The sequence below is a fragment of the Euphorbia lathyris genome, chromosome 7 (genome assembly GCF_963576675.1).
Source record: "Euphorbia lathyris chromosome 7, ddEupLath1.1, whole genome shotgun sequence".
NCBI classification, from domain to species: Eukaryota; Viridiplantae; Streptophyta; class Magnoliopsida; order Malpighiales; family Euphorbiaceae; genus Euphorbia; species Euphorbia lathyris.
The window spans coordinates 76,052,682-76,124,770 of record NC_088916.1 but is presented as its reverse complement, the minus strand read 5'-3'; the positions used below and the strand labels follow the sequence as shown (position 1 = coordinate 76,124,770).

The 72,089-nt window shown below is 32.2% G+C and overlaps 2 protein-coding genes across 2 annotated transcripts; both read right to left on the bottom strand.

Annotated features, from left to right (window-relative positions):
* Positions 1–36,185: 36,185 nt before the first annotated feature.
* On the bottom strand, positions 36,186–39,558 carry LOC136200864 (uncharacterized). The gene is made up of 2 exons (XM_065991350.1): positions 39,251–39,558; positions 36,186–37,474 (listed from the first exon to the last, which is right to left on the bottom strand). Exons 1-2 carry the CDS (start codon positions 39,494–39,496, stop codon positions 36,320–36,322), a joined length of 1,401 nt encoding a protein of 466 aa, XP_065847422.1. The 5' UTR covers positions 39,497–39,558; the 3' UTR covers positions 36,186–36,319.
* A 15,220-nt stretch (positions 39,559–54,778) lies between these two features.
* On the bottom strand, positions 54,779–56,545 carry LOC136236073 (protein NODULATION SIGNALING PATHWAY 2). The gene has a single exon (XM_066026181.1). It carries the CDS (start codon positions 56,416–56,418, stop codon positions 54,892–54,894), a length of 1,527 nt encoding a protein of 508 aa, XP_065882253.1. The 5' UTR covers positions 56,419–56,545; the 3' UTR covers positions 54,779–54,891.
* Positions 56,546–72,089: the final 15,544 nt, after the last annotated feature.

The window sequence follows — 72,089 nt, the reverse complement described above, 5'->3', positions numbered from 1 at the left end:
GTATCTTTCAATCTTCATTTTGCTCCATTTTTACTTTGTTTCTTCCTCGATTGTACCTAAAACACCTTAAAGCGCACATCAAGCAGATAATGGAGAGAATACCATATAATCCATTGTATATAAATGATAATTACATGTAAATAGAGCTAAAACCATGTCTAAAACGCTATATAAATGGTGCTAACACTGAGGAATATACTATTAGGGAATGCATCCTAAAGAAAATCTATTTTAGGATATTCTGATTAATAAATATTATTTGATTTAACATAGTTATGATTTACTATTACAAGGCTATAATTCACATCATAAGATAAAAAGGTCCATAGATCATCATCATTATACAAATGGTTCATACAAGATAAAGTGAGATGAAACTTTATGCTTTAACTTAAATGATAATAATACTAAATAAACCCAAGTCGGTGCATTATACAACATGACTAGTATAATATTGTAAAGACTTGCATGTAATATGTTTTCTAGTTTGAATAGGCAGCTGATCTCACTAGTTGTAGGGATACAGATATCTAGATAGTTATATGGATGTTTATGAATATGTTCATATGTATGGGAGATCCAACATGATATTCTATATGGATAAAGAATCATGAATGCCACTAATTAACCTCGTAGTGTTTAGGTATAATTAATCATCAGGCTTAAATAATGATTATTATGATATTGAACTATGAACTGTAATACTTTAACTTTCATCATGATGCTCTATAAATAGGGTCAACTCTTGGGAATGATTGGGTATTGCATGAAGTAGTTGCAAGGTAGTTGATAGATCAAGCATTCATCACTCTCGGATTGAGAGAGATATACGTATTGCCGCTTATGGGAGACTTGCTCTAAATCCTAGATTCAAATTGGAAATTTCACGAATCTACCTAGTTTGAGAAATTTGACTTGAACCAGTAAACGAATATCTCATATATATGATTTGACATATTCCATTGTCACGAGTCATTTGGATATAAGTTATGAAGAATCGAATTATACTCCAACTAAACTATCAAATGGTGAGCGGTCAGAATCAACATTTGACGTTCTTATGGCTCCATGGGAGAAACTGTTGTGCTCTTGGTAAAGCAGTCATCTTTTCCTTAGTTATATATATAGAGGAGAGATCAGATGTGACACATTTCTTATGGTGTGACAAGCCTTATTGTGTGACAATGACCAATTTTGTAATTAATCAGTGGAAGGTGGCAAATTTGTAAATAAAAGGAAAGAGAAAATTATTTTATTTCTTTTCTTTAAAATACATTTTCCCGACTTTTCCAACCTCGTTTCTCAAAAACTTTTATATCGTTGGACTCGTCTTAATTAGACGGTCATTTTAAGACCCCAAAAGCTCAGGTAAAAAAAATTCCAGTGAATAGAATCCGACGATTTGTTTTTTTGTGAGAAACAAAATGCCCAGAAAATTTTCAAAAAATTCCAGAAAATGTAAAACATCATTTTTAGAAACTTTAATTCTTGACTCAAAATGAGATTTCTTACGATTTAGTCCCAAATCAACGGAATCCGGCGATTAGGTGGGTGTTTTCCGGCGAGAAAACAGAAAGTACCCAAAAAATTCTCAAAACATTCCAGAAAATATAAAACATTATTTTAAGAAACTTTAATTCTTGGGTCGAAGCAGGATTTCTTACGGTTTAGTCCCAATAAAACAATTTCCTTAATTTTACATTTTACATGTTTCAACAATTTATTGGGTCAAAACCATAAGAAATCTCGTTTTGAGCCAAGAATTAAAGTTTCTTAAAATGATGTTTTACATATTTTAGAATTTTTTGGGCATATTTTGGTCTTACCTTTGAGCATTATGTGTTGCAATATTTTGTTGGAACAATATAATAATTCTGTTGGAACAATATAAGTATTCTGTTGGAACAATATAACTATTCTGTTAGAACAATATAATTATTCTGTTGGAAGAATATAAGAATTAAAATTATTTTCTAAATAATATAACTAATATAAATTTGAAGATACTATATTAAATACTAGGAAACAAAAATGAAATTGAGGACATAGATAATAAAATTGATTTGGAACAATGGTTAAACAGATTTATTATGTTGGAACAATATAAGTATTATGCTGGAATAATAGAACTATTTTGTTGGAAAAATTGGTACGCTGATTTATTCTGTTGGAACAATATAAGTATTATGTTGGAACAAATGATACACTGATTTGGAACAATTTCGTACATTGTCGGAACAATGTAAGTAGGACAAAAAACGTGTCCAGAAAATTATCAAAAAATTTCAAAATATGTAAAACATCATTTTAAGAAACTTTAATTCTTGGCTCAAAATGAGATTTTTTACGGTTTTGACCCAACAAATTATTGAAGCATGTACAATGGATAAAATTAAGAAACAAGTTTTATTGGGACTAAACCGTAAGAAATCTCGCTTTGACCCAAGAATTAAAGTTTCTCAGAATAATATTTTACAATTTTTAAAATTTTTTGAGAATTTTCTGGGCACTTTTATTTTTCCAGAAAACGCCCACCCGGATTCCGTTCACCGGAATTTTTTTTACTTGAACTTCAGGGATCTTAAAATGACCGTCTAATTTAGACGAGTCTAATAGTATAAAATTTTTCGAAAAATAGGGTTAGAAATTTCGGGAAAATGTATTTTAAAGAAAAGAAATAAAACAATTTTCTCTATCATCTCTTTCCTTTTATTTATAAATTTGCCACCTTGCCCTTTTCAATTATCATCAAAACTACGTAGTTTTGTTATGTCACACAATAAGCTCCTTATCACACTCTAACCCCTTGTCAAACTGGATCTCGCCCCTATATATTAATTGAGAAATTAATAAATAAAATAAAATTTATCCAATTCTAATTCAATATAGAATTGCAATAAAATATATACGGCTAGCTGCGGTAAGAACCTAATCAATCACACACAAAATAAAGATGAAAGTCAAAGCGGTAAACTATAAATTGTTTCTATTTAGGACAATAGAGGGCCGAAATATATGTATAATATTTTAAGTATTTTAATTGAATTAAATATATTAATTATTGCTTAAAAAAGATATATTATAAAAATTATAATTAATTATAACTAATATTAGTATACATATAATGTTTAATTGGAATAAAAAGGTTAACTATTTTAGATATAATTCTATTAACATATTTTATTTTTTTAGATAAGTGATAATGTTAATATTAATATTAATTATATATATAATAATTAAGTAATTAGAAGGGTAAATTATAGTAATGGTACTTGAACTATACCTCAGTTCACACTTTGGTACCTGAATTACATTTTATTTTAAAAATATACCTCAAATAACGGTGACTGGATAATTTAATACTTTTAACCGGCCACTAATCGGTCAACGCGAATTTGACCATTTTCAATTAATGTTTTGGACCCTACCATGCGCCTAAATAATAATAAAAACGCTACTTTTGACCCTTTAATCAATTAAAAAAAATTCTTTATCTCTCTCTCTTTCTGTTCTCTCTATTATTCCTCTCTCTTCTGTTTCTCTCTCTAATTTTGTTTCTCTCTATGCAATACCATCTAATTTACTAGAGGAGCTGAAAGTAAGTAACTATGAAGTATAGGAAGATATTTTTGATGTAGGAGGAAGACATCGTCATAAAAGGATCAGTAAATGAAGAAATCATATTTCCACGACTCCAGTCCATTATCCCGGAGTCTTTGCAAAGCAACTACCTCTCCAATTCCACTTCTTCTTTACAAAAATCTCTCGTTCTTCTTCCTTTTTATCTCTTCTTCAGTTCAATTCTATACACCAAACCCACTCTTATGATTTCCATTAACAAATTATTCTCTTCTTCTACCAACTATGGGTGGAAATGGAAAGCACAGATGTAAAATTTCCTTCCATAATTGCTCTAACTCTAATCCTAAACCAACTCGTCCTCCCAAGGAATTTCTCTATCCAATTTCTGGATCTTTAAGGCCTGACCCTATTGTTGTCTCCTCTGGATAGACTTTTGAGTGTGTTTCTCCTCAAGTATGTTGTGACTTGGGTTTTACTCTCCCACTCGAAGATGACGATTCCGTTCCTAAGGTGCTATGCTTGATTTCGCTCTCAGGCTTGCGTCCTCTTTTCTGTGGTGTAGGTTGCAAGATCTCATTCTCCTTGCATTATTCAATTTCTTTTATATCCATATGTAATTACCTGCAGTTGAAGTGTTATAGATTAGAGAATTTCATTCGATTTGCAGTTGGACAGCAAGATTTCAAAGAAATATATCACACATTGCAAAGTAATAGAACATCAAACCCATTTCAATGGAAGATTTCAATTATTGTGAAAATACCAGATTAGAAAGAAATAGAGAGAAAAAGAGAAAGAAAGAGATGGAAACAAATTTGTGGAGAGAGAGACATGGAGAGAAACATATTCAAAGGAGATAGAGGGTCTTCTCGAACAAATAGTCAATCTCTTACAAATGGTCATTCAATTTGAAGTGACTTATTAATGCATGTTAAAATTATTAAATTGTTTGGTCATCCATACTTAGGGCTTGATTGGATGGGAGGTTTGGGAGGGTTAGTAAGGGGTTTGTGGAAACCCTTGTTTGGAGGAAATAAATTTAGAAGGGTAAGGGATTTGAAGGGTTTGGAAGGGTTTGATTTCTGTACTTTTCTTTCAATTTTCAAACCCACCGATTTGGAGAGTTTAGAAGGGTTAAAATTTTTATTTCCATTATTGCCCTTATTAAAATTACCTAATACCAATCCAGTCTTTATTATGTTCTTTATTTGCATCTTCCGCTCACTTCCTCCTCCCCTCTTTCCCGATTTCTCTTCCTCATCGGCGAAACTCCATCACCGGCCGAACTCCGTCAAAGTTGATTTATGTCAGTTTTCTTCTATTTTTTATGCTTTCTCTCTTCCTCAATGGCTGCTCACTTCCTCTGTAACCCCCTCACTTGGATCACATGATATCTCACACAATATCAGTTATAGACATGCTTTCAATTCTCAATCATATAAACTTCAATCTCATATAAACTTTACATATTATACATAAGAGAAAGCATTTACAATTTACAATACACGTTTAAGTCATTATCCTGCATAGAGGATTTACAAAATAAAAGTACATCACAAGACTCCAAAATGCCTAGATGAGAATGGACTGACACTGCTGGTGCGACCTTAAGCAAGAAGAACTCCACCTAACCTGTAAAATCTGTTGGCAAGGGGTGAGCTGCCTACTCAATAAACATATTACGCATATATGTATATACAAAAGTAATGTAAAGAGCACAAATCAAAATATATCATAAGTACCAAGTTAGAATTTATTCATTTGTTTCACTTATTATAGTAATACTTATTTTAGAAAGGCCTTGCTGTACTTAGACAATATATATAAAATGGTCCTTGGGCCCAATCTATATTCCGGCTCACTATATCTCAACACATGTGCTTCCGGCTCAAAATATTCGGATAGCACTCTCAACTTGGACCATTTCACATATCCATCTAAGCAAGCTCATATTCATTTATAATCCAACCATTATTCAGTTCCAGTATGTGCACAGGGCTCAACATGCCATATTTACTCATAACACTGCAACATACTCAATCATATCACTTTCTTATCAATCATAGCGTGTCACAAACACTCAAACATTATCCACATCATTCACATCAGATTCAATCACATCTCACACTCAACAAGTCACAAGGCACAATACATTCATACACATATATAAGCAATATGCTTACCGTCGCACTTGGTTCGATCTATTCAACACGATCGGGTGTGCGTTCAATTGCACCTTGTCCTCCTAATGTCACATAACATTTATAACATTAGCCTTAACATACACTTAATGAAAATATAAACTAATGAATGCTATATGAGTTACAAGACACTAACTCCACAAAGTTCATGCAATCTAATCCTTTTGTCTTAGATCATCACATGACCTACTTGCACACATTCTGCCATACCTTTCTCTATATGAATCCAAATGCCCTGTTTCTTGAACCTACTGAAACTAGACATATATTGGTATAACATATCCAAAATTCACATTAATATCACTTCTACATAATATATGGCATGGAAAATGATTATGTCCTGTTTCCAGCCAAGAAACAGAGTACCCAGATTTTCATCTACCATAATTCACTCAACCTAGCTCACACTAAACACAATGGATTGTCAAATCCTTTTACAGACATATACTTCAAGTAGTTAGGAACACTTTTGTATAAAGAAACTTTCTCAAATTCGGACTCTAAGGTCCTCAAAATTCTACATCAACATGGCTGCCTCACATGACATTCAATTTCGAGGCAGTCATGTTCCATCTAGGTTTTCTTCATCTATATATGGAATTAAAGTCCCATATTTTATAGAGGATTTCATAACACATATAGGAACATAGTTTATTCTTTATGTATCTTCAAATTCGTACAATATCAATCTGAAAGCAGTACCCTAGATTTCTGTTTAGGGCACTTGATACATATCTTTCATTTGGACAGCCTATAACCACTTTAAACAACACCAAAACTCAACAAACTCAATCACAACTCATCCACAACAAATCCTATGATCATACCTAGGTATTTCAGAATCTCCAACTCATAGAAAACAAGCTAAAACAGCATACTAACCTTCAACTTGTGTCTATCACCTAGTATGCTTCCTAACTTGACTTGTTTGGCTTGAAAATGGAAGAAATTGGAAGAGTTTTGTTTGGAGAGGTTTAGGGTATGTCAAAGGAAGGTTTGCTGAAGCTCTCTTCGAAAATATGGCTGAAAATAATAAGGATGAAGTCTTGTACATCCTTTTAAAGATGAAGAGGTGTTGTTTGTCTTACCTTGGGTGACACCTCATGCTTTATTGAGGTGCTTGCTCACAAACATCATATTCAGCCCTCCTAAAGTGTAATTTAATCAATTTAGGACATATTCATTCATTCATTCATTCATTCATTTAAGTCCTAACTCAATTAACCAATCGTTACATCTTAACGATACACTAATCGTCTACTAATCGCCTACTAATCGCATTATGCATATGAAACTTCTACTGACAATGAGATGAATCTAAAATGTATGTATTCAATTATGAAAACATATATGAATGTGGTAAGACTTATATGTTAGGGTTTTAGGGATGTTACATCCTCAATGGTTGCTACGTACTTGGGGTTAGGTTAATTTCTGGTTATATTTTTTTAAATCTATTATCTGTTGGCTGTGTTTAGATTTGTTCTTTATGCTTGATTTGTTCTTTATTGCTATGTACTTGAGCGATTTTCTCTGTTTCTGCTGCCAAGATTGGAAAATTATTCATGCCTTCTCTTATTATTGTTGGAAGGCTTCAAACCAAAATCACTTATGACTTAACATGAAAACACAAGTTACAAAATTAATTTTTATTATCTCTATTATCAATTAATTTTAATTTAGCTATTCCTTTCCCAAAATTTACTATTAAATATACTCTAACCTTAATTATAAGCATTTGTATAAAATTTATTATTTATAGTGTTTTCTATCTACGGGGTTTCTGAGGAAGCTATACTCATAATTTTCATTTTCGAGATTCAGACACTGTTAGTTTTATACGCCTATTTTGATTTCTTTTTCTTCACCAATCACATTTCTACCCATTTTTGCGAATTGGGTTTCTTCTTTCCTTTCCTTGTATGCATTTGGTTTATAGAAGCCAGGTTCATCCATGTTCGATTTTTCTGGCTTCTTTCATTTTGGGTGAATGGAAAACAACTAAATTCTTGGATCTTTCCTTCTTTTAATTTGTTATATTTTTTTATTATTGGACTTGTTTGGTTGTTGAATTTTGCTTTTCCCTTTTCAAGGCTATTTCTTTTATTTGCAGAAATGTTATAAAGAAGGATGAGTTAGGGATTGAAATAGCACAAATTGCAGTTCCTCCAGCACTTGCTTTAGCAGCTGATCCTGTTGCTTCTCTAATTGACACAACATTCATAGGCCATATAGGTTAGTTCTTATAATCCTCCATGTTTGTCAAAGAATTCATGCGATTTAATACTTGATTAATTTAGTTTTGTCCTCTTAAATTTTGATGAACAAATACTTGATTTAATGCCATTTTTCAATATAAGTGATCTAATATAGTTTCAAAAATGATGTTCTTCATCTTTGATTGTTTTGTTTTGTGTATAAACTCTACTTTAGTCTATAATATATGAGTCTTAACTAGATGTAAAGTAATAGAGGATTATGCTGCTATTGCTTTTGAATTCCATTAATTTGCAATTACTAAATGTTCAATAGGTGGCTACTGCTGTTTCTTAAATGCTAATTGCTGTGTGAGTCTAACTATTTGATTTAAATTAATAAAGCTCAGAACTAATATGTATTGCCTCAAATGGATATGGTTGTGCATTAAATGTAATCTAGTAGCTGGTAGGAAGGTATTAGTCCAACATAACAAGTGAACTTGATGTATGCATTAAATGTAATCTTTCACAAATTATTTTTTAGCAGTAAGTTTACGTGTTAGGAATTATGATAAGTTGGTTAGTCTTTATGGACAAGATAGAGCATCCGGAGAGCATGTTGAATGTGCAGCAGATATTAGGCGAAAAAGAGTGAAAGATGCACATTCGACAACCACAATTGATGGGATTGACTTTATGGTTTCTCAAAATGAGATATCATTAGACAATACTATGGATAATATGAGTGATAATGTGAATGTAGGTGAACATGAAAATGTGGTTGAAGAATTCTTGACTCCTAGCGGGATAAGAGAGCAAGAATTATTTGAAAATCCAACTTCATCTAGATCAAAAAAAGGAAAAAAAACTGAAATTGATGAAATTACTTATATGACTAAATCAATGGACAATGTGGCTAAAGTTATAGCTAAATCGAGTGATGATTTGGTATGCATTTTCAAATCCAAAGAGCTTACGAATGATTTTGATATGTGGAAATATGTAGAGGAGATTGGAATAGACTCATGTCTATATTATGTTGCTTGTACGTATCTTTTGGACAATCCACAAAGGTTGGACTTCTTGAATTCAACACCTATAGCTCATCGAAAGAATTTGTTGATGTTGTGGACTGATCAAGGTTGGTTAAAAAGATTTCATTTTATTTTTATTTTTATTTTAATAATTCAAAATTCAATTTAACCTTTCTATTTTTATTTGTAGGTTCTTGATATGGGATCAAATCATATTTGACGTGCTTTTTGCCATGGATTATGTCATTTTGGATCAAGTTATTTTAAACTGTGTTATGAATTCAGTGTTTAAATTTTTCACAGACTTGTGTTATTACTTAAGTCATTAGAATGTTTATTGTTATAAAATACAGTTGTCCGTATTATTGACTTTTAATTCTGGATAATTTAGATTGGAAGAATTTTTTTAGATAATTTTGGTTGAAAGACATTTTTTATTTTTTGTTGTCAATTATTTATTCTTAAGTAGCAATTTTTATTTATATACTTATTTATTAATGTGTAAGAGTATTGACGGAAAATTCATGATAATATATGAAATTGGATAATTGATTTAGATATGTAATTAAAAGCAATTGTAAGTAATATGATTTAATTACATAGAAAGTACCTAATATACATAATTAATTGAGTGGGACATTTTAGTCATTTTATAATGTTTCATTCCCTTACAAACCCTTCATTCCAAACAAGGGAAATGTACAAACCTTTATAAACCCTTACCATCCAACCAAACAAGCGTAAGGTTAGTGCTTCCCTTCCCCTTCCCTTCCTTTATTTACCCTCCACAACCTCCCATCCAATCAAGGCCTTATGGTGTATTTTTTGGACAAAATATAATTTGGGTATCAAAGTGTGAACTAAGGTATAATTCGGGTACCTATGATGTAATTTACTCGTAATTAGGAATTACCTATCCTTCTTTAAAAAGGAAATTACCTAACCAACTCCTAATTTGATTAAGACTCTAATATATATGTATATTATAATTATTAAGTAATTAGGAATTATTTAGCCAAATAAAATATTAACTCATAATTTGATTAGGACTCTAATGTTAATTATACTAATGGAAGACCCGCACTTTGCGCGGAATGTTTGGTATTGTTTAAATGGTACCTAAAAAAACTAATGACAAATTTATAATATTTGCAAAACACATCATTTTGCATTAACGTAACTATTATATAACGCAAAATCAAAACCTGAAAATTTGGTGAACTTATATGCATTAGTTTTAGGCTTAATACACAAATAACCCCTTGAACTTGTTCAAATGTTGCAACTGCCCCCTCCAACTTTCAATTGTAACAACTTACCCCTCGAACTTGTCTAATTATAACAATTTACCCCTTAAACTTGTCCAATTGTAAAATATAACCCCAAATTGCTGACATGGACTGCAATTGAAGAAACACGTGAAATGCAAAATTTGCAACGTTCGTGGAGTGTGATAATCAGATCTTTGGCATGATACGAATCTGGCGAAACGTTTTTACGATTGCTTCAAGTACGGGGTAAAAAAATTCCCAATTTGGGGTTATGTTTTACAATTGAACAAGTTTAAGGGGTAAGTTGTTACAATTGAAAGTTGAGGGGGGCAGTTGCAATATTTGGACAAGTTTAGGGGGTTATTTGTGTATTAGGCCTTAGTTTTATAATGGTCCCATTATGGTGAGGAGAGCTCAGTACACATGATTGATAGCTTATATTATGCTTAAATATCTTTAGATATAGAGGAGTCTAAAATCCTAAATTTATTGGCTCAAGTTAAAAAAAAATACAAATATTATGGAACAATGAAGCCAATATTTACCATATTAAGAAAAGCCAATTTTCAAGCACAACCAAAATATTAAAACTATATGCTTCTATTCTACTGCCATTAAAATTTAAATTCACAACAACAATAAAAAAAAATGTATGAGAATTTTAGTTTGATAGAAAGCTAAATTCACTAAATAAAGGATAAATCAAATCAATCTACCATTCATTACTAACTCGATTGAATTGAAAACCTTAAATCCTAACAAATTGAATTCTCAAATAAAAGTTTGAAGAATGAATGAAATCAAGAAAACTAATATGTCTGCCTATCTTGACTACGACACAAGGATTGTTGTTACGAACATCATGAATGGTAAGTAGCACTCTTCATATACTATGTCTGGATAATCATTAGAAAATAAAGCAAAATAGATACTTCTTGAAGATTTTTGTAGAATCAACTAATGATTACAAATGATGCAACTTAAAGTAAACTTTTTAAGTATATTAGTGGGTTTAATATCAACACAAAAAATTTGAACTCCGATACTTTCAATCCCTTTTTCTACTAATATTTTGCCTCTGCTAAAATCTATATAGATATCATTTTCTAGAATTGTGAACTTCAGTGGGTAAGCATGACCATAGATATATGAAATAATTAATAGGGAACAACAGAGTAAATATTATTTAGTTTTTGTAAGTAAACAAATTGAGAAATCTTCGGGAAGACCAGAGGTCAGACGTTGTCTGAGGAGGCTAGATATCAATTGTTACACCCTATTTAATTAACCTTAACTATATTGGAGATTTGCAAATCCAAACATTCATGAAGAAGAGGTGTAGACATACGACAATAAAAATAGAAGCTTTGGTTTATATTTAGCTTAAATACCTAATTTGTACTGCCATAGTATTTTGTTGGCTCTAGTCATTCGTTTTTTCTGAATTTTAGATCTATAATACATAAATTTAATATGTAGATTATGAAAAAATAGACATCATCATAGTCCAGCTTCATATCAACCCACTTGTAACATATAGGCTATAGGCATCATTCATCCTCACACTTCCAAATAAGCTAACATGAGTTAGTTACCAATCAATAAGAAATTCCAATATGATTTCAGATAATAGAGAAAATAATTCAATAAAGAGGTAAATGTGTCTGCATATAAAAATGCAGGCCATGACGTATATTATATAGACACTAACTTTTATAATAGAAAATTTTCCATGTGTGTTGTATCTAAAGAAAACAAAAACAAATATAAAATTCTCAATCTTGACTATGGAACTCAATTAAACATACAAAAACAAAAATTAAATGGTGTAATGAACCAAAAAAGAAAAAGAAAATATTGAGAAAATTAAAGTCCAAAAAAGTTTCCATCGTCAAATCACATGAGGCATCAATTGCTTGAACCCAAATCAGAAAAAGAAAACTCAAAATCAATAATGAAATATTCAAGGTACGTATCAAAGCAAAGAAACCCAGTTGAAGTCCATAGTTGTAACTTCTCATTCAACGAATATTATACACTGTCGAACACAAAAAAAAACCTATCAACCAAAAACAAACTGCAAAATAGATTAGAAAACATGAAGAGGAAAAGAAGAAAATAAGAAACGTCAAAAGCAAAACTGCAGAATGATTAACAACTAACAACTTTTCTTCAAACTTGTAGAATAATTAATAACTCTTCTTCAAACTTGGAGGGAAAAAATATAAGTGTAGTGAGATACGATTAACAACTCTTTCATGCATTTATGTGTATATAATTGTAGAATATTAAAAGTCAAAAAATTGAAAATTTGCTTATTGTTAAGAGAATGTTGTTCTTCTTTTCTACTTTTTACATATTAATTACCTGAATAACCTCTATGCAACGGGACTCGTGTTTCTCTCTTCTTTTACTCTCATTTCATTATCTCCATTGCCATACCTATATCACATCAAGATATAAACAATGTGATCTAGTTACAGTTATAAATCCAATCTTAAACAAAATAATGATATAAACAATGTGAGATAGTTACATGTATAAATCCAATCTAAACAAAATAATAACATGACTGTACAAAATGTAATGTAGCAAACTATAAACATCATACTAATAAAATCAATACTAAATTTGAATCAAATAAACATACAAAGTAACCAACAATAGAATTCAACATCAACACAAAATCTAAAATTACTAATGCACACCATTGAGTTTACATAGAAGAAAATCACAAATTCCAATAATTGATTAAAATTAGCATTAGAGTGCCAACTGACTTCTCATCTTAATTGGATAATTGTTTTTTACTACTAGTCAAGCGGTATACTATGATGACAAATGGTTTCTTTCTTTTTTGTATATCTTGAAATAGAAACATCAGGTTCACATGGACTTTCATACTATGTAATATTTGGTCATTCACCGTCAGATCTAGAGTTATTAAAATCTTAAGGTGGGTATTTAAAACATTTTATAACTTAGATTTAATAAGTCTAAATCTAACGGTAAATTACCAAATTTATTTAGTCATTAAGGTTGATATAAATATTACTCATACTTATCTGCATTAGATTCTACTAATTTATTATGTTGTCTTTTCAGCCTGCCTTTGAGCCATAGAAAGACTGATCTGAGCCAAATCTCATAGGATTGGAATGAATTGGTAAATTTTATCACTTTGAAATCCTATTTTAAAAAGGATTTCTACAAATCTAGATATTAGTTTCTAAAAAGAGAAGGTAGAAAATTTATGTAAGTGCAAAAACAAATGAAACTGAAATAACAATAATAATAATAATTTAATGGAGTCCTACCAACACCTATGTTTCCTGCATTTGATGCAGTATTATTGCAAATTCCTGATATAAGAAATCCACTCAACAAATACTTTCATAATTTAATTGAGATAATATAGTGAAATTATATATAGTTTGTATATTTTTTTTTCATATAAAAATTGCTATGTATATGTTTATCCTTATCTGGGATACGTTGAGAATTGCCTATAGTTTGAGATTTGTTGAGAATTGGTACTTGTTAGCATTGCTAATGTTTAAACTCAATTTTTTAATTGGTACAAGTGCTACTATTTTGTTGCATAATGAGGGAGAAAAGGTTTGGTATTAAATACTACCATGGAGGAGATTTTAAGAACAACTGGTGAGATTTGTGAGTTATCAACTTATGAAGATCCAGACTTGGTCTCATTTACTTCATTAATGAGTGATGTCAAACATGAGCTGAAATATACTAAAAATGGAGGTATGTATGTCAAGACAAGAGACAAAAGAGGATTCAAACTCCTTATGAATGACAAAGATGTCATTGATTATATGGAGCAAATAGTTGATTCAGGGACTTTGGAATTTTTCATTGACAATGTGGTTGACCAAACTAGTACATTTGTGAAACAAACACAACCATTTGTCCTTGTTAGACCAAGAAAGCTTCCTACAGAAGGTAATTTGTGGTGTTTTTAATTTTTTATGAACTCTTGCTACAATATTTGATTACTTGAAATTTCATATGTAGAAATTCCATTGAGAAAAAGTCCAAGGTCAAAAGGTGAAAAATGCAAGTTTGTCACTCTAAAAAGTATTCAAGAAGAGAGTAGGGCATAAATTGCTACTAAAGAAAAAAAAAGAGTTACAAAGAAAACAAAAGCTCATGTAAGTTGAAGTTTCTCCAGATGATGAAGAGATAGGGGATTATGATGATATTGAAGAGAATACTCATGTCGGACAGGATGAGGACTTGGTTAATAAACAAAATTCTTTCTTAATTTTGAAAATATGTTATTGTTGATTATTTGACTAAGGTTGACTGTAATTAAATGTAGCCTTAGGATAAATAATCTCTTATACAAATCGGCGAGAATGAATATGAACAACTCCGAATGATAATGTTGCAAAGAACAAAGCAAATATTGTTGCATTCCAGATGGATTCAATTTCTTCCTCTATGAGGAATTCTCTAAATCAAAAGGATGAAAATCATAATGCAGCATTGAAGGTATAATGGCTTAAACATAATTCTTTACCTTATGTTTTATTTTGTAACCTTCTAACACAATCAAATAAAATTCAGCAAAGCAAAAAAGGTAAGAAAGAAAAAGGATACTAGCAACCTCAATGTAACTAGGAGGACAACATGTTCCCTAGCATTTGTCATTGATGATGCTACTAAGAAAACAACCACAGATGCTGCAGTAGAAGGGTGTGTTGAAAAAATAATGGCTACAGAGATAATAGTATGTTATTATAGTCTCAATTTTTTTTGTTCTTTGTTATACATGCTAAATCTAAGATTATAAGTTTTTTCTCCTTTTTTATTTAGATTTTGCTTTGTGTAGATAACTCACTGATAAATGGTTAATGTTTAATATGAAATGACATTAAATACAGTAAAGTCGATCATGTAGATTTTAGACTATATTGAAACATGCATGAACTATATAATGTTATTCACCATCTAGAAAAAGATGATACAAAAATCATTTATAACATTTGGTTGTAATACTTGTGATCCGATTATAACATTTGAGTAGGTTTTAGTTGATTACATAAATAATTTGAACTATATAATGTCATTCACCATCCAGAAAAAGATGATACAAATCATCTATAACATTTGGTTGTAATATTTGTGATCTCTGATTGTAACATTTCAGTAGATTTTAATTGGTACTTGTGATCTGATTGTAATATTTGTGTGATATGAGCAAGTTTTAATTGATAACATTTGGACTTGATACTGTTAATTCCATGCATATGATCTGATTGTAGTACTTTTAATCAAATGTTTATGTTTGAGAAATGTTTCTGATTCCTAATTAATTTGTTCAGGTTGTTCTTGTTACAATCGCCTTAAACTTTTGAACTTCTTCAATTGATATATTTGTTTTTTTAGGCAAAGATAGAACAAATGCAGTCATCAGGGGCGAAAATAGTTTTATGGTTGACCAAGTACTATCCAGTGATTCATCCCATTCATGGCTTCTTGGTAGGGGTGCCAAATATGTGTCGAAAAAGGACCGAAAACTAAAAGCTCTGTTGGTCCCTTGTTATGTGAGAATTAGTTCCAGAGGGGGCATGTTAATGGAATAATTTAGGATTTAAAATATTTAGCCAAGTATAAATGTTTCTCATAACACAATAGCACGGTTCAGAGTATAAATATTCAAGGTTTAGAGGCAACTTTAGTTGATCAGCAACTAAGATTGCTTTTGTCCTTAATTCGAGAGATAACGCCTCACGGGGCTTCCGAACTTAGCAAGTTTAAGACACAACTCTGACTAGTTAATGTTTTACACTTTCAAATTAAAATCAAGCAGTTATAAGGAGAAAGAGTTAGAAAATGATACTCAGCAGTTTTATCCTCGTCCGGCCTCCTGCCTACATCCAGTCCTCGGAATTCGTCTTTCGAGCTTTAATCTACTATTGAGCTCTTTCTAACAGAGCGCAAACCCTTACAATAGTTGTTGAGCAATTACAGAGTACATTCCTCTATAATCCTACACTCAGAACTATCTAACACTGTTTGATAAATACCGAACAAACAGAGCTTCCGAACTAATCTATGTGATTGATAATTTTGTTCTAATCTAAAAACACTTTGAGAGATCTAAAGAAAAGATTAAACAGAAGAATATGAAAGTTTGTGTAAAAGTTCTTGCTTTGGTTTGCTTTTGATTTGCTTTGAACTTCAAGAAATGATTCACTCAGAGTTTATTTGTGCGTTGAAGATCAAGTTCCAAAGTTGTAAATGAGGGGCCTTTTATAGTTGACGCTTGGGGCTGGGATCATTTCGAAATTCAAAATAACCGTTGAGAGGGAAACGTTCAGCTGTCGTTTTCACTCCTCAGAGGCCAGTGTCAACAGCCAATAATCTTCTATCTTTTATCATTGGTTTTGTCTGTTGCGTTGTGCTTCAGAGTTGTTTAGAGGCAGACTGGTTGGTCTAACCAAATCAGGCAAAGTTCTCATGTTGAACAGAAGACAAGCCGTCTGTTGGTTCTGAATCTTTCCTTATCTGGTAAGGCATTGTCAGTTGCGCAGAAGTCAACTCTTGATCTTGTCTAGCGTGATTGATCTTGTCTTTCGAATTGATCTTATCTTTGAGGCAGCTAGGAAAGCTTCTGGATCCTTCTTCCTGTTAGGTTGAAGCTTGATCCACAAGCCTTTGTATAATGGGCTTGGACTTAAGGCTTAAGGCCTTTTATAATTACGTTGAACTTAAGCTTAAATCATCAAACACTTCAACAAACACATTAGTATAAATAAATCAACATTTAATTTCAATGTGTTATTAATTATGGAGATATTAATTTAATTTAATATTTTTATCATAATCAAAATTAATGTAGAAATTGTGTTTCAACAAGCTCCACTCGAGTTAGTGAATGAATTAAAAACAAGCCTAAGGGAGGAAGTGAGACAAGAAATGGAAGAAAATTTGAAGATAAAGATGGAGGCAGAAATGCACAAAAAGATGGCCTTCATGATGAAACAATTGGTACGACACAACCCAAGCTTAAATATTGATATTGACTCGATCACAGCTTTGTTAACTGATTCTGTCTCTCTTTCAAATAGTGTATGAAATGAGCCAAACACCGAGATAAATATATAAAATGACTTGTACATTATTATAGTATAATTTCATAATAAGAATTTGCAATTGACATGAGTTACACGTCAACTCTTGTACATGATGATGATGAGGAAAATGACGAGTGACATCGATGAAAGATTCTGGTTTCTTAGAATTTGAAAACTATGTATTGGACATATATTATGATACTATATTATGAAGAGATTGTGTATGTATAATTTGGATCATTATTTAGAAATATATTTGTCATATTTCAGATTGCACTTTCTGAAATGAGTTAAAATTTACATTTATTACAGGTCCAAATTATTAAAAAAATACAACAAAAAAGATGCAGATTAAAATTGTTGCAAATGCAATTACAAATGCTGCAAAATGCTACCAAGTATATTAAAAAATGTACAAATGCTAATAAATATGTTGCAGATTTCCGTTAAAATTGTTGCAAATTTTACACAATTATGTTGCAAAATCGAGCTAAAGTTGTTACAAATTCATAAAAGTTGTTGCAAAATAGTAATATAGATGTTGCATTCGAAGCAACATTGATGTTGCAAAAGTTATTAAAATTGTTGCATAACTTAAATAACTTAGCTGCATTTGATTTGTTGCAACAATAATAACATGTTGCATTATTTTGTACGTTTGTTGCTTAATTGAAATTGCAACTAATTGAAAAAAAAATCCAACAATTGCTAATTGTTGTTATTGTTTACAAATTGTTGCCGTTGCAAATAACGTTACAAGAGCATCCGCGACAGTTGTATTTTTTATTGCATTAGACCTATTTTTGGCCTACTACAACTCTAAATGAGGTCTAAGCCAACAATTTCACTTGGTTGTAATAGAGGTTTTATGGTACAGTGTAGCCATTAATGAATAGACTTTAAACTACCTTGATGGTTTGATACCATGAGGAAGATATTGAAAAGATAGAATAGTATTGAGTGAAATTGTACAAGATGTTCACATGTTTTAATACAATTTCACCTAGTTTGAAAGTGCATGGAATAGTTTGGTTTAGTGTTCTATTTGAGCTATGGTTCCTCTTTTTTTTCAACTTTTCTTTCATTATTCCATATCATAATGGGGTTGCCTATCATGTCATACATATCATATTGTTAGTTGGCTTGATCTGGAATGAAATTGTGTTATTTGGTATAGCTTTTTACCAAACATCAATGGAAAGAAATTTAGCATATTATGTGTATGTACAATTCAAGATGAATTATGCACAAATGCCAATTGAACTAACAATTATTGCACAGTTCAAGATAAATTATACACAAAGCAAGTTTACTTGAACCAATAATCTTTCATTTAAACTGCATTTTTTCATTCAAACCTTTTCACAAACACCTACTATGCAATATTCATGCATTAGTAGTTCCTTAACCTAATTACACAAAACATTGTTCTCATTTGGGCATTACAACAAACATCTAAACTACATCCTTCAAGGCAACAAACTAAGTTTTACATCAATCTCATTATCCCTACCATTAAGGAACCTAAACAACAACAAAGTTATCAAGCACATAATTACAACTACTCCTACACATGCTTTTGATATAGAGGATTTTAACTTCTTGTAATTCTCTATAATGTCTTCAAAATATGCAATTTCTTCATTTTTTCACGCATTCAGGTCCTCCAACTCCTTATTCTCCATTGCTAGCTTTTTCAATTCAAACTACAATTAAATCTCACGAGTATGGCATTCCTCGATTTCATCCTCACAAGTGTTGATTTTATGTCTCAGCTCTTGCAAAACTTCTCTTCCTCTAACACATATCATATTGTCAATCCATTCGAAAATATCTACATGCATTTTCATCTGGATATCTAGAACAACCCACATACCTCCTTCCTATATTAATCCTTGTCTATGTCGTTCTTATCTGTGCTCTAAGACCGTAGTAACAGTGAATTCCATTCCTCTTCACATTCATTGTGTTTAAAATTCAAAGAATCTGAGTTCGAACTCATGGCACCAAAAATCGATTTTCTTCCATCTGTACTGTTAGAAGCGATTGCAATTTTTAGATGTCTACTTGCAATTGTTGATGGAAATGGATTTTCATAAGCTGAGGTTCACTAATTTGAAGAGAGTTGGGAATTAGGATCAATTTGGGAGAATTCCAAATTAGGGATGGAGATCATTTGAGGATTGGGTTAAAATTGAAGGATCGATGGATTAGGCTTTTACATAAGTCAGTTTTTTAAAAGACTAAATTACCCTTGTTCACATAGGCAGAGATAAAGAAATCAACCCATTTTTTTGCGATTTTGTTAACGACGCCAATTATAGGGTTATTTTTTAAATAAAAAACCCACAAACTACTAATCTGCAACAGTTTTTTTCTCTAAATTAATCCAAAAATTTATTCGGAACTATAATTAATACAAGAATAAGGTGCCAAAATAGGTTCAAGATTTTTGGGGAAGTATCAATTTAGGTTCCACGTATAAAATAACATCAATATAGGCTGAACGTTTAAAAAAGAGTACCAATTTAGCCATCGATAATATAATGTGAGAAGTCATTCATATTACTTCATTAAGGTATGTCAGTTGTACGTGGATAGAAAAATCAGAACTTTATGGAGTAATATGAATGATGTGTCACATTTTGTTATCGATGTATAAATTGGTACTATTTTTAAACGTCAAGCTTACATTAATGCTATTTTATACGTGGAACCTAAATTGACACTTCTTAAAAAAACATTAGATCTATTTTGATAGGTTATCTCTTAGTACAATTATATGCGTAGTTAAAATAAGAAAAGCTATTTTAACTGAGATGTTCATAGCTATTGCTAATCAAGGGTTTCACATATTATAATTGCTTGAGAGCTTAATAAAGGGCGGCCCGATGCATTACGCGTCCCCGCTTAAGCGAGGGTCCAGAGAGGGATCCCACCACAAGGATGTACTGGGGGGCTAGCCTTCCCCTGCCAATATTTTGGCAAGAGACCGCTCTTAAGACTCGAATCCGTGACCTCTCAGTCACACGACAACAACGTTTACCGTTACGCCAAGGCTCGCTCTCGCTTGAGAGCTTAATAGATCAAATTAAAATAGCACAGACTCAGCCGATGAGGGTTGATCCAAATGGTAAGGAGTTGAATCTTTGCTTATCAGGTAGATAGGCCTACTCTTACCTAAACTTTTAGGTGCCAAAAAAATAGCACATACTCGTTCAATAAAAAAACAGAGGTAAATAAGTTAATTTATTAGAGTGTTGCTATTTACCGTCCACATTTAGACAATTTTACCCTTTTCATAAAAAAAATTCAAAATTGATTTTTTTTAGAGAATCAACATGCTTTATGCCTAGGCGGATGAATCTCTCGCCTGCCATAGTGGGAGATTCATCCCACCTAATCATAGGCTAGACGGGAGATTCATCCGCTTAGGCATAAAAAATTATGAAAAATCGTCCAATTTTTTTTGTAAGAAAAATACAAAATCGTCACAAAAAATATGTATTCTTTTCATGATTTTTTTGATAAAAAAAACGTAAATTTTATTGTTTCCGACTCGTAATCATCCATTTCCGAAGTTCTCGAGTTGTCACGCATCAATTATTTTATAATTTCAATTATTGTTGTTCGAATTTGTGATTTTAGATTGAGAATTTTCAATAAGAGTAAAAAGTCCGAATAGGGGTTGTGATAAGTAAAATTGGGGCAATATTTAGTAATCCACATTCAAATAAATAGAAATGTGATGATGATGCTTCTTTTTTTCCTATTTGGTTTAGCATAAGTTCTTTTGCAGTGTGGCCGTTGATATAAATAGTGTATTTGATGAACGGCTAAGATCGAAATAGTTGAGTGTGGTGGGGGCCATTAAGTGGTGTAACGTGAGCCTAATGGGTTTCTGTGGAGTAATGATCACAGTACTCCTCAAGGGCGGTGGATGTGAGGATTAAGTTAACAAAAGTTAATAATTATAGATTAATTTTAATTAAGTAAAAGTTAAAAAAAAACATTCTACTTTAATCGATTTGTAACCAGTTTTCGGAGTTTAAAAATTTGAAAATAAGGTTTTTTTTTTTTTTTTTTTTTTGCGGTTTACAAATTCAGTCTTTCCTTTAAAAACTATTTTCGTGTTAAAAGTTAGTAATTTAGAGCAATTAAAAAGACCGATTTTATAAATTATTTAAAATTTAAGGTTTAATTTTACGAATTAAGGGAGAAACAGACCCACGCGAGACGACGTTAACCTAAAATGCAGAGCCGCCTCTTCATCGGAACGGGGGTGGGTGGCTGATCGGCGCCGGTCCTTCCTCTTGGACGTCGGCGGACCGTGAGGTGTGTTGATTGCTCGGATGGTGGTCCTCTGACTCGCGAGGTGTGTTGCTCGGGCTTCTCTTCTGGTTCGTCTGGTGCGGCGGCGGTGGAAGTTAGGCTGCGTGTAAGGGTTCAGATTCGCTGTGGGTTAAGCTTCTTGCCAGGTTTCATTGTTTATTTTCCATATTTGCTTGTGTTTAGTGGGTTGCTGTTACTGCTGTTTTACACATTTCTTGATTGAGGTTTGGCGACGTGCCTGCGTGGGTCAAGTTCGTCTTGGTAATTTTCGTTGCTCTGATTGTATGCTTCACCATTTCGATTGCTTTCTGGGTTCAGTGAGCCTTTGTCTTTGTGTGTTGCTGATTGTGTGTTCCTGTTTCGAGTATTCTGGGATTGGTGCGCCTTTTTGTCATGAGCTCGTCTTCGTAACCGGTGGCCGGCGTTGCGCCGTTCGCCATAGCCCATCTGTTTGATCGGAGCTCCTTCTCTCGTTTTTCGACTCTCGCTCCCGCTTCTCATCCGAAGACGATGCCAATCGCTCCGCCAACCTTTGTGGCGGCTGTGAAGGGAAACCTCCGTAAAACGACGATCCCTGCTCCATCGAAGCCGATTGTCACTGAAGAGGGGGGTTTTATGGTGGTCAGAATTCCTCAGGCTATTTACGAGGAAAGAATGAAGTCTGTCTAGCACTCTGTTATTGGCCGTGTTACAATGAACAAAGGAGATCGTCCCTAGAGACACGCTGAGCTTAAACAGAAATTGAACCAAGTATGGAAACGTGATCTAGACTGGAAGATGGTATCCCTTGGGAAAGGCTTCTACCAGATTGTTATGCCTAATGAAAGAGCCTTTCAGTCTATCTGGGGTTATGAAGCCATTTCGCTGAAGCCCTAAATCATCAGATTCTCGCCTTGGACCTCGGGATTCAATCCATATTCGCACAAGTCTACTTCTGCACAGGTACGGGTTCATATTTACAATTTGCCTTGGGAATTTTGGGATACCAGAATCATTGCTAGTATTGCTAGAGTGATAGGGGTGCCCATCAGATTTGACCAGAATACAATTAGTGGTGAATTTGGGCATTATGCTAGAGTTCTTATTGATGTTGAGCTGTCTCATGAGGTTCAATCTAAGCTTAGGATAGATACGGATAATCATAAGCAGTGGGTCTATATGGAATATGAGAATATGCCAGCGCTCTGTGGTACTTGCTCTTCTATTGGGCATTTGTCGGCTCAATGTCGCCGAAATACTGATGTTAAACAACAGGCTCCGAATATCGGGAAACAAAGGAATGACCATGGTAAGGCTTGGCAGAAAGTTCCTAATGCAAATATTATCGAAGAGAATCAGAAAGCGGATGATGATTCGCAGCATGTGGAGGAATCTTGTGACAAGGAATTACAGATTAACGCCCTGCAATTGGTTCTACATAATTCTGAAACTCAAATGAATGATGCAACGGGGGCTAGAACTGAACCTAAGTCTTGGGATGATTCTAGTGAATATCTCAGGCGGTCAGCTTCAGGCTCTGAGGAATTTGCACCGAAGCTTCCAGCGGCTATTCCAAAAGAGGTAAATTTCCTTACTAAATCTCATGAATGGACACAACACTTGATTAGATCAAAAAAATAGAGATAATTGCAATGGGAATGACTTTGCTGCTGAGAGTAGCGACTGGATCACAATGAGAAAGAAGCCTAAGGCTAAATCTACCGAATCTCGATTGAAATTGAAAGGGAGAGCTAAATCTCCCATCAAATATCCATGACAATCTTGTATTGGAACTGTAGGGGTATCTAGAATCGGGGTACCCAAAGAGCTTTAAAACTGTTGTGCAATACAAATCATCCTGATTTGGTGTGTTTATCTGAGCCTATGGTTAATTTTGATAGAATTTCTTCTTGATTCTGGAACGCCCTTGGGCTGCAGCTCATCTCTCAAAATGATAGCAACTCTATCTGGCTTTTTTGTAAGATTGGTCTCAGTGATCACTGTCACACCCTTCTTAATCATGAACAACATATCACGATTAGGTTCAGTCTGCATGCTCAAGACTTTCAGATCTCCTTTGTTTATGGGCATAACAATCCTGGCAGGCGCCGCTTGCTTTGGGATTTGGTTTTAGCTATTGGGGAGAGTAATAAAAGAATTATTCTGGGAGATTTTAATGCAATGAGAGGTGCGTATGAGAAAACTTAGAGTTTTTTAAATGAAAACGCTAATTTTGAAAAAGCTCATTTTAGGAGCTTTTTCAATTAGCGTTTTGGGATATTAAAATTAATGGACTTTTTTAACCCCAATAAATAGACTCTCTCTTCTCCTGCGCCAAAATTAATGCCCTTATTCGTCTTTTTGCACAAACTGCTATTATCAATCAGCTAATTTTTACCAAACAGGCCTACACAAATAGCTAATCAAATCAGCTAGTCAAATCAGCTAATGTAATCAGCTAACAGCTAATGTAATCAGCTAACAGCTAACAGCTAATTCCCAAACAGGGCCAATATTATTATCGAAAGAGCAAGTTTTTACTTTGTTTAATAATTTTTTTTTTAAAATTTTTATTGAGTTATTTAGTTACTTAACTTATTTTTATTAGTTTGTTTATTACTACATTTTTTGTTTTAATAATTTATTTGTTACTAATTTTACATATCGTTGTATTAGACATTTTATATACTAATAATAGCAGTTAATCACAATTTTATCGAACACAAATAAATAATCATCTAATAACAAAAGATAAACAACTAATTAAAATAATATATAAATTTCCATAAAAAAAAACAATATATAAATAACAATAACAACAACAACTATCAGCTAATATTTGAACTAGATATGCCAAATTTAATGGAGTTATCTATTCATCTAAAAAATGACAAAATTAACGAAGTTATAAATAAAATTTGATTTAAAAAAAATTAATTATAAGGCAAAAAGCATAATTAGGCCCTCTGATATTTTATTTGGATACATTAAGTTTCTAATCATTTTTTTATTTCATTAAGCCCTTGATGACCAAAAAAAGTAATTTTGAACATAAAATTCGGTTAACGGACTGTTATTCATTGCATCTGCATTCGAAATTTGTATTTTTTCATTGTTTGAAAACAGTTTTGGATGTGTAAAATTGTTATAGGAAAACTGTTAAAATCTTAATTCAAACCGTAATTTTTTTTTAATAATTTCAAATACAAATGAAGTTAATAACGCCTTTTAACAGAATTACATATTCACAACTTACTAATTTGGTCATCAATGGCTTAATGAGACAAAAAATAAATGATCAAGGGTTTAATGTATTTAAATAAAAGATCAATGACTTAATGAACCAAAAAATGAAAGATCATGAGTCCAATGATGCTTTTTGTTTAATTATAATAATAATTTGGCTTAATACATCGTATACAGTTTGCTTCAATACCATATAGATACTATTTATTTTGGCTTACATCTAATATCTTAGACCTCACGACTATAAAAGTATCTACATACATTAAAAAATCCATTTTACAAATAAGTTATAATCACTTCCTCCTCAAATCCAATGTAGGGTTCAGTCATTCATGTCCACATTGTCATCTTTTAAAGTCGTTCATTGCTCACGTTTTTTATTCCGATGCCACCACTCCGAATCGGGTCATTACATCAGGAGCCCTTATAAAACTGATTGACCATTAACCTTACAAATTGTTTTGTTAGCTTTCTGAACTTGGTTACAAATGACATAATTAGCTTCTTTAAATCTACGTGACAGGATAAAAAAAAATCTAAAATGTATTTCAATTTAAACAAGTTCTGATGATCAATAGATCATTGTAAGTAAATTTAGAGGATCAATAGACCACTTTAAACAAATTAAAAGTAATTAATAATGAGATACTTTATAAATTTAGAGTGTCGATCGGTTTTTTTGAACCAAATTCACAAAATTCCTCATATATTAAGCTTAGTAAAAAAATTCAAATATTTTTTTATAATAAAAACCAATTGGTAGTTTCGAGCTAATGCTCTCTGTTTTTTATCTTTCAATACTAAGAAGGTGTTTGTTTACATACTTTTCATCTCATGTTTGCCTTTTCACTTTAAAAGGTAGAACTTTAGGTATTTAGTTAGGCCCCGTTTGTTTGGGGAAAAATATTCTGCAGGAAAATATTTTTCCAATTTTCCACTGTTTGTTTGGGCAGGAAAATAAGTCAAAAGAAAATAAGTTACAAGTCAATGGAAAAGGAAGGAAGAAATAAGGGAAAATGTTTTACCCTTTTCAAAAGCGTAAAACATTTTTCCCAAAACATAGGCGTCTAGAGAAAAATGGGAAAAAGATTAAAAAATATAAAAATACAAAAATATGAAACACAAAAAAACATAAATAACGTGAAAACGTTACAAAACACGAGAATATGGAAAAAAACCCGCAAAAAAATGAAAAGGTGAACAAACATGAAAAACACAAAAAGCAAAAAAAAAAAGTGAGAAAACACGAATTATACAAAAATGTGAAAAATACAAAAAAAAAACACGAAAATGTGAAAAAATACGAAAAACACAAAAACGCGAAAATTTCTAAAACACAAAAACGTGAAAAATACAAAAAAAAACGAAAATGTGAAAAAAATAAGAAAAACACAAAAACGTGAAAAATGCTAAAACAAAAAAAACGTGACAATAAGTGAAAAACACGATAAACATGAAAAGACGAAAAATGCAAACAAACCACGAAAACGTAAAAAACACAAAAACGCGAAAAATACGAAAAACATGAAAACGTTAAATAACACGAAAAAATAACAAAATGAAAAAAAAAAAGTGAAAAAAAAACGTGAAAAAGTGAAAAACCGAAAAACTAAATGTGAAAACACGAAAAAATGAAGAAAAAAATGCAAAAAAACACAATAACGTTAATAATACGAGAAAGCGTACAAAAAATGCAAAAAATGTGAAAAAACGTTTTTCGTGTTTTTAACATTTTTTTTTTTTTCATATTTTCTTGGTTTTCCACTTCTTACCATGTTTTTAATATTTTTTTACTTTTCGTGATTTTCGCATTTTTCCACTTTTTGTGTTTTTAACAAAATTTCACATTTTTTTTGTGTTTTTTCACGTTTTTAGTGGTTGGAAAATATTTTCCAGTGTTGTAGCCAAACACCATAAAATATTTTTCAGTATTGTTGCCAAACACAGAAAAATATTTTATTTTCCTACACAATATTTTCCATACATAAAATTTTTCAGAACACAATATTTTTTCCCAAACAAACGGGGCCTTAGACACTTCTTGTTTGCCTTTTACAGCTGAAAAATAGTATTTTTACAAAAGCAGTATTTTCCGAAGGTAAACAGCAAACAGAAACAGCAATCAGTAAACAACAACAACAACCAGCAAGTAGCCAAACAGACCCTAAATAGGAAATAGAAAGTGTTTGGCAAAATTTCGAAACAACTGCTTTTTATAGAACAGCTTACTACAGCTGCAAACGGCTAACAACAACAACAATAACTATTAACTAACAGCTGAACCAAACAGACTTCTAATATCTACTGCCTATCAACAATAGCAAACAGAAACCATTAAAACAAATGGATTTTACTCAGCACATTTTTTAGATGAACATTTGTTTAAATTTCAAACGAGGTTATAATTACAAATAATTTTGTAGTTAATTTACAATTATAATGATAGTATTAGGTAAATTACACCTATGGCCACTGAACTTTACCCATTTTCACATTCAGTATGGCCACAGAACTTTACACTTTTTTTAACACCGGTGGCCACTTAACGTCTCAAAACGACTGTTGATGGCTAAAAATAAAAAAATCCAAAGAGTTAATGATATTTTAAGGAACTTTAATTCTTGAAAATTTTTGTTTTGAGGTCATTTGGGTGTTGTTTGGTTAGGAGAGAGAAAGTGAATTTTTAGAGGGAGAAAGCTCCAAAAATGTGATTTTCGAAAATAAAAAATGTGGTTTCATGGTAAATGTCGTTCCAAACAACTTTAATTCTTGAATATTTTCATTTTGAGGTCGTTAACGGTCATTTTGAGAAGTTAGTTAAAATTGAGTGGCCACCGATGTTAAAAAGTGTAAAGTTCAGTAGCCATACCGGAAAGAAATGAAGTTCAGTGGCCATAATATGAAAATGAGTAAAGTTCGGTGGCCATGGGTGTAATTTACCCTGATAGTATTTATAAAGTATGCAACTTTATCCTTATGGGAGATAATTACATATAGGCTTTGTCAACATTTGTAGGCAGCATAATAGGAAGGTTAACCTATAATTATATATTATTTATAGTCAATAATACACTATTCTAAACCTAATTAATGATGTAACTTTATACAATGTGGACGATGCTCATTTCTCTCTTTATTTAATTAATTAAACATGATCTAAAAGTACATTACATCATGTTGAGTCTCCATCTTCAATAACATAGGTCGTGATAGAACAATAATAGATAGTGCATGAAACTGTTTTTAGTGCAACGATGAGAAACAAACTCCATCCAAAATTGATTTCAGAGTATTTTTCTCCCGTAATGACTTTGTAATCTTTCAATGAGTTAGATTTATTTGATAATTTTTCTGTTTTTTCATGAAAAAACCCATAATAACATCTATATAGGAAGACAAACGACAACAATCCGTATAGAGAGACAGACAACGACCACTCCTATAGCGAGATATACAAGAAAGAACAAAAAATTTAAATAAAATAGAAAATATCAAAACTACTAGTTTGATAAAAAAAATATTTAATAAAGAAAAAAACAACGCAAAGTAAAGAGGGGCTTATATTCCGGTTAAAAGTCGGAGAAAACTTAAAAAATCTGGACGAAGAATTTGAGAGTGTTCTTCACGACTAAGGTTTTTAACTAAGCATTAATTTCCACAAAATTTTATAGGAAATAATAATATTACTCCCGAACCAATTGAACTAATTAAAATAAATTTTATATTAATATCTAACATATCACCATACATAAATGTCTTTTAAGTTTGCAGCATGTACAACATAGGTTCATCCCACCATGTGTTTTTAATTCTACAAATTAATAGGGTTATTAAGACTCGGACCCCGACCATTTGATCTAAGGGACTCCAATATTATATTATGTAACTGATTGAACTAAACTCAAGCTGATATAAAACCATCATCTATCTTATATTAATATCTGAACTTTTTTTTTTTATTATTTTATGTTTATCACTTTTGTAGATGAGATTGTTGGAAAATTTTGAATAAAATTATTTAGTAATTTAAATACCAACAAACACCTCCTTTCATGAACAGTCATGTCCGTTGTGAACAGTCATGTTCGTATGTGAACAGTCGTGTCTGTCAGTGTACAGTCGTGTTCGTTCGTGAAAAGACATATCCTTTCGAGTTCTATTTATATAGAATGGATTGCCAAATTCACAGTAAGTTGAAAGTTGTTGAAAAAGTTTATGAAAAAACTCTCTGTCTGTTCACAGTGTCTTGTTTTCCTACTCCGGTGATAACTAGGCTACACACGGTTTGAGTTTGCTTGCGTAATCTGTTGTATCCTGGGAGACGATCGTCAATAGCGACGACATCTGTCTTAAGGAAACTGCTAATACAGGCCTCAGATTTGTCTATCTCTTTCCTTTTAATTTCCAGTTTTACTGTTTATATATTTTTCTGTGTTCGTTTTGTTTTTTGGTTAATCACATCTAATAGACGTACTTGTTTGTCTAACATTCTTAAGACAGACATAATCGTTTATTCTATAGAGATGGTTGCAACTTTATGGCATTTCAATTATTACCTTTCCTTCACAAAATAAAAAGAGAAGAAGAATAAATTGGAGGTAATTTACATTTACGTCCCGAATCTAGAAAACTATTAACAATGTTAACCTTGACCCTCTAAACTTTATTTATTATTATAAAAATTCCTAAAATTTGTATTATCATAAAATTCTATAAAAAAGAGTAAATAATGTAATTAAATTATTTTTTTTGAAATCATTATTTTCCAAAAGAAACAATGATTTTTTTTGTTTACCAAATTAGACTTTAATATGATTATAATGCAAAGGTCATAAACTTTTATATCAAGAAAGGTACAAAAAATTCTATTTTCATTAACGTTCCTGTTAAAAAAATATTTATCTAAAATAATATTATGTAGATTAGGAGAATTCGGATCTGTTTGGCTACTTGCTATTTGCTGATTCCTGCTTGTGTTTACTGTTTGTCTTTAGAAAATGATGTTTTTTCAAAAAGCAGTGATTTCTTATTTTTGTAAAAAGTTACTTTTCAGTTGTAAAAGGCAAACATGAAGTGTTTACCCAAACACCTCAAACTCTACCTTTTAAAGTGAAAAGGTAACCAAGCACCCTTTTCATACGAGAAATTAGAGACACTTTTCCTTTTGCGAAATTATGCTCCTAAGTTATGCAATTCTTTTTTTTTTTTTTGAAGATATGTAATTCTTTTATTAGTGATGATTTCTAGCAATATGGTTTTTTGTTAGTTTTAATTTACGGATAAGGTGCAAAAATACCCCCTAAATAGTCAGGAGTAATTTTACGCTTAACGTCTAAAATAATGCAATTTTACCCCTAATTTTGGCAGCCAAGAGCAATTTATTGAAAAATTGGATCAATTTGAGAACTAATTCATAAAAATATCTTATCGGTCATGAATTTTGTCATCTATAATTCATGTGCGTCATTTTATCACTCATTAGTAATAGATAACAAACATATGATTAGGCGTGAAAATAAAATAAATATACAGTCTTTTGTATAAGTTGGACAAAAAAATTCATATATTTCGTCGAATTTATAAATATTAATCTCCATTTCTATTATAAATCATAAAAAAATATGAAATCTTTTTTTTTAGAACCAACATATATGTAATTGATGCATAATAAGGAATAAAATATTTGTGTTTTATAACAATGTTTGAAATTGACCAAACTTGTCAATGTTAGGAATAAAATTGCACTTTGCTGCCAATATTTAGGGATAAAATTACACAATTTTAGACGTTAAGAGTAAAATTGCTCTCGGCTGTAAATGTTAAGGGTATTTTTACACGTTATAAGTTGATGATTTCGGTCGTATATAGCGATATGGTTTTGGTTAGTTTTAATTTATTGTCATCTTTTGTATTGTTTTTATTTGTATAAAATAGGAAAACCCAGAAAAGACCATTGATTGGCATTGGAAGGATCAATGATTTTTGGAAGCAAATGAAACTGAATTTAGATATAGCCAATAATAGTTTTCATCGATGTCCTTAACAAACTACCTATTTTATTTTTTCAATTCTGTATGCAATAATGTTACAGAATAAAATAAAAAAAAAACTTTATCAATATGATAAATAAAAGTCATAAAAAATTATAATCAATAATTTTTGAAATGCCAATAATGTTGTTTAAAAAATGTAAAGTTTTAAAAAATTATTGTACATGTAAATAATCTTAATTCTATTCATAATATAGAGAGAGATAAAAGTCGTCTATTTCGGATTTCTATCAGTTTCAATCTTGACAAAACGGTATGTGTATCACAAACTCGATTTTTTGTTTGTCGCATGGATGAACATTCCACACCCCCTAAAAATCTCTCACCATAATTTTTTGCATAGTCATTAGAGGATATGAAGGTGGCGCGTCGTCTGGACGCGCCGTCGACTACTCGACGTGATAGGTTGACATCTAACAAGTGCATGCCACACATCGCACAACGATTAGTCTGATGCACAATACCCTCCTAACCAACCCGTGCGCCACCTAATACTCATGGAACCCACGCGTATAGGCGCGGGGGAGCCCTATATGGCGGTTTTTTTACTACCGGTTTTTGGAGACCATGTTTTTGCATTTTTTTTTAAAAAATTTTTAGTGCACATAATATTTAATTTTAATTTTTAAAATATTTTACAAATTTTGAAAAATATTTTTATTTATCCAAAATTTTATTTTATTTTTACTAAAAATCAGAAACTGTTTTTGGGATGTTTTTTAATCGATGAAATTGTGTTTTGGTTAATTAAAGATATATGTACTTTTTTCTTTGTTGCTTATGATAGTCATAGGATGATTAAAACTCCAAAAATTACTCGTTTTTATCATCGGTTGGTTAAGTTGTATGATTTAAGGTATGAAATTAAGAATTGCAAAATGAATCAGTATGTAGGTGAGATAATGTAGAGGCAATTGTGCTTCAAATTGTTAACTGCAAAAGTTGATGCAAGAATGCAACTGAGTCGGTGGTCTAGCGCATGTGTAAAATCATTCATTTGTCTTCAACAAGTTGAGGAAATGTATTTCTACACCAAAGTTAAGGCGATTGTTGAATGTTTGTTCGATTAAAAGTGACAAGAATTATAAAAGAATTATAAGATTCGTTATGCAACAATTGGGCGAGTTACGCGTTACAGCTTCCATTAGCTATTCTAAGATACAATTTAGATCTGAGGAATATCTTGGTGCACTCGGTACAAAAGAAAATTTAAAGCTTCCCCGATAGAGAAATATTTTGAGATCGTAAAATTAATCCTGATCGGAGTTAAAATTATTATTTCAATTGTTCTGGATTTTCAAATTTAAAGTTTTTTTTGGATAGTTTTTATATTTATTTGGATATTTAGTTATTATTATTTTTTAGTGTTGATTGTTGGAATACTTTTTTTTGGATATTTAATTATAGTTCATCATTTAGTGATTAAATATTTCTAATACTCAATTATATAAATTTTAATATTATTAAGTTTTAAATAATAAATCTAAAGTTAACACAAAACTTTGGTAACACTGATGTATTACTGATACAGATTTTTGACGAACGAGTTGATTTTGATCTTAAATCAACAAAAGGTTCTTTTCTAACTAAACTAGAAGGAGTGAATCCAAATATTCACGAGCTAAAACCAACAGGAATCAAGAATCCCCATTGATAAGAGGGATAACCCTAATACTTCTCAAAGAGAAAGATATAATTTCACTGACAAAAGTTACTCATTACAAATAAAGAGATGAATTTATATCATCTTAATATCCTCGGACTTCTCTATGCCTCACGTCATCAACCCGGATGCTATGCTCAACCTCTACTCGCCCATTGCCGACATCAAGTGGAATATCCTTGCGACACTTGTCAACCCACTTCATAGTGATCTCATGAATGCTTGTATAAGTTCCTCCCTTGTCTTGAGTTAATGATCTCAAGATTTCTAGATTCGCCTCTTCACTAACTTGGGCACTATACCGCAACTCTTGAGTATTCCCCATTTTCTTTACATCACCTCGGATGCCATTCCCATCCAACAAATACTCCATGAAGCTCACACTCTTCACCACAATGTTACATCTCATAGACTCCTCATAGGGTTGATGTTCCCTCAACAAACACAACATATATCTCAACATATACATTTCAACAAAGCTCAAGAGAACAAGTTCAAATTTTACCGATTGGGAGACTTGATTCTTCCGCATCATGGAGTCTCAGGTCTTCCTAGAGGTGTCACAATACATGTCCATAGGCTCAATATACCATGTGGAAGACTATATATACGATCTCTGGGATCCCATGCAATATCACGCGGTATCTTTTCCAATGGCGGACTCCCCTGAGGTTACTCTTTGAAGGACATGTATTTGTCATCTACGGAAATTGGTTCTATTTCATCACTTTCAAACTTGCTTTTCCCCTTCTCAACCTCATTCTCCTCTTCAATCCCTTTCTCGAACTCACTCTCATCATAGCCAAGTTTCCCATTTCTTTCTAGCTCATTCTCGGAATGGTTCTCCTCTCTATCAATCTCCTCACGGGGTTCATCTTCTTCATAATCATGTTCAAATTTGTTGCCCTCTTTGTTAAGAACTCATTCTTTCCCATGACCTCTCACCTCCATCGGCTCCTCCCTATAGTTCAAGCCGGTTAATCCATTTGGCAAGTTGCTCGACTTAAATGTCATACTACATCCTAACATGGTTGAACCACTAACATCTCTTCCATCACCATAGCCATCAACCTCCACACAATAAGTGATTTCCTCATTCTCCTCAAAGGGTTTATCAAGCCTAAAGTCACTCTCCCCTCTTCAAGATAAATACTATCACTTTCCTCAAGTATACAAATGAAATTCCATTCACCCCATTTGGAACTAATCTAACCTTATTATGGACTAACAAAACTAAAGCTCTTAATTTTATGCTGGTCGCACAAACTGTTTATAAATATGAAAAAAAATGAAAAGAGATAAATAATGTGTTTCATTAGGTATGAGTATGAGATGTAGATAATATTGATTCGCATGCAAATGAAATGGGCTTGGATCCAGGTTCTGTGGGTTATTAAGTTTAACCTAATTACCAGCTATATAAATACAACTAACAACCTAAATAATGTAATCTAATCATAATACAATCAGAGAATCAAAAGTTGTCTCCTTCTCTCTATACTCCACGCGTCTCACCCCTCTCTCTCATAGTTCGACATATTGTTCTTAGTTCGCATATCATCACCTCTCCTCTTAAACCACTTCAACATATGAGTCGTGTGACTGGTGATAGGAGATTGTAGTTCCCATTCTTCCGCTCCAATCTTCTCAACATATATACGTGCTACTAGAAGTAACCCGATAACTCATTTTATATTCAAATTTATATATGTTATAATTCATTCAATTATCAAGGATTGTATTATGAATTTATGATCAAACTTATCCTTTTATATTATAAAGTTATAAGGGTAAAACTTTAATACAAGTTGTAACAATAAAGGTGCATATAATTTAAAATTTTAATATGGTTACATTTAAAATAACAATTAATTACATGGTATTTTTGGAGCATAAGTTACTAATATATAGTATTGTATGTACCTGAAATTGTGCAATTTTCTTGATAAATTGGATCTTGTTAGGTATGCTTTTAACTCTCAAAGTATAATTGAATCAATTATTTTCATAAATACATAAAAAAAAATTATTTTCATAAAATACCTATATATATAAAGAAAAAATAATAATTTTATTTCCACAAAATATCTATTTAACTGATAAAAAAAGCTTTAAATATTCAATTGACTACATATTTAAGAGGAAACCTTGATGAAATTCTGTGAAATTTTGGTGATATTATTGAAATAATATGCATTTTTAACAAAAATTAGTGGTAATAAAATTCTCAAGATTTAAACTACAAATCTCAATTATAACATTTTCCCTTTACAAAATATTCAAATGAGGAATTATGGTAATTGATAATTTATTTTTATTTTTATCTATGTTTTATTTTTGAATCAATTTTTATCTATATTATATACAGATTAATTTAAAAAATTAAATACAATAGGTGATGAGTTTTTTAAAACCCAATTCATGTTTTAAATGAAAAAAAAAATTATTATTTTGTTTTACTTTATTGCAAAAATTATACTTATACAATAATGTTGTAAATCATTCTATCTCTATTATTTGACCTTTTGAAGAAAATAATTTAATCCGGAGCCTGTCAATTTATAAAAATATGAAAAACAAAAAGTCTGGTTGTGAGGATTGTGGATGGGCTTCAAACTAAAAATTGACCCTTCATAACACATGTGGTGCCACGTATTAGCCCAAAAAAAATTAATAATAATTTTAATGATAATTTTTTTCCTTTTTGTTAAATTACTTTAATCATCATCAGCAACATTATCATATTCGGATCGAATCGAGAACCAGCTAAATCTTTGGTTTGAGTCAGACTCGATTTGTTGAATTTTCAACAACCCAAAAAAACTCGGGGTCAATTGAGGCCCGGGATATTCCCGACTTTTTATTTTTTTTATCTAAAAAAATTAATTACAAAAAGAGAGTTAAAAAAGTAAAAAAAAAAAAAAAAAAAAAACTCTCATTCTTAACATGTACATCGAATATTGTCCCCTTTCTGATTATTAAACTTTATCACTTTTGATTTAATTAGATACATCGATTTTCATTTTAGTGTAACATGATTACATGCAATCTGATCTTTTTCACTTACGCTTTTTACAATGCGGAAAATGTTTATTAGTTTTTTACAATATATACCGGAGGTTTTCACTTTATAAAAAAATACTAATAAAGATGCTTAAAAAACATTTTACGACTTATATCAATTTATATATATATATATATATATATATATAATTACAATTTTATGATTTAAAATACCATTATAACGTTATAATTATAATTTTCATGTAAAAAGTCGAAAGGTTAACCTCCGAAGGGCCAAATCGACAAGTTATGCAACAAATAGCTCAAGGCCCTTCAATGCTACAAAGGCCCAAGAAAGGCCCAAGTGAATGGAATGGTTAATGCAAAAGTGAGTGAATTCCATTCCTCGATAACGCAGAAATTTTTAATTGAAAAAGAACGTTCGGAATTCTTAGATTACGCGGAAGAAACTTTTAATTGAAAGAGACGTATTAAAGGTGTCTGAGCAATCACTAATTGAATCTAATTATAAAATAAAATTAACATTTATTAATTTTTTGAAATTATTAGCTACAAAAACCATAGCTAAAGCATTATCAGTATTTTCTAATAAACATGAACCTTCTACAGAAACGTTTCAACATTGCAAAAACGTTTCTAACATTTCCTCTTCAGCTTCTCCTTCATTCTCTCAACTGCAGCTTTCAAAGTTCCTTCATCTTTGCAGAAAGTGAACCTCACTAAGTTCTTCCCATCTTCCGGGTTCAAATAAAACACGCTTGTGGGGATTGCTACCACTCCGACTTCCTCGATTAGGTACTCACAAAACGCAACGTCGTTCTCAAGCCCAAACGGGGTGTGATCGACGATGACAAAGTAAGTCCCGCTTGATGGGAATACTTTGAAACCAACAGCCTTCAATCCCTCCACTAAAATTTCCTTCTTTGCCATATAATCCCTCTTTAGCTCTGTGTAATACGAATCCGGGGCTCGTAGAGCTGTTCCCGCTGCCCATTGCATCGGGTTGGAGGTAGCGAAAGTGAGGAAAGAGTGTGCTTGTCGCACTCCCCATGTCAAGTGTGGAGGCGCTATCGCCCACCCGATTTTCCAACCTGTTAAGGAGAATGTCTTCCCTAACGAATTCATTGTTACAGTCCTCTCGTACATTCCAGGGAGCGAGGCTATCGATATATGATCCATTTCGAAGGCCAATTTATCGTAAACTTCATCGGAAAAAACCAGAACATCATTCTCAATGCAGAGTGATGCGATGGTTTCGAATTCCTCCCTCGTAAACATCTTTCCTGTAGGATTATGTGGCGAGTTGATAAGGATCGCGCGAGTGTTCTTTGAGATTGTGGACTTGAGTTCATCAATCGGAATAGCAAAATCGGGGGGTCGCAAGGTAATGCATTTGATATCAGCCCCAGCCATTGATAGTGTTGCTTCATATGAATCGTAGAAAGGCGCAAACAGGATCACTTCATCACCAGGATTAATCAAACCTAACATTGTTGCAGCAATGGCTTCCGTACACCCAGACGTAACAGTAACTTCTTTCTCGGGATCTACCTCGAGCCCTGTATCTTTCTTAAATCGGGAAACAATTGCAGAGTTCAAATCTGGAACTCCATATCCACGAGCATATTGATTCTTCCCGTCCCTAACAGCTTGAATAGCTGCCTCTTTGACAAAATCAGGACCGTCGAAGTTAGGAAAGCCCTGGCCGAGGTTTATAGCACCATGTTTGATGGCAAGTGAACTCATTTGTGTGAAGATTGTAGTTTTGAACTTCTCCAAGCGTTTCGCCACCTGAGAAAATTAAGATCAAGACGTGAGAATAAAGAACAAGAGAACTGGTAATCTGTCAGGCCAAACACTAGTAAAATTCACCGACGGCTCTTGAAGTTCGGAATCTGTTTCGCAAAAGTAACAAAAGCTACTGTACTTTATTTTCTTTTAATAAAATCACTCAACTTCACAATTCGTGTACAAAAACTCACCGAGACGTTGACATGGCACATAAGACAGTTGACTATATGCCAACTAAACACCATTTTGCACAAGGATTTTTTTTTTTTTTTTTTAAAAATTGTGGCTTAGGATGTTCCTCACGGTACACTCGTGGCTGCGACATCTTCCGTGAAAGTCACATATGTCCGGCTTGATGTTTATTTGGCATATAGTTAAAATTATCTTCCGTGCAATGTCAACATTCCAGTGAGTTTTTGTACATGAATTGACTATATTGAATGAAAATCAAATGTGAAGTTCACTGATTTTATTGAACGAAAATAAGTTTCAGTGGCCTTTGTAAAACAAACTCCGAACTTTGATGACCGTCGATGTAGTTTACTCGGCCAAACACCCCAAAGAACGTCTCCCAGGAATTCTTTTCCTGTCATTTCTGCAGCTGAAACCTCTAAAAGCTGAACAATGGTTGCTGCTTCCTCTTTTAGAAATGCATTACAGCCTTAAAATAGAAATTAGTCGTGAAGGCTTATAATCGCTTAAGTTAGATCTCGAGTTGGATTCCTAGCGTAATCAGAAAAGAAAACTCTAATTAGGAGAGGGTTCACCCAGAAGGTAGAATGCATCGACAATCGTCGAATTTTGGGATATGTTTCATAAAGATTGTTGAACTTCTTTTTCTAAGTCATTCCGACCAATCTATATACAAAAACTCACTAGAAAATTGACATCGTACAAAAAACAGTTGATTATAATCTAACCAAACACCATGCCGAACATATCTAACTTTTATGAGTGACGTGGCGGCCACGTGACACATTCTAAGCCGCAATTTCTTTTTAAAAGAAATCACACCATTATCCGATACAATACTTAATTGTCATATAATCAACTATGCCACATTAACATTGCAATGCGTTTTTACGGTTTTGATCACATTACTTTAATGACCATTTAGAATTTGTTCATTCACCGTTACATCTAGTTACATCTAGGCTTATTAGAATCATAGGATGGAGATTCAAAGCATCTTAAGGCTTAGATTTAATAAGCCTAAATGTAACGGTGAATGAGCAAGTTCATTTGTGCGTTTTTATCTATCAATTGGCCAAAGTATCTATTTTATTGAAAGAAAATGAAGTTTCATGATCTTTATAAACCCGAAACTTGAATGAACATCCGTGCAATTTACCGATCATCACCCAAAGGTTCCCTGTTCAATCCCTGATCAGCCTCCAACCAATTAATCGGATTCATTTACCAAAAAAGGTAATCAAAATTGCATCTCCAGCTAACATAACTCCCAGCTCCTAATTCGATTTCAGTTTTTACTTCAAAATCACTTAAAATCCTTATTCAATTTAAGTTCAATGCTAAAGCTCATAAGAAATTAGGGCACAGTTGATCCATCATCATGTTTTTTACTACTCAGAAATCAAAATGCACAAGCAACACATCTCAATTAGGTCATCGGATAGGAATTTCGAACAAATTACACCTAAATAAGCTGCGATTTCAGTTCCAAATTGAAATTGAAATTGAAAAAGCGAATGCACAAAATTAGCCCCAAAACAATCAAAAGAACAGACGAAGGGAACAAAATTAGGGATTACTTACTTGCAATGGTTGCTGGGTCTTCTGAGTCGAGTCGCTGAGACCAGAAACAGAATCATTTTCGGTGGTGGAGGCGGTAGATAAGGCAGACATTAGAGAAGGGTAAGAGGAGATTCTTGTTCTAAAGTTGGAAAGATGGAATATTTTGGGGTGTAAATGTTTAGAAATGGAGAAGGGAAGGAAAGTGGAGGGTTTAAAGCTTAGAGGTCTGAGCATTATTGGAGGTGTCCAAGTACATTGACTCTGCATCACAATTGTTATTCAAATTTCAGAAGAGAATGAGAGTTTTGAGATTAACTAGTTTTGGAAAATCTACTGTCAAGATCAGCAATGGAATCTTATTTATTTACATTTAACTTGTTGGATTTATGAACAATTTTGTAAGAATTAAAGGAAAAAAAATTGAGTACATATATTTTGATTGGTTGGATGTATTATTTTACAGGGGTGGAGATATGGATACAGTGTTCACATGTATCCTGAATGACCAAAACATCATAAAGTGTAGATTTAATGCGCATATATCTAATTTGGTCATTCCGGATCTAAATGAACGGTACTTATGGAATGTTAGGGAGAGTCTCAGTCTGGCCTTTAGAACCATCTCTACCTATGGTAAATCGGGAATTTAGAGTGCATGATGATATGAAAGAAGATTTTGGTTTAGAACGATGTAAAATGGGATTTAAAAATAATTGTTCTAAAAAATATAGTTAGATTTTATATCGTACAAAAAAAAAAATTAATTAACCTCCTAAGCAGAACATTCCTGTATTCAACAATGTCTATCGATATGATAGAAAGTCTTTTAGCACCATAGAAGTGTCCAAGATGGGTTAGGAGGATTGAGAGGTGAGATCGGTTCGGTCCTATTCAGAGATCTAAAAATCTTTATAATTGTACTTAATGTGAGTCAACGACCATACATTTCTAGGGTGTTGAAAGGGAAATATTTTCCATTGTGTAGCTTTCTTGAAGCCCCGGTAGGCTCTAATAATCCTTCTTAGGGATGGCGCAGTCTGATCAGGGAGAGATATCCTTAAGCAAGGGCTAAGATGGTAAGTCGGTAACAGGAAATCTATTCGATGTTTCAATGATCCACGGCTCTCCTTCATATATGGCTCGACCTAGACAACGGGATCAGATTTTCTGTATTAGCGTTCATCAACTGATCAATCCAGACACAGGTATATGGAATAACAACTTGATTAAGGGTTTGTTTGTTGATGAAGATGTGGAGCAAATTCTCGCTATCCCTATAAGTACCACCGATTGCTCTGATACTCTTATTTGGAATTTTTCCAAAACGGGAGAATACCTAGTTAAATCTGGTTACAGAGTGGCAGCCTCACTGAATCAAGATTCATCGACCAATCCTCAAATGGATCTGCGGACATGGCAGCAAATTTGGAAGGTTAATGTTCCCAATAAGATCAAGGTTTTTCTTTGGCATTTAATCTCAAATAGTCTTCCTACCAACCCAAACTTGGCAAAAAGAGGTATCTCAGTAACACCAACATGTCCATTCTGTGATGCTACTAAAGATACAGTCCATCTATTTTTCAGTTGTGATCGGTGAGATCAGAAGGTCTTATCAATTGCAACATTGCGGATATTTGGAGGCTGATGATTAACATTTATAAGCAAGAGAATAGGTTGACAGAAGATTTTCCACGGATCTGCTTCCTCCTCTGGCAACTGTGAAAAGGGAGAAATTAAATGATTTTCAACCAGAAGGTATGGAACAACAAAGAACTTATCGACAAAGTTATTATTCAATCGCGGGAATGGTTTGACTCAATTGCCTCTCTGCATCGGAATACAAAAAACCCATCCATTAGTGCTAATATTCCATCTGTGAGTCAGCAAGTTCTTTGTTGGTCCACACCATCCAGGGATTGGGTAAAAATTAACGTGGATGGTGGTTTCAATAACAACTCTTTGAAAGGAAGTGCAAGTATTGTAGCGAGGGATCACTGTTTTTTATATATCACAAATAAAATATGATTTTATGCATTAATTTATAATTTCTAAATCCCAATTCATAAATCTTAAATCCTAAAAAGTATATTTTAAACTTTTAATTTATAAAATCCAGTTCTTAAAAATAGATTAAAAACAATAATTTTTAACATTATTTAAATTATATTTGACAATTGAAAAAATTTAAATCTGTTTATTTTATGTAAATTTTCCAACTAAATAGTAGTATTGGGCCAATAAGTTTTGTGTAGAAAAGCGCAAATAGAAGCCCATCTCCAAACCCATCAGATTGGGGGTTCGAATCTTTTCAAAAATAGATATTTAAACTCAGGGAAAATTACCTAGAAATTCATCTTTTAAAAACTATTTACAACTATGTCAAATCATAATTTTAGATTATGTCAAACTAGTAAAATCAGTAGTTTTAATATATTTTAAGGATTGGAATTTATAAATTAAAAGTCTAGAATATATTTTCTAGGGTTTATGATTTATGAATTGGAGTATAAAATTTTTAAATCATGGTGTAAAATCATAATATATAGAGAATAATAACATATTAAGAATTAAATTTGATGATATGACTTAGTTGTAATTTTATACTTAATTACGATATTCATGTAATTAAAAAGTATTTTAATAGAATATATATATATATATATATATATATATATATATATATATATATATATATATATATATATTGAAAGAAATGATAGATATATATTTAAATATAAATTATTATATAAACTGGTTTTGATAAATAGCAATTTATGTGTAATTGTAATAGGATCAGTAAGGATATCCAAGAATATTTTCATCGTTAGTAGAAAAATCATTAACGAGTTTTAATATGTCCTATCATGAAATTAATATTTATAGCGATCATTGTGAAAGCGTGTTACAATTAATAGTTTTTTTTTATAATGGATTTAGTTAACGTCGGTTACCAATAACTTGGTCAACACGCAATTGATCGCATAGTTATAATGTTTTGTTATTTATGTCTGTTAATGAATATTTTGAACAATTTAAACTCTCTTAGTTCCCCCGTACTAAGGCACAATATTCCATTTATTTTTCTAGAATATGTTTGTTTTTACGGAAAAGATTTACATCATGTAGAAGAGTTAAAAAAAGAGTTTTGAGAATAAATACTCATTTTTTCGAATAATCCTTATTGAAAATTGCGTTTGTAAGTTCCTATTTTTTTTATTAGGCCATTTTTGTTTCTTTTTTTCTTTCCCTGAATCCGTGTCTTTCCTCTTATTTCCATTTGCTCCACGTTTCATTTTTTTTTCTTTTTGCGTTTGTAAATTCCAAGGTTTTCATTTCAAATGTTTTGAAGATTACAAGGAAAATTATAGAGTTCTAGCATATAGAATTTCAAAGAGAATAATTCGAACGTGAGTATTAAGAATGTATGTAATATGACCGTACTTATTTTCTGTTTTTGTTTGTCGTTTGAGATAATTTTTTCGCGTCTAATTCTTGTATATTTTTTTTATAATTTGAGTTGAGACCATTCTTTATTATGGTGCATAAATTTTATTGATCGTGTGTAAATGATGAACCTAAGCTTTCTTTAAAATATCAAGATCGAGGAGCTAAGATGGCTTGCCAAATTCTTTTATTCACCAGTTCATCTCCTTTGCCATCAACGCCATCAACACAAAAGACACATTCATGTCCCAATTTTAAAAGTTGTTAGGAAGCCACAATTGATCACGTGAACCAATCAACTCGTTTTGGAAAGTGAAATCATAATTGACTATGTGAACTGATCAAATCGATTTGGAGACATATTTATAATTAATTTATTATTTAATTTTTTTTATATCCGTTGTAATATCATGAGGAAGAAGGATTCCTCTCATCCATTTAATTTTTTTTATACACGTTGTAATATTCAAGATAAATTCAAACTTGATTTTAAATAGAGAAATTGACATGGAAATTATTTTTAAAAACTTATTTACAATTATATCAAATCATATAATTTAAATTATATAAAACTATTAAAATTATTATTTTTAATATATTTTAAAAATCATAGTTTATAAATTAAGGGTTTAAAATGTATTTTTTAGGGTTTAAAATTTATAAATTGGAATTTAGAATTTTAAACTTTGAGTATACTTGATTCAAAAAAAAAAAAAAATTGAGTATACTTTATTAATTTGGCCTTGGTCCAGAAGTTTTGTGTAGGAAAGTTGAAAGAGAAGCCCATGTCCAAGCCCATATGATTAGGTCTCTATTCGGCCCATCATACTAAACCTCTTTTCCTTTTTTTTTTTTTATGAAAAAATAGTTAACTCTTATGTAAAATTGAGGAAATTTATCAGAATAAAAATTCAGATAAAATATATTTAAGAAAATTGGATAAAGACCAAATTTAACTCTAACGTTTTAGAAAATGCATATTTAGTCTTAATGTATAAAATATTATAAATTTAATCCTAACATTTCAAAGTTAGATCAATTTTAGCATACATTATCGACAATTAGAAAAAATTGATATTTAATTGTCATTTCAGACCTCCAAATATCAATTATATCTAAAATATTTAATGTATTACTAACAAAATTATAAAAAAATTCTGTTAAAATGCTAAAAACTAAATCTGATTCATATAAGTTAATCACAATTTTTTTTATCAAACTGTTTAAAATATTTACCGTGTTATTAATATAGTTAAAAAAATATACGAAATTGCTTCAATTTATTGACAAACTTGTTTGGATGGTCCGATATGACTATTAAATAACAGTCAAACCAGTCTTTAAAAATTTCCGATAATGCATGGTTAAAATTGATCTTGTTTTGAAACGTTAGGATTATATTTGCATCATTTTATACGTTAAGGGTAAATCTACGTCTAGGATTAAATTTGATGTCTATCCCAAAAAAAATTAAATAGGTGGTGATTATGTTATTTTTTTAAGCGAATCTGATTAGTTAGTTTGAGACTAATTAAACATTTATTAAGTGACTCGTCTTCTAACTAAAGTTTATGATAATTAGGCTGCGTTTGGTTATTCATTTTTCTCCTCGTGATTGCCTTTTTCACTTTAAAGGTAGAGTTTTAAGTGTTTGGTTAGACACATTTTATTTGTCTTTTATAGCTAAAAGTTAGTTTTTTTTTGGGCCTAACCCCTTCCCATCCCTTTAAACTTGTAACTTTTTTTCATTTAGCCACTTTAACTTTAGGTCTTCCCATTTATCAACTTAAACTCAAAAATTATAACTCTTTTGGCCTTTTTTTCCAAATCAAAATTTAAAAAATTAGCAATTCGTCAAATGCAGTTGTTAATTCATTATAACCAATCAAGTTATTAAACAACTAACCCCATAATTTGGACATCCATAAAACAATCTTTCCGCATTTAAAGGTTTCCGTGATACTTTAAGTGGTGAAATTTTACCTTTATACAACCTAGAGGAATAGAAATTTAATATCCTACGCATCCCCTAATGCTTGGAAAGACAACAAGTGACACATAAGTGCCATGTAGGCTTATAAGGGCTAAAGGTGTCTCATTTGTTGAGTTTAAGTGGTTAAATGGAAACACTCTAAGTTTAGGTGGCTAAATGAAAAAAAGTTACAAGTTTAAAAGGCTGGGAAGGGGTTAGACTTTTTTTTTTTTCATAAAAGCAGAGAATCACTACTTTTTGAAAAAAACAATATTTTCCAAACAAATAGCAAACCGTAATAGCAAACGACAGATAAAGAAATAAATAGATGCTTGGAATATGTAATAACTAAAGATAATAATGAATTAAATGTCAACTTTCATTTTATGCAACTAAATAAATGGTATATTACTAATCTTCTCTCATGTGTTAAAATTAATTAGTTTTGATTGTACATAACAAATAAAATGTTTAATATGTAAGTTGGAATGAAATTTAAAACTGTCCAAAGATAAGAACAATGTCAATTGTCACATATAATACCATTATAATCCTAAACATGTTTTATAACTACTTAGCCTACTTTATTCCCCTCTTCCATAAATTCTTGATTTAAAAATAATTTTACTTAGTTAACGACACAAATATGATTAATAAAGTAGAAATAAATAAATAAATAAAATTTAAAATTATTTTAATAGAAAATGTATATCTAAATGAAGAGTACCGAAAATGAGGATGTTTTGGACCTTTGGACACTAGTCCTGTCCACAGGGCTGAGTACCAGCCAAATCTGTGTCCACTGAGTCGAGTTTGGACAATAAAAATTAATCTTAGATCTAGTATGGATCAGGCCTATTAAAACTTGTCTATTTTTTAGACGGGTTTGGAATTGATAAAAATAACTCGGTCCATAAGAGTATTTTAATAATTGTATAAGAGATAATGGTATTTTAGTAATTACAAAATGAGTGGGTCCCACTTTTTTAAATGGGTAAGATGATAAATGCTGATGTGGCGTGTTGACTTCAGTTTGACCGGTCACAATTACCGGTTATATATTTTAGTGGGAGGCCACTAAAATGTTGTACAGTTTTGTGTGTAAAATTGAAAGTTGGAAAGAGGGTAAAAGTTGTACACTACATATATAATTTATCCGTAGACTTAAGATACCTTAGTATCTTTTTAACAACTTTCCAATGTGCTTGTTCAGGGTTGGACTGATATCTACTCACCATTCTAACAATATGATAGATATCGGATCTTGTACATAACATGACGTATATTAGACTACCAAAGACATTCGTATACATAACATTTTTTATATGTTCAATCTCTTATTGTGTTTGAGGACACATGTCTGTGCTAAGGGTTAAGCCTTTTGACATTTGGCTATCAATGGGTTTGCAATTTTTCATATTGAATCTATCGATTACTTCATTGACTTATGCTTATTGAGACAAAGCCAATAGTTTCTTTGAACGATTTCTTGAAATATGAACTCAAAAAATGTACGCAATTTCTCCCATATATTTCATTTTAAAACTTGAGCTCAATCTAACTTTGATTTTATTCACATATTCAATGTCATTTCCAGCTACGAGAATGTCATCATGCGGGGTTACTAAAAGAGATGTGCATTCGATACTGAATCATCGACATTCACTTTTTATCTTTTAGTTTGATGCGATTCTGAATCTTGATAAACATGTCATATATATATATATCATAGTTCAAAATGCTTCATGTGAGTACGTATTTGTGATCCCTATAATATAAGCAATGTATGCTATAAGAAAAAAGCATTTGCCGAGTCTTAAAGAACACGCGATCGACGGAACCTCAAAGATCATCAAAAAATGGAGCTTTAGAAGGTTTGAAATGTCTAAAACCCTTAAATATGTATGGCCATAAAATCCTCTAGCATTAGGAGTATTTGAGTCTGTTTTGTTACCTAGATGTTGACCATGCCTCCTTAGAAGAGCCGAAAGTCTCTTTTAGGGAGGTCATTGGGCCCTACGGCGAGGCCCCCTATTTGGAGCTTGCCCCCATGAGTCACGACCCTTGATTTTGGGGCTGCCGGTCCTTCCATCTTTTTGAAGATTTGATTGAAGAGAGCCTCAGAGAAAGAAAGCAAGAAAGACAAAGAAAGGAAGAAAAGAAAGAGAAATTCTAGAGAGAAAGTCCCAAATCACCCATAAGGAATTTCATTCCAACTCGAGGTGCCAGACGTCAGAGATATGAGAACTCATGGAAATAAAAAAAACGTTTAAAGGGACTCCATAGGGTCCCAATTAGGAATCTTGATGAAGGACAAAATCATTCACCAACCATAACAAAAATGTATTTTGGGTTAGCTGGGAGAGCCAAGTGATAGCTCCCATCTGTATAAGGTTTTTAGGATCATTTTAGTTTGTTTTCCCTTTGTTTCCTTTTAATTTCAGTATCGTTTTATTACTTTTTAGTTAAAATTAGTAATTTCCATTATTTATGGCATTTTCTGTGTTTTCAGGTGTTTTTAGGCCTATTTCAGCATTTCCGAACCAGACCCAAGCCTATTGGAGCATTTTCGGATTATTCAGGGACCGTCAGAGTACTTTTGGGATTCATCAGGGACCATTAGAGCACTTTTCGGAAGCCCATAGACCTAAACAGATAAAAGCCGGAGCAAAATTGTCTCATTTAGGACCTGTCTCGTGGAGACACTACATGTCTCGTCGAGACAGGCCCTCGTCTCATCGAGACACTCATTGTCTCGACGAGACGAGGCGGGGAAAGGCGCACCAACGCCTTTCCCCTTGCTGGAATGCACGGATCGGGCCCTAAAAGCCCATTAAAACACTTTGTAATTTTCCTTTTTTACCCTTGAGGCATTAGGGTTTCCTCCCTAACTCTATAAATAGGGAGCTAATCATAATCTTTAGAGGGGATTAGCCATTCAATAAATCAGAGAGCCGCTAGGACTTTCTCTCCTCCACAATGTAGATTTATAGTGTTGTTTAGGTTAGATTTTCCTGCTTTCTAGATTAGGTTTTATTTTCAGTTTTTATTTCTTTCAAGAACAATTGATGGGAGAAGTTCCTCATCTTCTATTTCTGTAATTGGAATCGGCAAAACGGGTTCTAGATTTCTCTCTTTCCCTTTTATCTTTTGCGATTATATTTAATTGAAGCTTTTTCCATTGTTCCTATTATCCTTTTGCTATGCTTGGTTTGTCTATGAACTGATCCCCATCCAATTTGGGATGGAGATGAAATTGATTATATGAATATGTATGATTAGGAATCTAGGACCTTTGATTGATCAGTTTATGCATGCTTAATGCCTAGAAATTGTTAGGAACATGATTTATGCTAGAATGAACATTGATAATGATCAACTAGCTTGTTTATGTATATAATGTGCTTAGTGCATGTGACCCTGACATTAAATAGGATTATAGATAGATGAGAACCTGACCACGGAATCGTCTATACCGAATTTGTATTAACCTGACTTCGCTAGAGACCACTAGGAATGAGGCTTTGTGGCTGGGCTACGGCTTTAGCCTTAGTTGTCAATAAACCTAATGCTTTGCATGACCTAGGGTATATGCCTAATCAAGCCGTCACCTGAATGCATGTGAATAGGAAGGACAATACTAATCACATTAGTCTTTCACTTAGGACAATTACCTTCAATCATTGGTAAAACATAAATCTGAACTCCCTAAACCCATACATAGGATTTAATCAAATGATTCCTCAGCCTAGATTGTGCCATCCATTAATTCACCTTCTACCTTGTCAATTGTTCGCTTTATTTTGTTATGTTATTGCTTTTATTCAATTAACTAGTTATTAAAACCCAAATCTTTATCCAACCCTCTAAACAGTTAGATCACTCTAGGTAGATTTACTAATTATAACAAATAGTCTTTGTGGTTCGATCTCGTGCTAGCACAATATTACTTGTTGCGATATGATACACTTGTCATATTAAATGCTATATACTTTACGAGCATCACCAAGGCCCATCAGTCATAGTGTCGGTTCGCCCTTGATTGTAGGTAGAAATTGAGCTCTAATACTAATATAACAACTTGTTCCATGAAGCACATCAATCAATTTGAATTAATAATGGTGAAAACCAAGTGATCACGTGATAAGATAAAAGAATAATAAAAACCTCCAAAGTATTTGGAGAACAAAAACTCATTACCTCTTAAATTTGTTCTTTGTATTCAAACTCAAAGTATACCAATTTAGGTTGAAGAGGTAACTTTATTTATAAAATTCAATCTAGTCTATGGTTTTTATATTTCTTAACAAACTCTTTTATTTATTTATTTTAGATTTAATACATCATTTCTCCCTTGAAGTTATAAAAAAGCTTGATTGCCACCTAAAAGTATTCTAATTACCTCCTTTAACTTGCTTAAAATATATTAAGTAATCATCCGGTTTTAAAAAAATAAACTGCATAAGAAAGGAGTGTTGTACGCGTATTGAAAAAGTAAAACGATTAAAGTTGAGGTATCTAATTCTAATATTAGAGATGAATTATAGTAAGAACTTCATTTTAATATATTTTAATCTATTCCAGAACCGACCCTGGGTATAGGCCAGAAGTGTTGCCGCCCAGGGCCCATTTTTCTACTATGTATATAGTATTTTTTTTTTATTATAAATGTAGTTATAATACTCATTCACTTTTCAAAATGGATCAAATAATGTTCATAAAAAATGATAAAATAATATGATATTTTAGGTCTGAAATGGACCCAAATTTCCTTTTAAAACTTTAAAGTACAATTTTTTTTAATTAAGGGCTCCTTATCTTTTATTTCGCCTATAAAATGCCAGAACCGACCTTGATCTATTATGTGAATTATGATACAAGGCGTGTGCAACACACCTTCCGCATGAAGTTTTTTTTTTTTTTTTTTTTACAACCGATTGATTAATTGATTACATTTAAACAACTTGGAGGGGCTATCAGAATATTTTCAGCAAGTTGAGAGAGTTATAAGAACACTTTAAAAGTTTAAGGAGCTAATCAAACTTTTTCAATAAGTTCGGGGGCAAATGATGTATTAAGCTTTTATTTTAAATAACAAAAGTATGTTGTTTAGAAGAGGTGGGCTATAGGTGACATTGGCTAATTATAACATGCTTAACAACAACACAAAAAATGTAATAATTAATTGTATAAATGGAAATTTAAAATAGGGTTGTGTTTGGCACATTCCTAGGAATCTTCGATTAGTATAAGAATATACTAAATACTAGGGTAGGATTACACATGGCCAAGAGAGGGATTTGCCAACCACCAAACAACTCTCTATTTTTGCTTATGTCTCTTAATTGGGTATACTTTCTTTTATTATTTCTCTATTTCATTTCTTTATTTATGGGGGGAAAATTAGTGAAGTTGACAAATTTAAATTTTTCTTCATATAAAAAAATAAAGTCTAACTGTAATTATTTAATTATATCCAATTTTTTTTAGGGTAATTAATTTATTAGTCCATATATTTTGACAAAACACACTGTTTAGTCCTTGTATTTTCAAAAACATATGATAAGGTCCATAACCTTTTTCTCAATGAACTGTTTAGTCATTCCGTATGTTAGATTTTTTACCATTTATGACTTCGGATATGACTAAATTACCTTTACTATTTATCTTCAAAATTCAGAAGAGGAAAACCAATTTAGAAAAAGAAGCTATTTGTATGGAGAACAAGAAAAAGAATAGACTCAATGCTTACGAATTTGAACGATTAAAAAAAAATCAAGAACAAGAACACTCAAAGTTGATTTCTGATGCATTAGAGTTTAAAGGAAAAGAAAATAAAGGAAAAGAAGAACGCAAATCCAAATTGACTAACAGAATCTTCATGAGAGTCTAACGACAGGGACTAAACAGTTCATCGAGAAAAACGTTAGGGACTAAACAGTTCACCGAGAAAAATGTTAGAAATTTTACCGTGTGTTTTTGAAAATACAGGGACTAAACAGTGTGTTTTATTAAAATATAGGGACGAATAAATTAATTACCCTTTTTTTAAGAGAAATTTACATACAAATTCACTTTTAAAAAAACTATCTACAATCATGTTAAGTTATAATTTTGAATTATATCAAATTAATAAAATTATTATTTTTAATGTATTTTATGAATTAGAGTTTAAAAATTAAGGTTGGAATTGGTATTCACGTCACGAATGGAGTGAAATTCTAAAATAATTGAATTAATACGTAATTCTTCATGCTATAAATAAAAGGCACTATTAGGGGGTGTTTGGTTGCTCCTTTTCAGGCTCCTTTTGCCTTCTCACTTCAAAATGAAGAGTTTTAGGTGTTTGGTTAGTGACATCCTGTTTGCCTTTTACAATTGAAAAGCAGCATTGAGTGTTTGGTTAATGGTCTCTTGTTTGCCTTTTATACCCGAAAAGCAGCTTTTTACAAAAGCAGAGAATCTCTGCTTTTTGGAAAAACAGCTTTTTCCAAAAGGAAACAGCAAACCGTAACAGCAACAGCAAACAGCAACAGCAAACCGTAACAATAAACAGCAAACAGCAACAGCAAACAGTAGGTAAAACAAACGGGCCCTTAGTCATAAAGAGTGTTGCGTTTACCCTTAGTTACCCAAGCTTTGCCATTTTCTCTCATCTTTAACTCTCTCAAGTTACTCTATAGTTCATGGAATAATTAGCGCACCTCCTTTCAAAATAATTTGGCGTACATGATTATGTGACCGGTAATATAAGATACCAGTTCTACTTCTTCTGCTCGTGAATAATATGCGCCAATGCTACAAGAAGTAACCCAGTTACTCGATGATATCACAGTACTATTGCGAATACACATGGATTAATGAAATACTCTCACCCTCAAATGTAAACCGCTAGAGCTACGTGACTCAGTCAATACTCTTAAAGGTCACGCACATCCTGACCCAGATCCTAAGTCGGGATTAGCGAAATTGCAGGTGTCCTTAACGAAACCGTTATTGAACTCTTATTAAGAGACTATCACGTGGTCATTTGCTCACATTTAGGGCGTACATCCTAGATCTCCTATAATACAAGTCAAAATCTATTCTATTCATTGTGCTTGCTCGACTAAGTTTAAATACTCTTCAATATTATTCTCATCACTGACTTAGACATCAGAACGGATTCAGCCCTTGTTTGACAACTTTTTCTATCTTATCTCAAGCAATCTGTGGACCCAACAAGCTTAGCTTAGCTCAGAATCGTTCATATGGTTGATCATAAATATGATTTAAGTAACTTTAATTTAGAAAAAAATATTTTCTGCAGATTCAACAGTAATAGTATAGTCAATAATATCCTGTAAAAAAATAAATACACTTGTAAAACACTCAAATCATGTAAAATAAATCAATATCTCAATAGCATTTTTTTTTGTCGCTTTTAATAAAATAGTTCATAAATTTTTTAACTTTCGAAACAAATTTTAACTATCAATATCACAAGAATCTTTATAGTGTCTCTACTATTTGGAGCCCTTGTTCGGTCGCACTTTTTGTATACTCTTAGACTGACTCTGGTGGTAGAGCAATAAGAGATATTGAATAAATTGATGTACGTACACTTTAAGCAAGTTTAAAAGATCAATAGATCATTTTAAGCAAGTTCAGTGGGTAAATAGATCACCTAAAAAAAGTTTAGGAAATAAATAAAATCGTTAGAATTGACTTTTTTTTTTTTAAGCTAAATATAAGAGCTAAGGATATATTAAGGTTTATAAAAATGTTTTCAAGCAAAAATTTAACATGAGCAAAGGCAGGTAAACACTGGTGTGCTATAAATAAATAATATAATAATATATGCATAATTGAGGATGAAATTTCAAAATAAAATATATAATAATGTAATAATTCAAAAAGCTTCATGCTTATTCACTACTTACTTTTCAAACTAAAACAAGTGACTAAGAGTGAAAATACTTTAGAAAATAGTAAAAGTCAGTGTAACCATAGCTGCTCATGTTGAATTCTATTTTAGTCTATGTGTGCTGATGCGGACATTTCCAACACAAGGTGGAAAATGGAGTGAAGACGCCTCACACGCCGTGTGCCAGCAGCCACACGCCGTGTGAGGCTGAGCTGCAGGGGAGGAGCGCTGGAATTAATCACCACACAGCGTGTTTGGGAGGACATACGACGTGTGGAGCGCGTATAAATTTTAAGCTTGCCCCTGAGTTAATTCACTTGGCGTGTGGAGTAGTGAAGTCTCTTATAATACGTGTGGATCCATGTTACACATAACAAAATAGGCTTAATACATCATTTGCCCCCTGAACTTGTCCAAAATGGTTGATTGGCCCCCTGAACTTTCAAAGTGTCTCGATAGCCCCCTGAACTTGCATAAAATGTAATCAATTAATCACCCGGTTGTAAAAAAAAGTAAGTTAAATGTGGAAGATATGTTGCACGCATCTTAAAAAAAGTAAAACTACCAAGGTCGGGTATGCGATTATAATATTAGAGAAGAAAATGTTTTATAGTTGAATAAGTAAGAAATTCTTTTTTAACATGTTTTAATCTATTTTGTGAAGTATGTAATAACATTATAAGACACGTGTAATATATCTTCCGCATTTGACTTACTTTTTTACAACCGAATGATTAACTGATTACATTTTATGCAAGTTCAGGGGGCTAACTGAACATTTTATGCAAGTTCAGGGAGCTGTTGAGACACTTTGAAAGTTCAGGGGGCCAATCAACCATTTTGGACAAATTTAGAGGGCAAATGATATATTAAACCTAACAAAATATGTATGAGAGATTCTCTATTTGACATGTAGATCTGAATGCTTCTAATAATTTCCCCGAGGACCCCTACTTTTTAAAGGTGGAGTTATACTCAAATTTTAACATAGTAATAGTAATATATCTTACTTTAATACTTTAAGTCAATCTCCTCTTTTAGTAACACTTGGAAAAAAATCAATTAAGTATACAAATTAAGTGTACTTAGTCTCTCTAATGATATTAGTATAATAGAAATATTTGCAATGGTCAACATTAGGAACCCCAATTAAGAATTGAGATTGAAAATAATTGAAATTATCTAATATATAATTAAATTATTCAATTTTTTCAATTAACTTTTCCTTAAATTACTTGAAATTAACATATAATATAGTAGGCACAACGAAATTTTACCATTGTGATTATTTTTATTATTTAATGGAAGACTATTTAACTTATTTGATTTAGTGCCGGTTTGTTTCCATTTTTCGGAACTGCCCTTTGTCTTTTAAGTCTAAACAGGAGATAAAAAGCGTTTGGTAAAAATTCGAAACAACTGATTCTTAGACAAAAATCAACCAATACCTGCTGCCTATCTGTAACAGCAAACAGTAAACAGGTAACAGCAACAGCAAACAGGAGCAGCTGAAACAAACGGACTAGAGTGCATTTAGTTCAACTATTATTGCTCTTGCTGTTTACAGTTTGCTGTTTTCTTCTATTCGGTAAATACTATCTCATTCTTTTTTTTCTAAAATAGTTATAAATAATTGTTATGCAATTCTAACCAAACATTTTATATCTAATATTTGGAGTAAAACAACAAGAACAAACTATAAAAATAAGAATTAAATGGATATTTGAATATCGTGACTCATATTTTAGTTAGAGCTTCTGATCCTGACTCTGGTCGTAAAGTTTGTCACTTTACTCCTCCCCTTTTATTTGCGCAACTTTAAACCTCGATTCTTAGTAAAGCTTCCTTTTTGAGGGGGGATTTCAACTTTTTAGGTAGAGCATAATTTAATTATAACCGAAAATTGAACTGTAATTCCGTTTATTTGTCAGAAAATATTATGTTTTGAAAAATATTGAGTAAGAAATTGTTATTGTTAGAAAATAAATATTTTCAGGTGTCTAAACTCGAAGAAATGATAAGTGACTGTTGTTTTTAAAAGGGTAAGAGAAACGTAGTAAGATTCTAACAAGTTTAGAAAAACGTTATACTCTTTTTTCTCACACTTTTTATATATTTTTCAATTAGCAAATTTAAATTTTCTGTTGATTTATTTTTCTAAATAAATAAATACTGCAAAGTTAGAAAAAATATTTCTCCGTAAAATATTTTCTGACAAACAAACAAGCCTAAATTTGTGACTAACCTACCATTTACAAATCACAATCATATCAATATTGGAAGGAAATCATAAAAAAACTAGAGTGAAAATAATAGGTGGAAAATGATGTTTTAATTAATTTACAAATCACATTGATCGGACGGTGGAGAAGTCCAAATAGAGGCAGATAATAAACGTCTAGATTTCCATCCTAGAACTAATCTATTACTACTTAATTCTTCCACTCTATATCCATCGTTAAATAATCCTAATAATAATTTTGCTTGACAATGATTGGCAAAGCTTATATTTGCTGGCCTAAACCCTACCGCACCCAACCACTTCTCCCATGAACTCCACTCCTCCTCCCCACTTGCTCTATAGATCCGACCCAACGACCCGGCAATTCGCGGACCCAAGAATACTTTCTCCACCAATGCCCGAGCCCGACTCTGCATCGGAAAACCCGCTTCCAACGAGTCGTACACCGCGGAGTAATGATGTAATGAATCCATAAACCGCCCCACGAATCCACTATCTCCAATCGGTCCTACTTCTTCCTCTACTAGTGTTACTAACCTCGGGTTTAGTGTCTTGGATCCGGATAAAAACGACGCGACCGAATCGTGCGCCCGGTAACTAAAATGAGGCAAATGGAGCATACAATTCATGATTAAAGCTTCTCCTTTGACTAGTTTTAACGACGACGGTCGAAATGTTTCGTCTGTATCTAACCTACACTGGTGGAAAGAAAAAGGCTGACCAATAGACGCGGCGAATGCGACCAAACGCCGCCCGGTTTCCTGGACGGTCCCGATCGATCTCCGACCACTTCCACCTCTCGAAACCGCCGTGATTCGAAGGTGCGGAGTAGGCGGACCGTCTTTTCGTAACACCAAAGATTGCATTAGCGACGCCCATTGGATACCTTCCATTATATCATAATCAACGATATGAATTCTGCGGTCCTGAGCCACGGCTTCGAGAATCGCTTGATTGGCCGTAAAATGCCCGAATTTCACGTACGGCGACATATCTTGAAGCAGCTGAAACGCGGCCAGAACGTCGGCTTGGTGGTGGTGCTGCTGCTGGTGGCTATCGTCGCGGTGGTGGTGGTGATACGGGCCATTGTTTATCAAGTGTTTACCGGTTGTTCCTTCTAACAACCCGAGTAATCCGTCGGTAAAATACGCCGCTAATCTTTCCATATTGGTTCCGTCGGTAGGGGAAACCAATTCCTTGAGCCGAACCAATATCACACGAGCCAAATCACGGCTCTTATTAACGCCGGTGAGAGCTTCCGCCGCCGCCATCAAAAGATGAACTAATCTCAAACCCTTAAAATCGTCGCTATTAGTTTCATCATCCGCCATTACTGTATCAGTAGAAACAGAGGTTGAATTACAAGTTTCATTGCTCTGATTCTGATTCTGATTCTGATTCAGATTCAGATTCAGATTCAAATTCGATCCTCCATCTTCCATCATAGAATCGATTAGATCGTGGAAATCATCGTGTTGAGCAGATAAAGCTTCCCAATCGACAACCGGAGACCAGTCGCTCCAGTTACCGGCGTTGTCGTTGTCTGTGGAGGTTGTTGTCGTGGTGGTGGTGCTGCAGCCGGAAATTTCGAGCTCAAAAGAGCTGTGATCGATAGCCATGGCCATGGCTTAAAGAAGAAGATGAAGATTAGTGTTTGATTAGGAATTGGGGATTTGGGAAATTAGGGATTAAGGTTGAAGAAGAAGAAGAAGATTAGTGTTTGATTAAGGTAAAGCATTAAGGCTTAATTAAGGTTAAGGTGATACCGATGTGAATTGATTTTATAGATACACATCATAGCCATTTTGTGTCTCCATCATACTTTGATCAATAATGACTTTTGAATTTTTCACTTCCATGCCCCTCTACTTTAGCTTATTTATGATTGGGTTAAGGTGCAAAAATACTCCTAACGTTTTGGGTCAGGAGCAATTTTACCTCTAACGTTTAAAATGGTGCAATTTTACCCCTAACGTTAGAAGCCAAGAGCAATTTTACCCCTAACGTTGATAAATTGGGTCAATTCCAGACACTATTATAAAACACCGATATTTTGTTCTTTATTCTGCACTAATTGCATAACAATTCATTCTAAAAAAAGGATTTCATGTGTTTTTATAATTTAATAATAGAATTGGAGATTAATATTTATAAATTCGGTGAATTTTTTGATTTTTTTTTGTCTAATTCGTGCAAAAAGACAGTATATTTTATTTTATTTTCACATCCCAACATACGTTTGTGATTTGTTACTGATAAAATGGCACATGTGTGAAGTTTAGATGATAAGATTAATGACCGAGAAGACAGTTTGATGAATTATTTTTCAAATTGACCCAATTTATCAACGTTAGGGGTAAAATTGCTCTTGGCTTCTAACGTTAGGGGTAAAATTGTACCATTTTAGACGTTAGGGGTAAAATTGCTCCTGACCTAAAACGTTAGGGGTAAAATTGAGCCGCTTGAACTGACCGGGTTATCGGGTTGATTGAACGGTTTGGCTCAATTAATTTTAAAAAAGAACATATAAAGAGGTTATGAACTTAAGATATCGAGTTACAACTAAACTAGTTTTTCATTGGTAACTATTAACAACAATATAAATTTATATATTATACTAACACATTTTTTTTTTATAATTTGTCCGATTTCTCTTTTCGAGACTCACCAGACATCTTTTAGGTGATTTTTTTCCGCCCAATTAAAGAATAGATGGATACAAATTCATGAGAGATGATTGGTGTTAAGAAATAAATGGATAAAAGTATTATTTTTTATTGGACTACTGTATTGCACCGGAAGTATAGTAGTTTTGAACATCTATATTCAGTTTAGTGTTAATTATTTCGTTCATGTCTGATTTTTTTTATAGTTCGAAATAATATTTTTTTTACAGTTTTTTTATAGTGGCATCACACGTATAATAATTTTCTATAGTAATTCAGTTTTTCTAGCGGTCAAGAAAAGTCTCAACTCCTTCATCCTAGTTTGAGGTTTTCTTCTGATTTGTAGTGAGGAAATAAGCACCGTCCTTTCTTTATTTTGCTTGTTTTTTGATTGAATGAAACTTTTGATTGATCTACCACTATTGTAGTTTATATCATTTCTCTTTAATTTGGAGTGTACCGTTATAAGTTTTTCTTCATGAAAACCTATAAAAGTTTTATCTACTATCATATAGATATGACTCCTTGAAAAATCAAGAAATCATTTTTCGAGAAAAAGACTTAGAAGTCGATTCTGGATGGAATGCGTCTTTCACCGTTGTACCCTAAACAGTTCAAGCACTGTTTATTATTACTTCATCATGGTATATGAATTTACAGATGCAAGTTGAAACTCATCTGATATACTTCTAGATTTTTTTAATTATTTATATCGAAATTTACTATTTTTTCTATAAATAAGACTCATATCTTTCTAAAAAAAACTCACAAAGTCACTCCGTCCTTATTAGAATGATGTTTCTTCTAAAAATTATTTTTGCTTCAAAATGATTGTCATTTTAGAAAAATGAAGAGAATATTTACTAGGTTTAACATATGAGAGATTTCTGAATTTGATCTAAAAAAATTGATTGACATTCTCAGTAGAATATTTTGTTAGTCCACTGAATTTATTTAAAGTAGTCTGTTGGTTGTCTGAATTTGTTTAAAATGACAAAATAACCTTCCAAAATTATATACATTTTAATTTTTTCCAAAACTTATTTTGTCCTACTACGTGAACTTAAATTCTAGAAGCTCTTATTTGTTTTACCTACTGTTTGCTGTTACGGTTTGCTGCTTGCTGCTTGCTAGTTGCTGTTTGTTGTTACGGTTTGTTGTTTGCTTTTGGAAAAAGCTGTTTTTCCAAAAAGCAGAGATTGTCTGCTTTTGTAAAAGACTGCTTTTTAGGTGTAAAAAGCAAACAGAAGGTCGCTAACCAAACACCTAATACTGCTTTTCAAGTGTAAAAGGCAAACAAGAATGTCACTAACCAAACATCTAAAACTCTCAATTTCGAACTGAAAAGACAAACATGAGCATGAAAAGAAGCACCCAAACACCCCTAAATCTTCCTAAGAATTTTGTGCTACATTTATTCTTCCATCTTTTATTTCTATTATGAGTAGGCATAGCCTAAGAAATAATAATAATAATATTAAGAATTAAATATACGTGGATTCGGATAGGCACAGAAGGCACTTGGCTGATTCTGGAGCTTGCAGTAGATGCAGAGGCCATGTTGAGACTTTGTGCCATGCTCTTAGAGATTGCTCTAATAGTAAAGAGGTTTGGAGGAAAATTCTCCCACACCATATTTTCTCTTCCTTCATGGCACATTCTGAGGTCGACTGGTTCTCTGATGGTGTTAGAGGAAAGTTGCTTCCATACATGGAGCATGGTGACATTTTCTTTGCTATTATCTGTCACCAAGTTTGGAAATGGAGAAACGAGGAGATTTTTGGAGATAAAACTGTTTTTATGACAAACTTAGCTGATTTCTTCTCGAAAAAACTTTTCTCTATTATCGATAGTTTCAAAGGAGAGTCCCTTGCCAGAGCCTCTCAGTGTTGTGATGTCCATCTCGTGGGATGGAGCAGGCCAAGAGAGGGGGTTGTGAAGCTGAATACTGATGGTTCCTGCCTCAGTAACGGTAAGATTGCGGCTGGAGGTGTGCTTAGAGATGTAGGGGGCGTCTGGCTTTCTGGGTTCTCCCAGAATTTAGGGTTGGGTTCTTCCTTTTCTGCGGAGCTCTGGGCTATTCTTACTGGAATCAATCTTGCTAAAAGGCTGGGTGTTAAGAGGCTCTCTGTGGAGTCTGATAATTTGGAAGCAATCAAAATGATTTCTGAGAATCATTCTATGGGTCTTAACAGTCGCAACCTCATCAAAGCTATTATAAGGCTTTGCTCCTCCTTTGAGTTCGTAGAGTTCAGACACATTTTTAGAGAGCAGAATCGTGTTGCTGATCGCTTGGCGGCGGCGGGCCATGAAGGGACGTTAGGCGTTACTACCCTTCCTGTTTCCCCTAGTTTCATCTCTCATCTTCTCTTAGAAGATAGGATTGGGGTTAGCTTACCTAGGCTAATTCCTGGGTAGTTTGTTGTTTTTCGTTTTTCTTTTCCTTTTCTACCAAAAAAAAAAAAAAAAAAAAATATACGTGGATGAATTCTCAAAGAAGCTAATCGTCCAAGATTTTTTTTTATTCTATTAATTTTTCTTTATTATATTGGATTTTATGCTACATTTATTCTTGTACATAGGATTAGGGATATAGCCTAAGAAATAATAATATTAAGAATTAAATATATATGTGAAAAGTCCTTCTAATGACCAATGAATAGATCCCATAAGAAGGCTTAATTAATTATGGCTACATAATAATTAAAAAAAGGCTATATATTCTTCTTAAAAAAAAAAACTAATATATTTTCGGGCTCTCTGAATTTGTCCAAAATAATAGATTGGCTTCTTGAACTTTGCAAGTATCTCACCAGCTCCCTAAACTTGCTTATTTTGTATCACCAGCTCCCTAAATTTGTATATAAAAATAGATTAGCTTCCTGAACTTTACAAATGTCTCACCAACTCCTTAAACTTGCTTATTCTATAACAACTAAATACAAAAATTTATTAAACCTAAATTCTAAAAATACGTCTTTATCTATTCGAGGTAATTTTTTCGCTTCTCCTATCTTTCAGCCTATTATAAGAGTTAGTGTTGTAGGTTTGAGAGATTGCATGGATGAGGATCGAGAGTTAGAATTATGATTTTTGTATTTAGTTGTTACAGAATAAGCAAGTTTGGGGAGTTGGTGAGATACTTGCAAAATTCAGGGAGCTAATCTACTTTTATGGACAAATTTAGAGAGCTAGTGAGACACTTGCAAAGTTCAGGGAGCCAATCTACTATTTTGGACAAGTTTAGGGAGCTGGTGATGTATTAGGCAAAAAAAAAAGCTTATACATCATTTGTCCTTCTGAACTTATCCAAAAAGTTTGATTGACCTCTGAATTTTTAAAATGTCCTAATAGCTCATGAACTTGTATAAAATGGTCAGTTAGCCCAATGAACTTGCGTAAAATGTAATCAATTAATCATTCGGTTGTAAAAAAGTAAGTTAAATGCGGAAGATATGATGCACATGTCTTATAATGTTATTACATAATTTACAAAATAGATTAAAACATATTAAAAAAGTTCTTACTTGTTCAATTATAAAACATTTTCTTCTTTAATATTAGAATTGCATACTCCAATCTTGGTCTTTTTACTTTTTTAAGATGTGTGCAACGCATCTTCTGCATTTAACTTACTTTTTTTTATAACCGACTGATTAATTGATTATATTTTACGTAAGTTCAGAGAGTCAATTGAACATTTTATGCAAATTTAGGGGACTATCGGGATACTTTGAAAATTTATGGGGCCAATCAAATTTTTTTAAACAAATTCAATTAAGAAGAAAAAAAAGTTATATATATAGGAGGGGTTTCATTTTGTTTTATTAACTATAAGATATAAATATATCTTAATAATTAAGTAGAGGAACCCAACTAATAATTATAGTATAAAAAAGATTTATAATTAGAGAAGAAATGACAGTAGATCATAGATGTTTAGGAAGATGGAGCGTGATTAAGTAAGTAATTAATTGTTAATTAGCCGTTGAGATTCGATCTCATTTGGCAGAACAGAAGAATACTGCTCCTTAAATATCATATGATATATCTGATTTGGTTCACTTACAATAATTAGTGTTTGGTTCAACTATAATAATTAAATTCATATTGTTTCAAAATAAAATCACTCATTATATATTTAGATTGGATAAATAAATAAATAAATAAAATAACCCATTTATGCTCTTTTTATTATTATAAAAAATGCGTATGTCATTTCATTGATAAGGAAATTGCAAATACAACTAGAAAAGTAAGAAATAAAATCTTACACAAGACTATGTCTGATACAGAATCCATATAATTAACTGAAATAATATTCCTAGACATACGAGGAATAAATAGACAATCTTTAAGTTCTAAAACAAGTCGAAATAATAAATAAAGTAGACAATCTTATATAGCTAAAGCAACAACTTTTGCTCCATTTCCAACTGCTGGATGAGCTCTCATTTCTCCAAGTTCCTAAACTTTTTTAGTTCTTGCATACCTGTACAAATATGAGATCCACATCCGGTATATAATACCTAAAAGTTGGAAGATTAAAATGTATTCATTTTCATATAGTACATAACTAAAGTAGAAGTTTCGTCAAACTTCTTCTTCTTCTTCTTCTTCTTCTTCTTCTTCTTCTTCTTCTTCTTCTTCTTCAGAGAGTCCAAGTATTCCTTGCAATTTCTCCTCCAATGCTCTCTTTGCCACAGTGGTGGCATGGCATGTGCCTTTGAACTTACTAGGCTTGAAACTCTTGCCTTTATCTTTGTCGGTGTTAGCCTTGGATCTCTTCAAATTCTTTCTCATAGGGAAATTGCTCTTTATCTTCTTTGAAGAATCCAATACCACTGCCACGACTTCCTTTTTAAGTGCCGATTCTACTCCCTTCATCATGTTTAGAAGCTCAAGCAAGGTTGTTTCTAGCCTATTCATCTAATAGTTCATGATGAACTGAGAATGACTATCAAGAATGGACAGTGTTATGATTATCCTGGTGAAATTAGGGGCAAAACAAACAAAAAATTGCTAAATCCCCAATTGGAATAACCAAGATCAAAATGTATAATAATGAATAGATTAATATAAAACAATTAAAACATTTATTTTTCGGATTGAGAATATATGGTTGAAGCAATCACGAAACCACCCCTTTATTGTAGTATATCGTTATAGAAAGGCTAGCTACCTAAAAAACAATGATTTCCGTCTTATTTTTGTAAAGAATTGGACCATTACTATTCCTAAAACACCTCTACAATTCCTTCCACAAATCTCGAGAAGAAGCAATATGGAGAAATCCCTCGCTTGCTTCTTTGGAGTTTGTAACCAATCATCTTTCTTCCATCTTCGATACTTAGCAGTTCCAGTTGGAGGAATCTCTTCTTCTTCAAGGATAAAATTGAACTTTTCTTTTACAGTAAGCACTCTTATCATAACATTACTCCTTGACAAGTAATTTGTACTTGTAAGTTGTATATTAATTAAAATTAGGTCATACTTCTTTGTTGTAGAAGATGAAGTCTAGAGATCTATTACTCAAGGTTTTATAACTACTTTATCGTAGAAAGGATCACCATTATTATTTTGAGTTTAATTTATTCTTCTTCGACTAGGCATTGTCCCACACATCAATCTAGAAACAAGTGTAGTTTGTTGATTCCACCGAATGCTCATATCTCCCAACAAAGATCGTGTGAGTGTGCAGTTATGCTTCAAATGCTTCGCCATAGATCGACCCAATTCTTGTTTTTTTTCGGTGCACTCGATTTCCATCTAAGCTACGAGTTCTATTAATATTTTGCATGTTCAAACCAGATTGAAGAGCTCTAACAACTCGGTCCTGAGTTGGAGTTGCCGGGATAAAAAGGCCGAATAAGGAGCGATGATGAGATAAGAATGATCTGAATCATAAAACGGACATTGAGAGTAACCAATGCTTATGAGAAAGTGGATTTCAAATACATGTAGACATGTTTTAAAGCCATAATACTCAATGTGTTAGATTTTAATCAAAACAAACAATATCTAAATGGTATTAAACCGGAGTATCACACAATACGGACTACGTACGTCCGGTACAAGGATCGAGTAAGGAGCGACGATGATGTAAGAACGAATTGAATCACACATCAGACATTGAGAGTGGCCGACCGATGCTTACGAGTAAAGTGGATTTCAAATATATGTAGACACGTTTTAAAGCCGTAATACTCAATGTATTAGATTTTGGTCAAAACATACAATATCTAAATGGTATTAGACCTGACTATCACACAGTACTCACTACGTCGGTCCGGTTTACAAAAGATTTTCACTAGTACTTATCAAGAAATAAAGGTGAAGATAGGAGTAAGCATATTAAATAGAGAGAAATGGAGGAGGTAGATAGCAAAAGAAATTGTCAAAACGGCTGAATTGAAAGAGAGTGACGGTTTGTTCAGTTATTAAGAAATCATCAATTCAGACAAACGTTGAGTTTAACCATAAACCTACGTAACCTACCTTAATGGCAGTTACGATTCAGTTACTAACCCTTCTTTTTCTTTGACCAGGCTACCTTTTCTTTTTAGCCACGTCAGCGGGTGTTTACCACGTCAGCAGTTGCCGGCTCCACCGTCCCAGCCCGTCCACCATCTTTCATTCATCACAGTAGTGGGTTCGCTTTCACTTCTGGAAGAATGTTCGCCACTTGTGTAAAGATGGATATGGATTTTACGTCAAGGGCTCCATCACTAAATTCATTTATTTTAAGTCAATTCTACTTCATTGGTCTAATTCACATCGCATTATCATTATTTAATTGTTTCGGTAGAGATTTCGAGTTTAAGGGGTGTTTGTTTTACATATGGTTTGCTGTTGCTGTTTATTATCACGGTTTGCTATTTACTGTTGGAAAATGCTGTTTTTTCAAAAAACAGTGATTAATTGCTTTTGTAAAATGCTGATTTTCAAGTGTAAAAAGCAAACAGGAAGTCACTATCCAAACACCTCAAACTTTCCATTTTGAAGTGAAAAAGCAAACATGAGCATGAAAAATAGCTACCAAATACCCCCTAAATCTGAGTATATAAAATAAACTCTAATTGAAAGAGATGTCATTTAAAGAGTGTCAAAATAATCTCGAACTGATTGATATGATATTTTAATTTGGTATATCGAGCATTTGATCATTTATAATTACATATATTAAGTCTCCAGTTATCGAAAAAGTTTGTTGTGTGTATCAAACTCAATTAAAAGAGTATTACTCATTTTATCTGTCCATAGATGATATCACGTGAATATATGATGAGTATACGTGTTTTCATTTGAAGCAAGGAAGGTTTTATGATGCAAGAAGAGCCTTTATATCAAATAACTTTGAAGTAAATAAGCACTAGGACATGTGAACTTATAAGATACCTTTTGGATCCCCCACGGGCTCTCGATTCATGCCTAGAATTCAAGATTACAGTCTGCCTAAATTGCATCCGCCATTTAGAGTCCACATCTGTCTTCAAAGGAAGCTAGGGCACACTCCTTGCACCGACTATGAGATTTACCCCTGAAACACTATAAATAGAATGTGATGTCACGGTCAAGGTACATACACACATTTATTGCAATTCTTACTCATTGCTTAGTGCTCACCTTTTAAACTCTGCTAACTTAAGCATCAGAGTGGGGTCGTCGGTCACCGACTTCACATTGATCTTTTTTTTTTTGTTTTACTTCAGACATAGAAAGAACTTTAGTTATCATTTGAGCACTACTACCTAGATTCAGTCGTATCAAATTGGTGCGGTGAGCATGGATCGAACAAATATACTGCCACCACTCATCAAGAGAACATAATAGACATATTGTCCTCATGACAAATCTAGGAGCCTAGAACACTTGTGGACATTAGCGGTAATTCACTAGGGCTCCTTCAAATCACTCCTAACCTTGATAAGCGTATTCAGGAATGCATGGGTTCGCTTGACCTTTCCAATAGGGCATTTACAAACCGCATATACAAACATCTCCTCTACAACGTCAGCATGGTAAAGGAGGTCGCTAACATGAAAGCGATAATAATGGCCCAATTACTAGGGAAGTTGGATTCTGTCGAAAAGGCTATTAAGCTGGCAAAAAATATAGCATTTTATCACATGCTTCGCCAGACAACATATTGTCCGCAACTGTTCTCGTAGGAGCAAAGTACCAACAGAAAGACGCAAGGAGGAGGTCTAGAGATTAACATCAAACTCCTCACAAGCATCAAAATTATCGCTCATAGTCACTCTCTTCATCCTAAAGTGAGAGCAGGTAGAAGGATTTCTACAAGGAAGATCACTCCCACCACGCCTTCCATGGAAAGATGCAGACAGATCTAAATCCCCACCATACCATACATGGGATGAAAGAGAGCTAAATCCTCTATGGACAATCGTTGACCATATAAACGATCGGGCAAACCAATGTCTCTAACATACAAATACAAGACCTAGAGTTACCCTGATAAACTAGAGTCCCCACAGATAGGGCAAATGCACTAAAAAGCTTTATTGGATACAGATCTCGAGAAAGGAATATATAGGAAAGAAGGGCAACTATACCGATATCGACAGATAACTCACTAGAACAGACCCTATGATAGGGAAGATAATCAGAGGCATGTGCAAATAGAATCAATGTCGGTGATCATTAAAAGAGATCTGAGGAATGTTATAGAAGATGCAGGAATAGATGCCTATTGCCAAAAGTAACAGACACTAGATCTCCACTATGTACTTGCATCTTATGTGAACCAATGCTCCAAGGTTTTAAATACCACTCTCTAGAAAAATATAATGGGATTTGAGACCCAAAGGTACATGTGAAGAACTTCAGGAGAGCATTATAAAATACAACAACTCAAAATATCGTCACATGTCATTTTTTTTTCCACCACTTTAAAAGAGGCAGCCTCCTACTGGTACGAGAAACTATTTGCCAAATCAATCCAAAAATTTCAGCAAGATGGCAAACGTGTTCACCTTGCACTTCATTAATTCAATACTTGAAAGTAAAACAATCCAAGATCTCAATTGCCTAATACATTAACCCGAAGAAAGCTTGTAAATTTGAGCTTGAAGATACGATTGCACCCTTAAAATTGAGTTAGGAGAATATGTAACCCAATTCATATAGGTTGGGTTTTTTTTTTCCTTTATGCTATTTTGGACAAAACGACATCATTTTGTTCTAGATAAGAAAAAAACCTGATTACGAGACTGTTGTTCACCATTATCTACTTTTACTTGCCACCCTTTTTCTCCGATTACACTCCTACAAATGATTTCCTAACTCAGCCACTTGACTATATATATATATATAATCTGTTTGTTTTATATATTGTTTGTTGTTCTTGTTTACTGTTTGCTGTTATGGTTTGCCGTTCACTATTGGAAAATTATGCTTTTTCAAAAAGCAGAGATTCTCTGCTTTTATAAAAAGTTACTTTTCATGTATAAAAGACAAACATGATGTCACTCACCAAACACTTAAAATTACCCATTTTGAAGTAAAAACGTAAACATGAGCATGAAAATGAGCAGCCAAATACCCCAAATACCCCTATAGTCATATTATTCAAGTCCTTAACATGGACGAATCTAGAGTGAGGTTTGGAGGGCTTGAGCACCCACTTGTTGCTAGAAAACGCTAAAAATTCTATGTACATTGTATATGGATTTTTAATTTTTTTATGTAAAAACACCAAAAATATTAATTTAGCACTCATAAATCATAAGAGAAAGTGAATCCCGGATCCGTAACGGTTCCTCAATATATCATATATGTATACTTAAGCAAATTGCAAATAAGATGAGACGAAAATCAGCAGTAAAAACCCAACAAATAGGCTAAAAAATGGATTGGTTTTCACAAAAAAAAAAAAAAGAAATAAAATAAAATAATTTTCAAATGATTTGTTTGTGAAAAATAAGTGTATATTTTGGGATGGCCGAATCAATAGTAGCAGAAAGAAAGTGAGACAAAGGGTTAAATTAATTACATTTAATGTAAATCCAAATTTACATTAAATGTTATATATAATGGTAATAGCAAAAGAGTGTGTAGAAAATACAAATAAATATGGACTTGGTAATATTTATATTTTTAGACTTGTTCAGTTTCAATAATTGGGATCCATCTATATATAAAAGTTTTGTTCAAATTAAATAAAATATTGTTTTCATTTCTTTTTACTATGAGATTTATATAGTTAATTACGAATTGAATTTAAACATAAGATTAGATAGTAGACACGGTTAGTGCCAAACCAAAATACAAAATAATTACAAAATTGCATAAAAACAATAAAATTAAGTAATATTTAATTCAAAATTACTCAAGTGATTTTCATATTTATAATTCAAATAAAATAACGGATTTTCGGGTTACATCTTGTAACGTGAAATCCATTAAGATTTGTTACAGGGAAGAATAAATCTTTGTGTGTGCCAACAGTCACGTAGTAGCTACACCAAGACACACTGAGAAGACCCATGAACTAAGAATGAACGAACGAACGAGGGCGCGACATAGAGAAAAAGAAGAATGAGATAGTATGTCTCTTTCTTTCTCAGTTAGATTAACTTAATGAATTATTGTTTAGAATTTTAGGTTAAATACGCTGATATGCATAAACTGATATGTTCGTTCTGATGATTGGAATAATTGCTCCATTAGTTGATCGTGTTGCTGCATTATTTGAGCATTTTGCTCCATTTGGGTCATTTTTTACCCTGACCCCTCTTGTGATAGAGGTGGAGGTTGTGGTCCGCGACTCTATTTTTTCAAAGTTGCTCACCATTTCGGCCAAGAGACCTTACATGTGCTTCTTTATGATGCCATTACAAGCGTGTTCTGTCGAGCATGCCAAATTGTTTCTAAGTATGCCAGAAACTATATCAGCGAGCAATGAGTTTTGGAAAATGATTTGTTGTTTCAAAAAAAAACATATTGTACTGCTTAATTCATCCCATCGAGCGTGCCAAATTGTTAGCGATAAATTTTTGTGAAAAAATGGCCGGCTAATTCCAACCTTGGCTTTTGTGGTTTTTGTGATCATGTTAGGGAAATAGGTTTCCAAAATTGAAAATGATTAATTAAAACTGACTTCTAAAAGAAATGATTACGAAAGAGGACAAAGGACTGAAAATATCCTCTAAAGGTTCCTAGCTCTACTACAAAAAGCTTTATTAGTCTTGCAATGACGACTGAAAGTAAATCAACTCAAGTAATTGGTAAAAAATAATTATTTATTTTGAAATGTTTTGGTCATAAGAATGGAAAAAACTGAAGGCTGAAAATTACAAGCGAAATTACAGCTAAATAAAAGTGAATTAGAAGCTTGAGTAAAATGACAACTTGAAAATAATAGTGAAGAATAGTAGGTGATTTAGGGAGATTAAAAGGAGAAAAAAAAAGAAGGCTCGAAAAAGAGTTTTTAGTATTGGGTAAATTCATATTAGAAGTATGGTTTTCTACTACTCTAGTTTGGATGAAACTCCTATGACATGTTTTCCACTTCTTGAGGAACCATGATTCCATCTCAAAGCATTGGTTGAATTTGGTTAAGGTTGTTAAAAAATCAACGACAAATAAACACGTTATTTTTATTGTTGAAATAAATTTATAGGAAATAGTGTATTTCACTACTCCAATCTTGCTGAGATTTTTATAGCACGTTCTCCACTTTTTGAGGAATCGGGATTCCACTTCAAAACATGGTTTGAAGGTGGTTAAGGCTGTTGAAAAAACCAGTTACCGAACAAACACGTTTTTCGCTACCATGTGCACACTTGTTAGTAAAATGTAGGAAGAAGTGTCTTCCACTACTCTAACCTTGCTGAGATCTTTATGACATGTTCTCAGTTTTTTGAGGAACTAGGATTCCGCTTCAGAACATGGTTTGGAGTTGGTTAATGTTGTTGAAAAAATCAAATTCCGAACTTACATGTTTTTCGGTACCATATGCACAACTGTTAGTAAAATATTTACTTCATTTTAGCACCAGAAATATTCTCTGAACTCATGAAGTCCTAAAGAATCAAGATTTCATCATAAACCAACATGCTTCCTCTGATTTGTACTCCAAAATGTTTTTTAAATAAAACGAAATTGCTGAAAATTTAACTTTTAATTGACTTGTTTTTCCCTACTCTCCTACGAACTCTCTTTATTATTAGCCCTTGTATTTTAATAACTTTAGCCATGTTTGGCAAATAACTGTTAGCTGATAGCTGATTACATTAGCTGTTAGCTGATTTGACTAGCCGATTATGTTAATTTGTTTGGTAAAATTTAGTTCATTGTTAATAGCTGTTTGTGTACAATAACATATAAGGACATGATAAAATATTTATTTAAGGTTAAAGGGTAGTAATTAGAAGTAAAAATATCCATCAAAAGAGATGGAGCAATAAGCTAGTTGAAAAAGCTCATAAAATGATTTTTTTCAAAATTAGCTTTTTGGATTAAATAAGTTCTTTCAAACCTTTATACACCAAACACTACAATTAGTAGTTTGACTACTCAAAACTTTTAAAATGATTCAAACCTCTAATTTTACATTAAAAAACTCTTTACTAAACGGTACCTTTAGGACTAATAAATCATAATTTTATTAATCTCATTAATGAAATTAAATAAAATATAATTTTAAAATTAGACCTGAACACGTACTAGTTTCTCTTTTTGAAAGTTCAATTGAAATAAAGTTAATGCAACTTTCATTTTGTCACTATGTTTGATCTCCATCCTTATTCCGATGATAAATGGTACGAATTCACCAACGTTTCTATTGTATATTGAGAGATGATAGTTATTGCGGTTAAATCTGTCTTAATGAAATTGATATATATCAGGTCTCAAACTACCTTTTCGACTTCTGGTTCGTCAAAAGTAAAAATTTTATGCAATTTCACTTGATTTCTTGTAATTTCAGATTTATACAATTTTGTATTCTTTTAATTATTATATTCCTATTTTATTATCTCTTTGTATTAATATTTGCTAACACCTAAATCGGGTAAATTACACCTATAGAGACTGAACTTTATCCATTTTAATATTGTGGTATTAACGGTATGATCACTGAACTTTATACTTTTTAATATTGGTGGCCACTCAACTATAACTAACTTCTCAAAATGACCGTTAACGACTTCAAATTAAAATATTCAAGAATTAAAGTTGTTCAGAGCGACATTTACGATAAAACCACATTTTTTATTTTCCAAAATCACATTTTTTTAGCTTTCTCTCTCTAAAAATGCATTATCTCTTCTAACCAAACAACACCTAAATGATCTCAAAACAAAAAATTTCAAAAATTAAAGTTCCTTAGAATATCATTAACTCTTCGAATTTTTTATTTTGAAACTGTCAACGGTCGTTTTGAGGCATTGAGTGGTCATAAGTATTAAAAAGTGTAAAGTCAGTGGCCTTAAGAATTGAAATTCAATGAACACAATGTTAAAATGGATAAAGTTCAGTGGCCATGGGTGTAATTTACCCCTTATATATAAGTAAAAAGATTCTACAACTTTCAATATATAAAGTTCCCATCTCCTAATTGTAATAAAATAAGTTCAACAAGTACAATTAAATGGTTAATTAATGTCTAATCCTATCTCCTAATCACTAAATGCACTTTTTGGCTGACCTATTGTAGTAGTTATAATACTAGTACTAATTTATTCCTTAATCAAAATATATGCACCTTTTTGAAGTGATTAATTCCTAGAATTTTAATTTTTATATATATTCTCACACATTTATTAACAGATTGAAGTAATATATTCTATATTTGTATTAATATAGCCATATAATACTTTAATGTTTCAAGTGTAATTTGAACAAGGTTAATTTATATAATTTCTTAAATATATTTATTAATTTAATTTTGATATAAAAATTGTAAAAATCATTTATATTAAAATAATCAATGAAAACCCCATCATCTTCCATGGACCAAATGAATAGTGACTAAAGCATTAAAATTAAGCATTAATAATACAAGTCAAAATACTTTATGATTGGTCCATTTTTTTTATGTATATTAAAAATGAAATACACAGTATATGCCTATGGAAGATATAAGATTCTTTGTCTTTCATTAATTAAAAATTTGAGATTCCTTTGATCCCTAATTATAAAATATATAATTTTGGGGGTCTAATTATAAAATATTTAATATTCTATTTGTAGTACAAAATGTAGTACTCTTAGCATTTATTTAATTTTGAATATGGTTTGCTGGCAATATAGATAAGTGACTCATGAATAGGAACATACCCTAACTATATTAAGTAATTAATTTTATAGGTCAATGTTTATGTGCTTGATTTCCCATAAAAGAAAATTGAGTTTATTATAGCCGAAAAGTAGTTTTTTTTTTTTACAAAAGTAGAGAATATCTGCTTTTTAGAAAGACGGCTTTTTCCAACAGCAAATAACAAACCGTAACAGCAAATACTAGTAAACCAAACGGGCCCTAAAACTGATTAGTGCGGTTCGATTACTAATTTGTGGTTAACCAAAAAAAATCAGTTTTTTCAATGGGAATTAATTCTAAGGTTCCTCTGGTCCAACGCAAATTAGGGAAGGGAAATGGAAATCAG

Bases quoted from the DNA above. Each gene is read 5' to 3' on its own strand.
- LOC136200864 (XM_065991350.1), bottom strand. From the start codon at position 39,496: ATGCAGAGTCAATGTACTTGGACACCTCCAATAATGCTCAGACCTCTA. The intron at 37,475-39,250 runs GTAAGTAATCCC...TAATTTTCTCAG, and splicing joins AGACCCAGCAACCATTGCAA to GTGGCGAAACGCTTGGAGAA.
- LOC136236073 (XM_066026181.1), bottom strand. From the start codon at position 56,418: ATGGCCATGGCTATCGATCACAGCTCTTTTGAGCTCGAAATTTCCGGC.